Raw genomic sequence first — 71,164 nt, forward strand, 5'->3', positions numbered from 1 at the left:
CATTAATCTCGTAAAACCCAAGCAGTGCAGGAGACTTAGACCTCATCTTCCCGACGCGATGCTTCTTCATCTCTTTGCTTCTTCTATATTCCCATCGTCTCCCTAAGCCTAACATTATTCTCGTGCTGTTGTAATATATGGATAAGTTACCTGCTTTACGCCCAGCCCATACTGCATGTCTATTTTTGTGTGTGGTGGTTTTCAAATAATTTATAAACAAATAATACGTAAAGCCGGAGGTCCCGTGTTGTGAAATGCACGTTAAATAACCTAGTGCACCTATAAAGAGAAGGGGTTCGCCGTTTCTGGTTTGATCGGCGGCACATTGTGCCACAGCAGCACCTTGTAAACCTTAACATAGTGTTTTGGAACAAGGAACTTGTCTCATACTTTATAAATGTGGCTCAACAATCTTGAGGACAACACTGGATATTGAAGCGCATTGGGAATCACTAAGTGACGGTCTTGATGTGTCCTTAAGCAAAGCACTTTGCCATTATTGCTTCGTTCTACGGATGGGACTTAAAACTGTAGGTCCCGTGAGTTGTGTCACTAATGCACGTATTAGAACAAAGTGCGCTTATCGCAACGTCTAATGGACAGTGTCCCTGTGTTTCATGCCGTGGCTGCTGCCGAGCTGTTCGCCGCAGGAACCTCTTGCTACATAAATGGGTCACATCATTCTGAAGTTTTTTTTTTCTTGTTCCATCGCGAATATCTTTGAACCCTCTACGCCCCTGTTTCCCACAGGTTAGAGGATTTTTTAAGCTGTTTTTTTTTTCCTCGAACGAGTGTATTATTAACATGTCCAGGCTTATTTGTTGGCTTTATATTATGTAAGTTTTATAATAAATTATTTGGTTTCATGTACATGTTTTCTTCTGCTCCATTCTAACCAAATCACTAACTCTAAGTTGATTGGCACCCCTCTAGGACTTGTGGAATAGTCTAGTTTAGGATATGATGGCATTATGAGATGACCAGTCCGCACGAGGTGGTTAAGAGAAGACAGTGGACATTTAAAAACATATCAGCATGGGCTGAGAGTGACCGTCACTGCAGGGCTTCAGTAATAACTGACTTTTTTTTTGTTTACACAAAACAGCCGTGGAGTATCTGTTTTGTTTATATATATTTTTTAAATTTAATTTTTTTTTTTTTTTAATATTATTATTATTATTATTATTTTTTTTTTTTTTACGAAACAGTCGTGGGGTATCTTGCTCGAAACAGATGGAAGCGCACTGCATTAGGCCGTCCCATCAATCACGTGCAAGGGCAGGCACCTCGGAATAAATATCTCACACCTCAGTCAATCAAATATACATGGACTTGACAGGATGCTCCCCAACATCTACATTAATGATACTGCTGAAATAATTGGCCTGGATTCCATAGGCTAAGTCTTTTGGGACTCCTTGTAAATCATCACAGACGGCTGTTCTCTAAATTAAAATAAAAACCTGTATTCCTTCAAAAAAGGGCCGCGACAAACTGAACAGCAGTTGAGTAATATTTGTGACGTAGAAAAAAAAAGAGAAGGACTATATGTTCTGATTCTAAAATTTGAGGGTACAACTTTTCCGAAGTCTACAAGCACAATACATGCACTGTTGGGTCAGTTGTTATGATGATGTATCTTTGGGAATTTTATTAAGGGAATAAAAGAGTAGCGACGTGGTTTCAAACAGTCGTTGCATTTCAGTGTCAATAGTTTCCTCTCTGCCTGATTTATCCTAAAACAATAACGTAGATTGTTATCAGTTTGCAGAGAAGATTAAGTTTTAGTCCTCTCGCATTTTTAATTACATTTCAGTCACAGATGAGCTGTTAAATACATTCGAAAGAGTCATGTTAAACGAGGGAAATGTCATCCTAACGCACACAATCAGGGTTTACTGTTGAAAACTTCGGTAGAGGTTTTTGATATAATAACCAAAAAAACATTTATGATTGTTATCTTCCGATAAGTAACGAAAACAAAAACGGTGGTTACTTCGACAAAGAAGCATAATGCATGGCTTTTAATCAAATCATAATTTCAATTTTCCAAATTCGTTGAAATCTCAGCCTCTGAAACTTCGAGTACCGTAGTTCCGCAAAGATCAAGGATGGTTTGAAACATAATTATGTAAGCTTTTCCGAAATCCGTTTTAGCCCATCCCTTTAAAAACAAATCTAGTGGATAACGTATCTCATCTGTCATCAGTTCATGCTATGAACCGTCAATAGGAGATGAAACACACGGGTCAACCCGAGTCCATTGACACGTGGATATGGGCCGAAATTCCCATTTACACATTTAATCAAGCACCCCCCCCCCAAAAAAAAAGGTTCAATTTTTGTTTAAAACATGGGTGAATTTGCGAGCATTTACCACAAACTAGCTGAGAAAAAGAAGACAAAAGATGTGCGTTGAGCAATACTATTAAATGTTATTAATAATTCTCAACCCTATCATAAGATAAACAAACTGCTATTTCGTGTTTCAGATTGTTATTTTTTAATCCACAAATTACAGGGATTATGAAGACAACAAAAATCATAAAAGCTTCAATCATAATGTAGCGTAAAGAAAACAGCCGTAGAATGCCGGACCTCCACGACGGCTCTTTAATGAATTAGAATGGCCACGTAGAAAGCGCGCCAAAGACACCGAAGAATCGTCACAAATCCCAACAAAATACGCGATGGCTGTGTCAGAAACAGCGACTTTGGCTATAGCTAGCTGTGGCTAGATCAGCGCGTCTGTAAGTGTTGAAGAATAAGCAGACGTGCGCGATCAAGCCGTAGCCTGTAACCAATTAATTGCTCACTATAAAACCATTATACACTTTCGGAACAGAAAAAAAAATAATAATAATTCACAGTCTTACAAATAATTTACAGGGTTTACAGAACGTAATGGTAAAAGACTTCGCTTGAAATATTATTCCATTAAATGCTTTACTTTTTGAGAAAACGTTAAAACGTCTCGACATAAAGAATTACGGATTTATAGTAAACACAAGTCATGACATGGCAAAACGTGCGGAAACAAAGGTGGGTTTTCCCGTTATTTTCTCCCGACTCCGATGACCGATTGAGCCTAAATTTTCACAGGATTGTTATTTTTTATATAAGTTGTGATACACGAAGTGTGGGCCTTTGGACAATACTGTTTACCGAAAGTGTCCGATGGCTTTAAAACACACTAAGTTCAGAGGAAATGCAGCGTTCAAAAATACGTTCTAAATAAACCTTTATCCAATTAGGCCTATAGCTAATTTAATATTGTAACTATTTTCGAAGTCATCAAAGCTATAACAGAAGGATACATTGATATACATTTTAATAAGTCTTGGGGAGACTGACTGGAATAGCGACTGTGATGTAACGAGAAGTGACATTGGCTACACACGAAACTAATAATAAATCACAATATTTCAGCTGAGTGTCACACGCGATTTCTTTTTTGACGAGACCAAACGGAACTTATTAGACCAATCCCCACAAAAAAATGTGTTTTCTGTAAAACCAGAAATTGATTCGGCATTGGAGAAAAGCGGTTGAGCAATATCAGTGTTTTTTTTGCCCCCCACTAAAGATTGGAGAACCTGCGTTTGAAAGGGAGATGCCAATGGCTTACCAAGAAAACAAAACTGAACATAACTCCAAATCATACCAATTGGCGTGCAACATCACACAGTAATCGACGAAACACAAGGTTTAAAATCACGATGTTTGCCAATGCCGCTGGAAAACATTCCAAGGTTTTAATATTTGAGTGAGAAATAACCTCTTCCTCAAAAACTACGTACGTTATTTCAAATCAGAGGGAGCCTGCCACCAGATCTCCATACTGCTCGTTACTTAGTAAGTTTTTATGCTAACAATTATGTCGAGTAATTACCAATAGTGTTTGCCTTTAATGCTGTTATCGGTTGATAAAATGTTCCCGCTATCTTGATAGATTTCAGTTTATTAATTTCACCCACTGGTATTTCAACAGCTTAGACAGTCTGTTATTTTGGGCGCATATACTGCAAGCCCACTTAATTTTGCTCTCAATGAAACAGTGCAATGCGGTACTCTGAAGATTGCCAAGCAGCATGCGGCCCAGGTAAATTAAGTTGCCCCTGAATATGCAATCTGTAAAATTGCGCTCGAGAGTTAATGACATTCGGTAATTACATTCATTTTTTCGCTCCAATCTTCTTTGCTTGCTTTGGTTGTTCTTAAGACCACTAGAGAGGAGCCTGTCGGAAGGCTGATAATTTGGAGACGGTGGGAAAGAAGGAGAAGAAAAAAAATCACAATAATAATCATAATGGAGGGAAATAATGACGTCATGGCATGAGTGCCAGCTACGGAAGAGGGGCTGCCAACATATAAGTAAAGTAACGTATAGTTTTCGAGAAAGAAGTAATTTTCCACTAAAATAATATTTGAATTTAATTTCGAGACCTCCCAGAATTTGATTTTGAGGTCCCGAAATCAAGCATCTGAAAGCACACTCTTCATATGACAAGGGTGTTTTTTTTCTTCCATTATTATCTCGCAACTTCAACGATCAATAATTAAGTTCAAATAGCCCCAATAAATGGTATATCAAATTGCCCCAATGTGAGGCCGTACCCGAAAAGGCATCTACGTCAACGGCTGTGTGCTAAGTGTGTTGGTAAGGACTCCATGTACCTCTAACAGCCGTAGCCCTAGCTGATAGCTGCCATTTCGGACAAGTTTTGGAAATGAATTGAACCGTAAGCAAGAGGGCGCTATAACATTATGATGACGTCAACAGGCTTATTCCCCCAAAAAGCTTATATTATTTTTTTACATTGCCAGTTTCGTACAAAAAAATCACAAAAAATTCGTGGTATTTTTTTATTATTATTATTATTATTTTTTTTTGGGGGGGACACTTAAATACATTTACACACTCGTTTTTTTTCATTTGATTATCCGGTTTGGACAGGACTGAAGTCACGATGTTACATTGCCATGATATAACTTGCGCGACTTATTAATTTCGTCGGGGATTATTTAAACCGAGTATTTTATTCTGCCTAAAGCAGCTATTTGAATTTGGTCCATGAAGACCCTTTAAAGCCATTGGACACTTTCAGAACAGACTTTTTAAAATAAAGTTCACCGATTTACAAATAACTTACATGGTTTACAGAAGGTAATGGTGAACAAACTTTTCTTGAAATATTATTCCATGAAATGCTTTTTTGAGAAAACATTAAAACAACTAGCGATTCTCGACGATATCGAGAATTACGGATTTATTTTAAACACATGTCATGACACGGCGAAACAAGGGCGGGTTTTCCCGATATTTTCTCCGGACTCCGATGACCGATTGAGCTTAAATTTTCACAGGTTTGTTATTTTATATATATAAGTTGTGATACACGAAGTGTGGGCCTTTGGACAACACTGTTTACCGAAAGTGTCCAATGGCTCTAATAGAATAGCAGCAAAATGTTCTTTACAAAAATACGTTGACTGATTGAAGACGCTCATTTTATTATGTAACATAATTTAGGTATATTGTAGTTAAATGGCAAAACAATATCTAGCTCTTTGCAATATTGCTCAGTTGACCCAAGCTTATTCCAATACCCAGTCTCATTTGATATCCACGCCATCCGAGGCCTATTATGCGGGTTTAATTAGGGGAACGAGTCATGCACGTTTTAATGGGCAATACCTTTTGTCTCCCGCTTTGTTTATTTAAGTTGTCCCGTTACGTTGCAATAATCTCTTTCCACGATCAAACAAATAACACACCCCATCAGTTGATGAGGCTCGCTCTCTTTTCATTAGCACCATGTTGAAAACTCAAGTATTCCGTTACAGTGATTTTGTTGTTGGTTTATAATCGTTTCTTCTGTTGTAAATATTGGCTCAGTGTGGTATCTGCAATGGCTTAGTAAGGCCTATTTTTTAAGGGGGGGGGGGGCACTACCAAATGATAAATTTACCACAAAATTATCCTAAACATGCCATGGAATTAATATAAACATTGGCAAATTAGCATATATGTTGATGATCAACAAGAACAAAAGAAAAATGGGCTGTGAAAGATTACAGCGTGTTTAATTTTAATATGAACTAAAGAGAGTTTGTAAAATTAGCAGCAAACATTTTCCTTGCTTTTTTTTCTTTCTTTTTCAAACAATTGAAACTGAGTTTAGGAACTGTGGAACGGGGACGAATTGGATTCGGAATTATGAAGGTACGACCTGGGCCCAGGCCTAGCTAAGCACAACACAATATGGTTACCAGCCAAACTACCATGTCACATGTAACATTTGCGACTGGTATCCTGCTCATTTCTGCTTAGTAGACAATTTGTTAAGAAATATTTTCTGCTTAAGCAGCTCTGTAAATTGGGCCCTGTCTGAATGAATCTGGATGGCATTAACAATCAATTGAGAGCTATGGCAGACCAATAATGCCGGTCATGTCATCGCATCGAGACGCCCGGCTTGTATGGATGTCCGTTTATAAAGATATTGCTTTCTAAATTAGTATGACACATCTCTCATACAAACGAACAATATTAGAGTGTGCTGTTTTGTTCTGCCGGCCGGCATTGTGCTCATTTCAGCGGACGAGAAAGCATTGTGCTTTGTCATCCAATGAAGTTGTGACTTAATGAAAAACTCATCGTCGAATAGCTTTGCATTGTGAGTCTTTTCGTTGGCAGGAAATTTGATATGTGCCTGAAAGTAAAGGAAAACGGGGGAAGGGCGGGAGTGAGGTATTATGAAGAGGAAAATATAGGTTGCTGGGTTGAGATGAAAAGAAGATGGGACGAGAACTCTGAAAAGAAGAGGATGGACGTCTCAACAAAGAAACTGCTGCGTTAGCTGGTAAGCAAGAGAACTGAAGCACGAGTAAAAAGAAACAAGAGATGTGAACAAGAATTGTGAAAGGGGCACGATGCTTATGAACCCTGGAAGAGGGGGGATGGTAACGCCAATTAAAAACAAACATGTTCAGCGGCCCCCCCCCCCGCGTCCTCTTTTAGAGGCCGCTTCCTTTTACTTTCTTACTTTTTTCGGTTCGCCATTTGTACAGTTAAAAATGCTTCCACAAAATAGCAGACCGTTTTCTGTCATGAATTATTACACAAACCCAAAATAATTTCGCGGTATATTTCTGTGAATAGTTACAATCTACTTAGGCCTACATAGTATCTTTCCAATCCTATTCATTTCAAACCATGCGCTTGTTGTAGCCCAAAGCGCCCAACCCGAAGAAAGCAATATGCTCCCAAAACTGTTTACATACCCTCGTGTTCAATGCTGAGATTATGAATAATTCTCCCACATACCCTTTCACGTTGTACATATATAGCATCGATACGAACAGTGATTGATACACCACTAGACTTCTCTCCATCACCGCTCTCTGTGTTTACACTCAGCGATCGATGTCGCATCTCTCATTAAATTTTACTGCAAAATTAATGGAATGCTTGGTTTGGATAGAACAAATATTGACGCGCCAAGATTTATCTTTTGACGGTTGATAAAGTAGTGCTAGTTGAGAACGTGGTTCCGGTTAATCAAGCCAAAATGGCAGCAGACCAACAGCATTTTGCTCTCGGCTAATGCCTGTAGTGTTAGAGCGGTATTAAAAGCAAAGTATACCTTTGGTTTTTGGAACAGTTCGATTGTTTTAATCATATATAAATGTAGCTGTATATACAGTAAAATTAACCCGAGAAAATTTCATTTCAAAATGTGATCGCGTGTTTGAGATATCAGCGAAACTCCAGCGCGAATAAGTGTCAACGCAGGAAGAATAATTATTATGCACAAATTGTTATGCGCAAAATGTGCGTGTGTGGCATATACTATTTTCTTCTTATTTAAGTCCCGCAGTTTGCATAATACTGTACTTAAAGCAGTACACCTGCGTTTATCATTCTAAAATTTTTATTTTTATTTTACCAATGAACCCTTTGATCTCTTTTAAAATAAAATATGAAAAACTTTGGATACGCTGTCGATAAGAAACCATTTCTTGTATAACTTTACATAAAAACAAATTACCGAACAAATAAAAAGATGAACAAAAGAGCAAATGGAAACATCATTAAAGCTGCACTTCCCATTGGTAACCACGCAAAACATAAAACATGAAAGTAAAGCATTAATGTTATAAATAAATGCAATCACAAAAAAGAAAGAAAAAAGACTCCGTTTGGGGAAATGGCAAAGCAAAAAAAAAAAAAATTCATCACCATAGGGATAAATAGGAGGCCAACGAGCCGCATAATACCATCGATCCATCTAGCCAGCAATTACTTCAACCGTCCCCAGGCTTGGTGACTTCCCCTCCTCAGATCGATCAAGCAACCGACCGAGAAAGAGAGGGGAAAGAGGGGAGAGAGAAGAGGATAGAAAATAAAAACCAAGTTGATTCTAGTGACTCACGCGATGCACTCACAGTCCCGCGGAGTCAGCTCTCAATTTTGTTTATTAGCGTGAACATTATTACCGCACGACGACGACTGTTTACCAATCAAATTGCTTGAAAACGCTGATATTTGTTACGCACTCCCGGCGATGGAAGCCGGGGAGGGATGCATTTGACGCTGTGTATGGTAGCTTATGGAATCTATAACGGCTAAATTATAGAACAGTAAATTGTTTGAGCTCACTTTAAAAAGGTTACCATTTTCTTGCTAATGAACAAAAGTGGGGAAATCACGTCGAACGCTTCACATTGAGTTACGTTACAAAACGTGGATGAATCAGAATTAGCTTCGAATTTCAATTCAATTTTTACTTTTAAAAACCCATTAAAATTGCCTTCCAGTGTGCATCAACGATATAAATCACAAAATTATTAAAGTATATATATATATATATTTTATTTTTTTTTAAATAGAAACTACCATTTTCTAAGACAATTTTCTAACAAAATCTAAGAATGTGGGGAAAAAAGCAATCCCCAAACGGCTGTTTACTGCCAGCACTAAAGGAAAGACATTTCGAAAATCGGAGTACCGTGAAATAACGCGTGCGGTTTGTCAGGACGGGGTATTTGCGCCGACATGCCTGGTGTACAACCGCAGCCGGTCCCTCCGATTCTTGAGTGCCAATTTAAAATAAGGGACAGCAACTCCGGGCTAAGATCAGCTTTAAGACTTCAATCGGGGACTTGTTTGTATAAGATGACAATGAATCTTGTCTCTCCTCTACTTTCTTCAGTCTGCGCACTGAAGTGTTGCTATGCCAACAGAAACCTTACCGACGATGAAGGGTGTTCAGGAGATGTTTTTTTTGTACGGCCATGGGTTAGCTTATCAGAGCTGAATGGGTGTCAGCATGGAGGAAGAAATGGTGTTTTTATGCTTTGGATCATGTACATTTACATGGCACTACACTTGTGTTTCACTGTGAATAATACTGACTTGTATATTTTATAATGTTTTATTTCGTTGCTGTATGAGTTTGCTATTTCAGTTTTACCAATCCCCGAAGCGGTTCAAGACTGTGAAATTTAAAGATGTGTATTTTAGACGTTTTTAAAAGTAAAAAACAACCCTTGGTTTGAACCTGATTTTTTATTTTTTTTTACATTTTACCCCGAATGGTTCAACCCATTACGTCTTAGTGACGACAGAGTCCAAGAAAAGACTATTACACTACACACTTCTTCAAATCACCCCCTTTACTGCCCTAGAAAGGCAAATACATCAAGACACAATAATATTTAAGTGCAGTGCAGATTCACACACATAACATTACCGTAATAAAAAGTAAAATATGTTTAGAGTCCCCCCGCCCGCTTCCTTTTTTTTAGAGGCCACTCCTTTAAATAAAACAACCATTTAAACGAAAAGAAAAATGATTTTGAACGATCTCAGCAAAACATTTTTATTTTTTGAAAAGAAGAAAAGAACCCATCCGCCCCCCCCCCCAAAAAAAAAAACAGCCCGTGTAATGCCACCATTTTTTGAACCCCCCCCCCCAATAAAACAAAATAAAAAAACAAAAACAAAACCCTCCCTGTTCTTCCTTTTTTCAATAAGGGAGGACGCTAAACATGTATTCATTTTCTTTGGCCTATCCTACAAGGGAGGACGCTAAACATGTATTCATTTTCTTTGGCCTATCCTACAAGGGAGGACGCTAAACATGTATTCATTTTCTTTGGCCTATCCTACAAGGGAGGACGCTAAACATGTATTCATTTTCTTTGGCCTATCCTACAAGGGAGGACGCTAAACATGTATTCATTTTCTTTGGCCTATCCTACAAGGGAGGACGCTAAACATGTATTCATTTTCTTTGGCCTATCCTAATGCTTCAGAGAGACCTAGCGTATTATTGCCATGGGGTCGACCATACTGCGCAACGTCATTCAGAAGATCTGCACGTGTTTTGCCTGCAGCGTCAAGCGCGTAGTTATCTCGTTGGTGAATCTTACAGATTTCCGGTAGTTATTCTCTACCATGGTTGGATGTTAAATCGATACGAGACGACACAAATTTGAAGGGGGAAAAAAATCACACTCGATGTGGACGCAATGATATTTTCGAAAAATTCTTGCGGTCACTGTTTTTTTTTGTCCATACCCAGAATTAGTGTGTGATTGCACCAAGTCTAAGTTACAGTGAAGGTTTAAATTACATGTAGCTAGGCCAACCCATCAGTTCAACTTCAATTGAAAAAAGCGGTTCGGTTGCACCTTTAATTCAAATAAGGGGGAGGGGGAATTTCTTTTGAAAATGCACCCATTGTGAAAAAAGAAATGGTTTGGTAGGAGAGTTTTTTCTCTACGCGCCAGAGTGCCTTTCTGACAGACAAAATATACACTATTATTATTATTTAAGTATAACTTTGGGGGGGGGGTGCACTTATACACCCCCAAAACTTTACTCTGACCTATTCCTACCGCCATGCACTGACAGTGCTGACTGACTGCGTTGAAATGGGTGTGAAAATTCCATCGCTTTGACACCGGTTGTTCGCACACGCGTCGTAACCCCGTGTCTATTGTGACTTTGCTGAATTGACCAAAGTCTACATCAATATCAGCTGTCTCTATACACAGTAACCCTTTGAGCTGTAATTCCGTTCCACCAATTCACTATCGGTTAGTACTCTTTTGTTTAAAGAGCTGGGGACCCCGTTTGGGAAATGATCGGATATGTGGACCTTAATAATCGAGAGACCTTCAGATGCGTTTGGTCACGACGGTGGTCTCACTATCTTGAAGGTCTTCATTTTGTCGGGGAATCTTTTGAGAGGTAAAGGGCGCATTGAGATCCACGCCACGCTCTTTCTAACCGATCGCAGCAGCCCTTTACTCAGGGGCGCTGGGAACAATACAAGCAGGAACAACAATTTATGATGGAAGCGCCGAGGATGGCCCGGGTAAACTAAGGACTTCTCCACTCATCTAAATCATTCGACCCCGTTCGATAACACAGTCAATTTGCAACAAACAATAGTAATACCTTATTAACCATGACCAATTATGTGATTTTGATACAATGCAGCCGCTTTTTTGTTCATCACGTGCTCTTCTCGCGGAATTATTATTGTTGAGTAACCTTGACAGCCCCTGTCCAACTTATATTCACGTTTTATATTGTCTAAAGATGAAAAAAAAATGGGGAAAAAACAGCAAGCGAAGAATCAACTTTAGTCAAACCGACACAAAGAATGTATTCCAACCGAATTGAAACAACACAGAGCTTGTCTTCTACAATGAAAAAGTCAAGTGAGCGAACTAACGAAAACAATGTATTGTCTGCATTTTAGACCAAATGGACACAGGGAGAATTCGAAAACCATACTACTTCAGACACGCACCCTCACAGGTGCAAAGGAAGAAACATTGTGCGCCTGTGGTGCATTTCCGATTTTATAACCGAACCCCCCCTTTTCGGTATTGCTTTAGGAAGCCACGAAACGCACATCCGTCCACGTTTCTCAGAGTATTATTGAAAAATGTATTTCATTTAAAGACACTGGACATCTTTGGTAATTGTGAAAGACCAGTCTTCTCTCTTGGTGCATCTCAACATAATACGCTTAAAATACCAAACCTGTGAAAATTTGAGTTGAATTGGTCAGCGGAGTTGCGAGGAAAAAATGGAAGAAAAAACACACTCGCACAAGTTGTGTCCTTTCAGATGCTTGATTTCGAGACCTCAACTTCTAATTCTGATGTCACGAAATCATATTAAAATATTTAAGTGAGAAATTACTTCTTTCTCAAAAAAACTACGTTAATTCAGAGGGAGCCGTTTCTCACAATGTGTTATACTATCAACAACCCTCCGTTGATCTTTAACAAGTCAATTGTTATGCTAACAAATATTTTGCGCTTAGCGATATTGCTCACTTCTTTCTCAAAAACTATGTTACTTAAGAGGGAGCCGTTTCTCATAATGTATTATACTATCGACAGCTCTCCATTGCTCGTTCCAAGTAAGTTTTAATTATGGTAACAATTATTTTGTGATTACCGATATTGCTCACTTCTTTCTCAAAAACTACGTTAATTCAGAGGGAGCCGTTTCTCACAATGTCTTATACTATCAACAGCTCTCAATTGCTCGTTAACAAGTAAGTTTTAATGGTAACCAACAGTGTCCAGTACCTTTAAGCAGTGCGTTGGAATTGTGCCCGATGAAATTTAGCCTCTACGTATTAAAGGCAGTGGACACTATTGGTAATTGTCAAAGACTAGCCTTCACAGTTGGTGTATCTCAACATATGCATAAAATAACAAACCTGTGCAAATTTGAGCTCAATCGGTCATCGAAGTTGCGAGATAATAATAAAAAAGAAAAATAACCCTTCTCACACGAAGTTGTGTGCGTTTAGATGGTTGATTTCGAGACCTCAAGTTCTAAACTTGAGGGTCTCGAAATCAAATTCGTGGAAAATTACTTCTTTCTCGAAAACTATGGCACTTCAGAGGGAGCCGTTTCTCACAATGTTTTATACTATCAACCTCTCCCCATTACTTGTAATCAAGAAAGGTTTTATGCTAATAATTATTTTCAGAAATTACCAATAGTGTCCACTGCCTTTAAGTAGGCGGTTTCAGAGGCCCACGTGCATCCCGGGCCGGAACCGGCCTAATGCAGTCAGCATCCCCCCTCTTAATATTCCCAATCTCATTTCTCTCCGCATTGCACCGAAGAAAACAAAATCTTTCAGAGACTAATTACCGTAACTGGCTCTGCGCATATACGACCCTGTTTACCCCGCTGGCCTCATCATCTATACCGTGGTCAGCTCCGTGAGACGGTCACAAAACCAGAGACTATGTAGGTTGCAATAGGAAGGACAATTTAAAGGCAGTGGACACTATTGGTAATTGTCAAAGACCATCCTTCACAGTTGGTGTTTCTCAACATATGCATAAAATAACAAACCCGTGGAAATTTGAGCTCAATCGGTCATCAAAGTTGCGAGATAAGAATGAAAGAAAAAACACCCTTGTCACACGCAGTTATGTGCGTTTAGATGGTTGGTTTCGAGACCTCAAGCTCTAAACATGAGGTCTTGAAATCAAATTCGTGGAAAATTACTTCTTTCTCGAAAACTATGGCACTTCAGAGGGAGCCGTTTCTCACAATGTGTTATACTATCAACCTCTCCACATTACTCATTACCCAGTAAGGTTTTATGCTAATAATTATTTTGAGTAATTACCAATGGTGTCCACTGCCTTTAATATTTCTCAACGGCATGAAATGCAATTACGAGCCTCATCTCATATTGCGAACAGTTTCCCGTTTTTGATCAACGCCCGGCGATTTTTCTTCTCTCTCCCTTCTATTATTGAGCGGTTGATCCCACAAAAAAAAATCCCATGAAGATTCTACGAGTCCTTTATGCTAGCTGAATTTTCTGGAGAATGCAGGTGTGCTGTGCCTCGGGGCAAATATGACAAGATAATGAATAGAAGTCATCAGTCCATCTATCTAAGCACTATGCAGCGCAGGTCGGCACTTCCTGAGCTGGGAGGCAGCGTAATGCACGGCCGCGGCACTGCTTTTATTAGCTTTTCTTAATGGAACAATCTCGACGAGGAAGAAGCTTAAATCTAGTCAACGCTCCGGCAGGCGATTCGTTTGAATCTAAGTAATGCGCGAGTTCTTAACTCGAGGAAAGGTTGAGTTTGGTTTAATGTTATTAAGTTTAACCCTGACACCGAATGTGTGTAAGCACTTTACACTCGGTACTTTCTGAGTCTTGTGGGTGTGTGGGGGGGGGGGGGGGGTCACAGGCATACTATTACTCGGTTAAGTCAAATCTATTTCGAACAATGCAAAATAGTTTTTTAATTTCTTTTTAATTGTATTTTTTTTTATGAACATAACATTATGTAAAAAGCACTGCAGCGGTCGATACAGTTAAATATTTATTAAAAACACTTCCCTTCACAGAAATGTGGTTTCAGAAAGAGTGATCCAACTACATTTCTATCTGAGAAATGTTTCACGCATGAAGCGTTTTCTAATTTGAGTGTATTCCATATAGATTATTCTTCCCGCTTGGAGATAACATCACCAGATTTTCGGCATATCTAAAAAACGCCACCACCTTTTGAAAAAAATGTTCAAGGTTTAGTTCATAAATAATCTACATTAAGGTTTAAAACAATCGAACGGCCCAAAAAGTAAATGTGTATTTTGCCTTTAACCTACCCACTCAGCAGTACGATTAATTTAAGGAGCGATCCCTTTTGTTGGCCTATCTCGTCGCGGGATGAAATCATTCAGTTGCTAGGCACCCCAGGATCCGATTTCTGCTTCGGCCCCTATGATAACATCAACCATGAAAATAAAATCTCGCGTTCGTTTTCATTAGTTGCTTGGCAGTTTGTGGGGAAAATGAATTACATTGACAGTTTAGTCTGAGGCGAGGTTTATTAGTAGAATGCAAACTTTTACTAGAGACAAGATGGAAACACTTTCGTTTTGCTGCTAATGCCGTGAAACACTATCTTACACAACATGCGTTCAATGTGATGTTTAGTTTGTTTGGATCCAATATAACTTTATTGAATTCAAAGCAGTGGACACTATTGGTAATTACGCAAAATAATTATTCTCATAAAACCTTTCTTGGTTACGAATAATGGGGGAGAGGTTGATAGTATAAAACATAGTGAGAAACGGCTCCCTCTGAAGTGGCGTAGTTTTCGAGAAAGAAGTAATGTTCCGCGAATTTGATTTCGAGACCTCAAGTTTAGAATTTGAGGTATCGAAATCAAGCATCTGAAGGCACACAACTTCGTGTGACAAAGGTGTTTTTTCTTTCATTATTATCTCGCAACTTCGACGACCGATTGAGCTCAAAATTTGGACGAAATAATAGTCTGGTGCCATGTTTGCGCAATTAATGTTAGCATCCATTACCGTTATGGAAACAGGGAACATGGGCAAGATGGTGACAGTGTGATAAATGTCTATACACGGGACCTACGGCTTAATGACCCATCTGAATGACAAAGCAATTATGATAAAGCATCTTTCTCAAGGACAAAGGTGCAACAATCGGGACTCTAACCTATACACTCTGCAGATCAGAATTACAACACCGGGACCTGGGGTCGATTTCACAAAGAGTTAGGACTAGTCCTAACTTAGGACTAGTCCTAGGAGATAAACAAATTGCATGGCTAGTCCTAAGTTAGGACGAATAACTGGTCCTAACTCGAGATAAGACTAGTCCTAACTCTTTGTGAAATCCACCCCCTGACCCCACACTCTGCTGATCAGAATCCACTGTCTTTATGTCAACGCATTTCCATAGTTGTACATGATCTGTCTTATGCCTTGTTTACTGTTGTAGGTGTAGCCTTGTGTCGAGGCCTGCTTGGCTCGGACAGCTTCTTCGTAGCTGCGACTTTAATCGGATCTAGGCTTTTCTTGAGAAGTCGCTTGCACAGGGCTCTGGGATTAACTCCTTTAAATTGAGTGTAGATAATAAAGTGGGTCCCCGCACACATTTTCTTTCTTCATAATAGTGAGGGATGGTTACGTAGCCACATGTTCATGTTTCATACCTTCGTTTTAAATTCCCGCTACTGCGTTTTAAGAATGAGAACGTTCCCACGGCCGAGCCACCTGGATAGGTTCACCGAGAAAATGTGTACGTACTATTCTCGCGAAGAAACAAATTGAGCAATTAGCGAAGATTAGTGCGGGCACACGCAGATCACTACACACACAGCTGTGCATGCGGAGAGCGCACCGCGCGGTGAATATTTATATGACGTCTCACAATTCAACCGGTGACTATTTCATGAAGCGCGTTTTAAAATAACAAGTTTAGTTTGTTTTTGTACGATTTAAGGAGAAACTTATTTTAAGTATTCAAAATAATTATTTGGATAGCGCCCTCAAATTATTTCGAGTTGACTTTTTTTGTATCCAATTTGCCTGTTTATAAATTTGTTTTTGACTAAAACAATATTGATGTAAAGAAATAACATTGGGCCCATTTTTTGTGAGTCAAATTATTCGTGTGATGTTTTCCCCGCATACAACATTTTCATTGAATAGTTCTCCTCTGGAAACGCTCATCCAGTAGAGGGCACTATGATCTTTTATCAGTCACAATGATAGGGAAACGGCTCTCTTGCAACTCTCGCGAGAGGGCTTCTCCGTGCACGAAACTAAAGACGGACATAATTTTTGCTCCAAGCTATTATCCTATTTTTGTAAACCCGTAGTTAGGTTTGAACAATAAGGTCTTGAGATCATACAACTTGCATTTATTTGATTGTCTAAATGTTACAACAAATTATCCGAAAATGAGGGTTCTGTGCTTCGACCACACAACCGAGGCTTGCGCTAAATAATACGGTACACGATTTTGTTTCAACACGGTGAGAAGTGTTCAGTTTGTGGTAACCACCTTGTTGACTTTATGATCAAGTAAAATGATTTTTTGTTTGTCAAGATTATCATAGATTTCAATGTTGTAATTTTATGTGCTATAAAAGGATCACAAAACATGCAACCCAATGCAGTTATCTCAGGACGTGAGCACATTTAATGTAACTTCCAAAGACTGGTTCTTGAAAGCATGAAGATCATTAACATCAGTCCAAAAACCGATAACCGCTCTCGTGTAGTTCATTGTGCAGTCATGATGAAATTAGTTTTGTTGCTGGCTGTTTTTTGTTTTAATTAGATGAACAAAGTCTCGTGCAGGTTACTGATGTTTTCATAGTCAACAGGTATGTATTATGCTTGACCACGCAACACAGGAAGCTTATCGTGCCTTAGGCAACTGTTGTTGTGTGTCTGTTTGTTTTGGGGGACTCGGTGGAACTGTGTGATGGGTGGCATTGTAATTCTTCTAAATAATAGTTTTTTTGACAAATTTGTTGACAAACCACAACTTTGTTGACAGAATCTTCTATATCTATGGAAAGTAAAGACTTTATCACAAATACTTGATACGCGCACGTTGGGCGTGGCATGAGGTTCATGCTGGTGGTCTAGATTGATACCTGACCACCATTCTGTCAACGGGAGACAGTTATCGCTTGCGCAATGGGTGTTTGCGAAAAGGTATACGGGTCCTTGATGCGACCAAAGAAGACCAGAGAGAGAGGGTCCATCGATACCAATTATGACGTGGTTGAGACGATCCTATAGACCCAAAGAGACCCGGCCGTTTCGTCAGATGAAAAAAAAAAGTCACACGGGAAAATAAAGGAGAAACCTTGTACAATGTCATGTGAACTAAACAAAAAGGAAAAGATGTTTCCTGTCGTGTCAATGAAACCGAAAGTGAGATTGGCGGGACCTTGGTGATTAGATTGACCAATCAACGCGAAATACATGGCTTTTTGATACAATAATATAAGTTAGGTGATTTCATTGTTCCCTCGCCATTCAAGCAGAAGTACAGCCTGCTAAACACTATATATTGCTGACAAGAAATAGTTTATACACTAGTGTAGTAAGAGCATTTATAAGCGAGAGTAGTTGTTAAAATGGGTGTGACACGTTTCTCCATCATGTTGTGCGTTATTCTGTGTGTCTTTGTACTGACTGTGAGTTCTCACCAGTCTAGCGCAAGCCGGAGAGCGAACAGGCCCCGTAGGGACAACGGGCCTGGACCGTGTTCCTGCCCGGTTCAAGTCACCGGCTGCAATGCCACGATTTACCGCCAACTCTCCTCCGAGCTCGAAGAGACGAGACGACAACTGCAAGCAGCGACTGATAAGACATCGATTTCAACTGAGCTAGAAGAAACAAGACTTCAAGTTGAACAACTTGAGGTGTCGGTAGCGAGTTCTCGAGACTTGGTTTCCGCCGAGTTTCTGGACATTCGGCAACAGTTGGGTGAGCTGAAAACATCCGTGTCTGCTGTGCTGGATGCTCTGAAAGGTAAACAATAAAGTTGCTCATTATATTTTATAATTTATAATAATATGAACAAAAATTGAGCTCAATTGGTCGTCGAAGTTGCGAGAGAATTATGAAAGAAAAAAGACCATTGTCGCACGAGTTGTGTGCTTTCAGATGCTTGAATTCGAGCCCTCAGCTGAGGTTTCGTATTCAATTCAAATATTTTAGTGAAAAATTACTTCTTTCTCGAAAACTACGTTACTTCAGAGGGAGCCGTTTTTCACAATGTGTTTTACTATCAACAGCTCTCCATTGCTCACTACAAGTAAGTTTTTATGTTAACAATTATAAGTAATTACCAATAGTGTCCAGTGCCTTTAACTTCTGACGGGCACCACCTGTAAAAAGGATAGTAATAGTGAGGGAGACATATGCCTAGCTATTTGCTCAGTCGGAACTTCAACTATATAGGAGTCCAAAGGAACAAATCCCGTTCTTTGGTCATTTTTTTCTATTCTATTTTTTTTCCAACTTTCTTTTCTTTTCAATGGCTATTAGAAGTATGTTAATTTTACCAGGAATATTAAACGAGGTTGTTAAGATTGACCGCATAGGCCTATAGATTTTCTGATATTCAAATAAAAATATGACACGATTGCTAGTATAGATACATGGACCACTTCAAAGGAACTGGACACTATCGGTAATGACTTAAAATAATTGTTAGCATAAAACCTTGTTGGTAACGAGCAATGAAGAGCTGTTGATAGTATAAAACATCGTGAGAGAAACGGCTCCCAAAAGTAACGCAGTTTTTGAGAAAGAAGTAATTTCTCACCCAATGACTAAAAGACTTCAGGCCTGAAGCCTTTTTTAGGCATCTGAAAGCATACAAAATGTGCACAAATGATTTTTTTATTCTTTCATTATTCTCTTGCAACTACGATGACCAATTGAGTCAAATTTTTCACAGATTTGTTAGGTTTGGATATATCAAATGAGAATAATTGTCTTAAAAATACCAAAGGTGCCTTTAAGAATAGTACAAATTTACCTGTACATACAGGTATACGTACTTTCAACAACCACGACTCCGGAAGTGCAAGTATTTTCCAATGCCAGGATGATCCTTGAGGTCCATCCGGTATTTGTTGTAATTACGAAACACGCCCAACAATGCCCGGAACTCGAATCAAATCGTTTTAAGACAGAAGGGACGAGGGTTAGTCAAGGGCCCAAACAATTCATAGAGCTGATTAAGTACAAAAAGCACAACAAAAGTTAAGCCTATCAGAACAAGGTTACCCACCAAAATACCATGTCAAATGTACAACTTGTGACATATACAACTTGATTCATGTTCGAGGCAGCCTTTTTCGTACAACGAAGGGTGCATTTTAACAATCTTAGACAATTTTGAAAAAATACTCTTCTCCCCTTTTTCAAAAAAGCAGGACGCTATTGTCTTACACACCTTTTGATTTAAGAGTTATAATTCCATTTTTCGTGTTCTACTTTGACAGATATCCCGCCCGTCGAAGAGTTTTTCCCAAGTAATGCAACTGGGAGAACTGAAAAAGCATCAGCTTTAAATAACAGTAAGTGAAATGCTTGTTGTTTTATCTTTATCTTAATAGGTCATTAGATTAGTAGCGTTTTTGTACATTTTGAATTTATCATGTTAAATGAATGCTTGACTTTTTGGACGCTAGCCGGCGCCAGACTTGCCGAAACAGCCATTGTTCTCGGTAAATGTGCGCATGCTCAAAACTACGTCACTGGAAGTTTACCTGGTGAGTATGCTGCCACCTAGCGTTCCAAAATCTCCATTAGGTATGCTTATCTTTGGTCGAGGAGGTATGCCCTTCCCGAACAATTTAACTATACATTTTATCCGATAAGATCAGCAATTTGTTTTGTTTTCAAACAAGCAATATGAGACTTTTGGGACGCTTGGTGGCAGCAGACTTACCAGGTAAAATCCATTGTTCTTGGTAATGTGCGCGTGCTCAGAACAACGTAAACAATGCTACCACCTAGCGTTCCGAAGTCTCCCATTCTTTTCTTTCGAATTTAATTTGCAGAAATCTTTCCCATGGACATCTCTAGTATAAGTGATGCGACTGAGAGAAGTGAATTAGTCACAACGCCACGAACCGGTAAGATAACGTTTTCTATCTGTAACATTCCCTCCTCAATTTGGTTTCTCATGAAAATGTGTGAAACGGATGAAAATCTCCTTCATCTTTACCATGCTTGAGCTTTGAGCAAAACATAGTTTACATGTCATTTATTACGTAATAATCCAAATAGTATTGGGTGCGTTCGTTTAGCTTCCCTGGGTCGACCCCGCATTGCTCACTCGGGTGAGCCCCTGACAAGAGCTATTCGAACGATCACACCCGCCCTCTCGTGGTGACAGCATGCACCTCAGGTCACCCCCAAGTGACCCACTCCACAAGCAGGGCACTGGGGGCTGACCCGGGTGAGCCCCGTCAAAGCTATTCGAACGTACCGGGGCAGACCGGGGTCGACCCAGGGAATCTAAACGAACGCACCCTGTATTGTTTTTATTAACAGAAAAACTGTTCCACGGTCAAAGCAAGTTTATGCGAATCACAGAAGGCGGTTGGGACATAATTTCAACACTTCTAATTCTTTTTGCACCCTTTTCCCTCTCAATAGACACCCGAGATAAGGATTGCTCGGAAGTTCTTGCGAGTGGTGTATCTACCAGTGGTGTGTACACGGTTCAACCTCTAGACTCCGGTGAGGCTTTCCAGATATACTGTGATATGGAAACAGACGGTGGTGGATGGACGGTAAGATAACACGCTAGTAAATGAATAAGAGTACTCATCACTAAGAATCATGTGAGAATAAAGTAAGAATTTGGTCAAAACGAAGACCAGGGTATTAACCTCCACACGTTTCTTTGATAGGTTTTCCAGCGGCGCCAGGACGGCAGTGTAGATTTCTATTTGGACTTTGCTAACTACAGCCGGGGCTTTGGAAATCTAGAGGGAGAGTTTTGGCTCGGTAATGACAACTTACACCGTCTGACTGCTCAGGGCGAGTACGAACTCCGCGTAGATCTCACGGACTTCGTGGGCAGCAGAAAGTACGCCCTCTACGACTCGTTTAGTATCGCTGGAGTTGAAAACAACTACACGTTGAAAGTTCGGGGTTATTCTGGAACTGCTGGTAAGTAGCAAGGGTTAAGCATGATTAAGGGAAAACAAATTCCCGTAATGAATTAAATCTGGTAAATATTCCGACAAATATTGTTCAGAGAAACAAAATACAAACCTAAGTGCAGAAGAGTATTTACTTTTGTTAAATTTCACTTAGCAGAAAAATTGCTAGAACAAATTGTAAATTTCGGTTCCTTATTCACACGGTATTACCGCAAACCTCTCTGAGTTATACTTCCACCATGCAAAGTCTCGAACCCAACTCCCTTTTTTTACCAGTACATGTACACCGATGTGTGTTGAGCACTTTTTCTGTAGTTTCCTGAGTCGTGGAAATAATCCTCAGGGATATCACTCGGTTTGGATTCGAACCCACAATCTTTTCCGTCGGAATCTAATTACGAATACTTGTTTGTTGACAATGCATCATGCTACTAGGGCCCAATTTCACAGAGCTGCTAAGCACAAAAACGTGCTTAGCATGAAATTTCTTCCGTGATAACAACAGGATTACCAACCAAACTTCCGTATGTTGCATATTGCTTGTTATACTGGTATTCAGATGTTGTTTGCTTATCCTGAAAATCACGTTTAAATTTGGTTGGTAAATCCTGATTTTGTCAAGAAAGAAAGGTCATGCTAAGCAATTTGTTGTGCTTAGCAGCTCTATGAAATTGGGCCCTGCTCCGGCTTGTTCAGAACTTCCGAGATAATTGTTCTCTCTCTCTCTCTCGCTTTCGATCCTTAAGGTGACTCGATGAGACTTCACAATAACCGTCCTTTCTCGACCAAAGACAGAGACCTTGACGGATATTCCGGTAACTGTGCCAAGATATTCCACGGTGCCTGGTGGTACAACGCCTGCCACTCGTCCAACCTCAACGGGGAGTACCTCGGCGGTCTTACGGCTGAGTTTTCACGGGGCGTCAACTGGAAGAGCTGGAAAGGTTTTCTATACTCGCTCAAAACAGCCGAGATGAAAATCAGAATGAAACAGTAATCACGATCATCAGAGGATGGATCAACAAGTCATAGATCCCGTGTACGAAAAAACAAAAATATATATATATATATAATATTTTTAATATTGCTCGTAATCAATATGTTTTTATAAATATATTTTTTGTAATGAACACAATTTTTAAATTTTGTTGTGTTTGTAGGTTTCCCCAGGGTAAATAAGAAATAAATAAACATCAGTGTTCAAACAAGTTTCTTCAGGCTCCTTTGTTTTTGATACCAGAAATGCATAATAACAACAATTATAAGAAGTAATAATAAAGACAAGAATATTCTGAGATTTGTGATGCTAATGTACAATTTTAATTTAAAAAAAAATAAAAAAAATATAGGCCTACATGTATGCATTCGCTACAAATTATTGGTTATACAAATATTTGTACACAAACGAGTCAACGTTTCAATAAACACCTTACAAACTGTCCGTATTATTACCGAACTAGTGTGAGAAGGATCGGGTACCCCATGAGTGTCGTGTACGTGGAATTTGAAGAAGTTTGGTACCAGATCTGAGATGGAAGTTGTTTGTCTACTAATAACAATAGTCTCAAACCGAACCTTGGCATTTCGATCAATGTTTTCTCTTTTGTCAATGGTATAATGTGTCGATAGCCTATAATTTCCTTTCAGTATATTCTACCCACACTGGGAGACCAATAATGTTTATTGATCCGTATTTTTGTGTTGAGGTGCATCTTCGCAGATGGCCCACAACCTGTTCAATGAGGTGGGGGTTTGTGTTCGCTCCACGGTTCGCAAAGCGCTTCGGCTTTAGTGGAGCTGGCTCCCCTCTGGGATACCCACAGGTCTTTCGCATAACACATAACTGTTAATTCCTTTGATTTGAGAGCAACATTAGTAGCATACGAATCGTATTATATTTTGTGAATTCCTACGGGCTGGTGTTGAAACGAAGATGTGTGGGGACAGCACCTTCTCGTCAAGATGAGTCCCATGATTCGAACTTAATGATCGGTAAGTGCTGCTTAAAGACACTGGACGCTATTAGTAACTGTCAAAGACCAGTCTTTTTACTTATGCATAAAATAACAAACCTGTGGAAATTTGAGCTCAATTGGTCGTCGAAGTTGCGAGATAATTATGAAAGAAAAAAACACCCCTGTCACACGAAATTGTGTGCTTTCAGATGATTGATTTCGAGACCTCAAATTCTAATTCTGAGGTCGTGAAATCAAAATCGTGGAAAATACTTCTTTTTCGAAAACTACGTCACTTCAGAGGGAGCCGTTTCTCACAATGTTTTATACTACCAACCTCTCCCCATTACTGGTTACCAAATAAGGTTTTATGCTAATAATTATTTTGAGTAGTTACATATAGTTACATATAGTTACATATTTGTGGTGGAATGCCCTCCCCAGCCAGATCCTCGAGCTCCCATCCATCGGGGTCTTTAAGGGGGCGGTTGGAGCAATCATTTAGCTACCTCCCAACTTTTTACTCGCACCTTGTACAATAAAATGCACCTGCAACACTTGGCACCGCACATAAGCAGCTATCCTTGGCGTTTATATCCTGACTGAAGGACTATGCCAAGTATCGAAGTAGAAGTAGAAGTAGAAGTAGTGTGGAAGCGGAACAAATATTTATTGCAAACTTTCATTTTGTGAAAACTATGGTTTCATTTGCTTTGTTTACAGCTGATCACGAGCCAAGAGTAGAAGAGAACTACGTACAATATTCAGTACTCATGAATATTCAAATTCTTGAGGCTGATGTCAGATCACCTTCCTTATAACCCTAGCGGGGTTAGAGTAACAAACCCAACTTTGGAGAAAACACGACTTGAAATATTCCTTCCTTCCTTAGACTCCACACCAGACGGAGGTGACAAGTTAGTGAATGAGACCGAGGAGACACGAGAGGGCGTTCGGTCATGCCCCTTGGAGGAGGTTTGGAGTTCCATGAGTAAATCTTCACCTCTTGAGGGCGTATCCAACATGGCGCATCCGCTGTACAAATCCTCCAGGGATTCAGGTAGCAACGTCCCACCTAAATTGAAAACTCGATTCACTACTACCACACCTGTAGGGAACGAAACCAGCTCGCTGTCCGCAGCGGCTTCACAGACAAACTCAGCGGGGATACTGGGGGATTTAAACGGCCTTCCATCCAGGCCTGGATTCAGTAAGGATGCCAAGTTCCTGTCAAGTTATTCTCACAATTATGGACATAGCGAAGGAGGTAAAACATGGTGGTCATCCAAGTGAACATTACAAGAAGAATTCTAGGTAAACTTTCATTGAACACAAGTTTATTTCTTTAGACGAATACACAACTTTACAAAGCTAATGTATATAGTGCAAATGGTGTGACCTATAACCATACAACCATTAAACGGTTATTTTTTTTTAAAAATAATTATATAATCATGTAGTTCTTAAACTAGTCTATTAGAGCATTAAGCTGGTAAACGACCTCGCACTGCCCACTCAAACTTAAAGTTATGTTTGCCAAGCTCAATTAGCTCATTCACTTAGAAGTAAGGGATTTTAACTAAGTTCATACGAAGATAGACAAATTAGCTGGATTATTATTTAGTCGATTGACGATAGAACGGCGGTAAATAAACAACTTTCTAGTATCAAACTTGTTTCGCTGAAACAATCAATAATATTGGTTCTACACAATACTTTTCATCAAACAGACATCTTTCTGGGCTCTCACATTTCAGCAGAGTCCGAACTAATACTAGTACACAACTGATGTATAAACCGTCACATCATCTTGAGACGTCATCCCAAGATCGAAAACCAAACCGTGATCCTTGGAGGTCATTAGTTCACCTCTTTGCCGCATGTCTCCAGAGTTTTTCTGGGTAGGTTGGGTGGCCCGGTACATTGACTCGTAAATCATAGCTCGGTGGTCGGTCCGGTGGCAGAGCAAGAGTCTGGTACAGGCCGTTATCGGTTTGATCCGGTTGGATCGGGTATGAACCGGTTTTAGGGTCAGCTATGGGTTCGTAGTCTAGCACCAAATCTTGATAGCTTGGCGGGGGGTCGCTCCTGATAGATGTTATCCTGCAATGACAAAAAGCAAAATCAAGTTTTATCATCCTGCTCCGGAAACCAGATCAACTTGATCCTGATTCTAATAATTTTACTGGGCCAACTAGATCCTGACTCTGAGTCAACCTGCTCTTACTGGGTCAACACAAGTCAACCTGCTCCTAATACTGGGTCAACAAGAGTCAACCTGCTCCTATTACTGGGTCAACATGAGTCAACCTGCTCCCGAAACCAGGTCAACTTGATCCCGATGTTGTGTCTATCTGTTCCTATTACTTGAACGACTTGATCCTTATTTTGTCTCAACATAACCCTGAACCTGACCCAGAAAGCGGGTCATGCTCACCCTGGATTGTATTATGACCCCTATACAGTCCGAACCAATTTCTGACCTGCGAATTTTTACAGTGGTGGATTTTAAATACATTAGGCAAAATAATATCTTACAAATCTAAGTTCAACATAACTTAATTGAAGGTGCAACTTTCCTTAGCTTGGAACTGAAGTTATATGTAAAGCCTTGCCGACATAGAGAAGCGGTTAGGTTATTTCCACTTATGAGTTCTGAACTCATTAGATGATGTCACATGCATCACATGCAATGGGAAGATCCGGTGTGACTGAATTAAAAACTAACCACATAACCACCTGACCCCTGACCCCTGACCCCTGTACATTGTACTTCCAAATACAAATTTTAAGAACCAATCCTAGACTTTACATACATAGATTATTCTAATGAAATTAATGTTGGAAATGTGGATGTAGTCCAAAGAGTTAGTTTTTTGTTGTTAGAATAAAAGTAACACATTTAGGGTTTGGAGTACTGGTTGTTTACTCCACAAATTAAGGGTAACATTTCGTTGCTCCAACTGATAAAAGCCCTTTTGTATTGTAGGTTGAGTTTGTTGATGTTGTTGTTTACTGTTTTGTATTTACCTTCGACGTTCATCTTTTCTTGCTGACATCTTCTTTCTAGCGAAAAGAAAGATGATGGCTGAAAACAACAAAACTAGTACTCCAAACATGACTGCTACTACTGTGATGTACTGATGATCTTTAGAATCTGTAAAAAAATAAAAGAGGAATAAAATTGAAAGTCGATTCTGGAAACCCATTAAGGGCCTATAGAGCTGCACTGGACACTATTGGTAATTACTCAAAATAATTAAGAGATTAATAAGATTTTGTTGTATGCATGTTCGCCCCAAACAAGGCTAAAGGCAATGTGCATGAACTGAAAAGAACCCAAAACAAGTCCAGGTCAATTGATCCGCATTCAGGTTTGGGCCTCACCAATTTCTGGCTCAGAATGACCAAGAGATGGGTCCAAATGAAAAGAAGAAAACAAATTAAACAAAATATACACAGAAATGGATCAAAATGACACAGAGATTGACCAAAATGACACAGAAATGGGTCAAAATTACACAAAAATTTGTCAAAACTACACAGATCGGAGTAAAGATGCATCTGTTCACCACTTTCCGGGTTAGCCTGACCCCCGTGCTCTACAGAGATACAACAAGATGAAGAGACAAACAAACGGACTTGACATGAACCAAAATGTTACACAAAATACCATCACATACACACAAGACGGATCCCAACATGACAAACCAAAACTTGACACCCCCAAATCCCCGTGCTTATGTTGGAGGTATCTGAAGTGAAGACCCATTTATTTCCCCCCTCTTTGCATGTCATGGCGTGTCATGACCTAGCTATTAAGAGGACCGGATTCAAGCTCTGGTGTTTGATCAGCAGAGTGTTGGTTTTAGTCATTTTGCTTATAGTAAAAGTTGGGGAGGTACAGTGCTTTCTACCCCTGTTTCAGCCTCAGGAGTAGGTGGTAACGGCCCCTAAAAACAATGGATTGTAGCCCACACCTTAATGCGACTTGCATAAATAATATATATATAAAATAAAAGGGAAAAAAAGAAAAGAAAAAAAGGAAGGAGTTATTTCGAAGGGCACTTAGAATGGCACAGAGTATAAGATAAACACCGTGAAACAAGAATGCTTCATTGTTTCCGATAATAACTTATTACTGTTTTGTGTACCGTATCCAGCAATCGATTCCCCCTGCGCCATCCTGGGTTGGGTGTCTATTATTTCTGTTGATAAAATATGAGACATGAAACAGTGGTTAAAAAATCATTTTAAAAACTTTGCTATTCAGTGTTTTGGCTTTCATTATATTATTATTCTCTTGCAATTGTTCACATTATTATTATTCGTTATTCTATGCATATGTTGGTAGGAAACTCCAAGGGTGTCTTTGACAATTACCAACTGGTGTCCAGTGCCATTAAGCAATGGATTGATATAGTGTTGGAAACACATTTCACCGTTCCCTTATAGAATGCCATGAATGTATATCCCTTTAAATTGGCGGGAAATGATAAACCCCAGATTTGTTTGCAGACACTTAGTTACTCACCTTGGCAACTTGGGAACGAGGCGTTCCAGGTCACGTGGCTTCCGGTCCCGTCTGGGAGCATGACGCATCGGAGAGCGGATGCGTTCGTCATACGGTAGCCTGCATTACACTCAAAGCGCATGACGTCATTGAATGAATATTCATAATCCAGGGCACGCCCATTTTTTAGTTCACCCGGCTGACATTTACCGAGAGTCACTACGAACATAAAATATATCACAACAAACTTAATGTTATTAAAGCTTTCGTTGTCGAACAGTGCGCACAACAACCAAACATGAGTCTCCTGAATTCCGAAAATCGACTCCGCGGTAGTAGAATAAAAGCGAGACAAGTTCTCAAAACAACATACCCAGAAAGTAGATACACAAATGGTGTTACCGCAAACCAAATAAAATATAATGATACCTCCCCACGCAATGCCTCAAATCCCAAACAGTTGTAGAAGAAAAAGTTGAAATTGTACATTGAGGGGAGGAGCCTTGCATCAAAGCAATATTCCTGTACCAATCAAAACCGGGTACAATGAAGGGTAGAGGGGTTAACTTAAGATAAAGGTATTACAAAATAATGAATTTAGCTCCTCTCAAGCTCTCCTTCTCCACCGGCCCCGCCCTAGTTGCTCACCGTCACTCACCGTCAAACACCGTTAATCTATCGGGACCAGACGATCGGACCATTGACGCCCCACCACCGCACACCTCATCGATGTTACCGGCGCAAGGCATCTGGCACTGCCCGTCTGACTTCTTGGTCCTCGGCGCGAGGACTCCGCTCTCCTTGCTACAGTAGCACTCTTGACCGTTCTTCAAGCCGGCCAGGAGGGAATCGATGCCCTCGCAATGGCTCCTGCAAGACGATACAGTCATGATGTCCGTGGCTACGTAGCTATCCCGAAGGACGGAGTTGAAATTCCCAGAGAAGTCGGCGTAGCATCCCACGTAGCCTGGTCCTGTATATTAAGGGTATGAAATTGGCGCCAAAAACACTACACTAGCATAGATCCATCAACTAAAAAACCATTACAAATATCGCGACAAAAAGGAGTACAATAAATTGATTGGGGCTACCCAGTTACAAGTAAGTCTAGACATAGAGCAAGGGTCTAGATAACCCCAAAAGTATACGTATTATTATGTTATGTTAAAAGGTCAAAACTTCCTCCACATTTGCTTGCATAGATTGTCTTCCTTGTCTATTATCCGGCAGCTATGACTGTGTAAACTGAAGACAACAATGATATAATTACAAAAAAGGGCCCCTTGACCTTTTAGCCGCCATTCAGATTATGTCACAACAACATATTTATGCACAATGACAACGACAACGACAACAACAACCATGACAAGGACTACGACAACACTGACAGCAGAAACAGACAAACGTTTCTCGAGAATGAGAGCACCCTAAAGACGGAATGATTTCTCAAAATGAAGAGTAGTTGATGCTAATTTGCATCTCATCGTGAATATGCATGAGGTAAACTGACCTTGACAGATGACCCCTACTGCATCAGTGCACCTTGGTTTCCCCGTGTAACTGCAGTCATCCAAGCGCTTTTCATCTGCAACATGAATAATGCAAATGTATTCATTAATTTAGAATGGGAAACTTCAAATGAGTCGAAATTGTAGGATTATGGTTGGAAGTTTTGGTTTCCTTCTTGGGTGAAATCTCCAACAAGTAAGATTTTTGTAAACATTGTTAAATTATAAACTAAAACAAAGGTAAACTACAAATAATATGTAATAATAATACACAAATCTTGTTAGAAGGATACACCACTAACTGTTTGTTTGTGTTGTTGCTGCTGACACCGCCACTGTTGTTGTTGTTGTTTTTTATTGCTGCTGGTGCTGCTGTTGTTGATGTTGTTGTTGTTGTTGCTGTTGTTGTTGTTGTTGTTGTTGTTGTTGTTGTTGTTGTTGATGTTGTTGTTGTTGACGTGTTGTTTGTGGACGGTGAATTTTTTAAAGACAGTGGACATTATTGGTAATTGTCAAAGACTAGTCTTCACAGTTGGTGTATCTCAACATATGCATAAAATAACAAACCTGAAGTTGCGAGATAATAATGAAAGAAAAAACACCCTTGTCACACGGATTTGTGTGCTTTCAGATGCTTGATTTTGAGACCTCAAATTCTAAATCTGAGGTCTCGAAATCAAATTCGTGGAAAATTACTTCTTTCTCGAAAACTATGTCACTTCAGAGGGAGCCGTTTCTCACAATGTTTTATACCATCAACCTCTCCACATTACTCGTCACCAATTAAGGTTTAATTATGATAATTATTTTGAGTAATTACCAATAGTGTCCACTGCCTTTAAGGTCTGGTATCGCTTTTGAGAAAAAAGGTAGTATGAAGAGTCTGGTGTAAAGGGTAGCGCACAATCTTCAAATCTCCAGCCCAGATCTCAACAGGGACTTCAACTTACCCAGGGTGTCATAGTCACAAGTATTGGACTGAGCACAGGGGTGAAGAACAAGGCTTTAACCGAATATCTATCAGACATTAGTGCCTTGCTTATATAGGAAGTGAGTAAGAAATGGCCTTGTTTGAGAGTTATGTATCTACACTGTTTCCTGTTGCGCACTCTCTATGGGGAAACAATGCATCTGGGTATCATAGTAAAAACAGGTCGTGTCAAAGACTCGCTGTTATGATAATGTTGTTTCGAGTCTCGCGCGAATTTGAATCAAGGCGCCCGTTAAAGTGTGTGATTTTTTCACCTTCAAAATGTCAAATCGATGTACGAACTATACGCACTACACTTACACCGCTGTTCCATGTTTGCTAACACATTTTGGTGTGGGGGAAAATAAGCCTGATGCATCACAATCATGAATTGTTGTTTAAAATTAAAATTATTTCATTGCGAAACAGCCGTTGTATTCTGTTCATCAAGATCATCCAACAATTCGACGCAACAAAAAAATGACGGCGAAATAAAATAGACAATAATCATCAGCACGGTACCTAGAAGTCTCACACTTGTTTGTACAGTAGAAGATACATTATGTATTGACTCTTGAACTTCTAATCCTCTACTCAATTTGTTATGGGGAGTCCCTGGGCCCATATTTTCAATCCAAACAAAAACTTTCCTCCACCGGTGGAATTTTCAAAACGTCCGAGCATCAATCTTTAACAAAATGTCCCTACACCTCTCGGCAACCTATAATGACCATTTATTTCACGGCCTATTTTCACCCTAGTTTAAAGTCGACAACCCCCCATGTCACAATTGGGCAAATTTTGTGTACTTTTGTACTTCTTGTCTTGCTCTCTCAAATCTGTCTAGCATAGAATATTTTGAGGGCCTACTAAATAGTTATTAATTAATGAGTCCGATTCTCAGTATTCTTCTCTTTAGTGGGCTGCACCCCATGGTCCACCTGACTTCAAAATGGCCACTCCCTCTGACGTGTTACGTAATCGAGGGACAGTCATCGTGTGATGAGCAAACTAACACTATCCACAGATTTCCTTCATTTACTCACACTCGAAACATGAACACCCTACATGAACTCTAATCTGTCAGTGGAAATTAAATGTAATTTCTCCTCCCTTTTTTACTTGAACCTTTAAAAAAAAACACCTACTCACCACCTCTGCACTTCCAATCTCTAGCCAGGGGCATTCCGACTACTCCCCCGTATGGGGACCGGGCTCTCGCTAGCGCAGCCCCCGGGAATCCCAGCTGCCGGCACACCACGATGGCATCGTCGATGCTCCAGCTGCCGTCACAAGTCGTGAACCAGCCCCGGAAACCGAGGTACATCTCTACCCGGCCAGCATTGGGGAACGGTCCATTGACTAGACGGAGATCTGTGGGAGGGTGGAAGGATGTCTTCATGTCAAACTGAGATTGTCATCATTATTGTGAAAAGTTGTGTTTCTTGACATTTTAAAATATATTGGGTAACATTCTTACCCTTTTTAGGGTAATTTAACAACCATGTTCATTGAACAGCTAGTTGGGTGAACCTTACCCGACCCAGGGTTTACCCGGGGTGTGTAAAATTCATACCCAGATTGGGTATATTTGTCTTACCCAACACAATATTGTGTAATTCTTTTAACCTGTGTCATGTATAGTTACGTTGTCTCTTGAAATAAGCTTGATGGCTCGCCATTTGTTATGGACTCTTGAAGTATTTGACAGGAGACAGGCCTACTTAAAGTTTTGAAAACGTAAAATATAGCCTCCACGTCTCAAGCCATCCTTTCAAATAAAGTTGTCAAAATGATTTTAATTAACCTTTTCTTTAGAAAGACGGTTAAATGACTAAGTCTCAAACCAATATTTTGATATTTCCAGACCTATCTATTTTAGAGGATATTCAGTATCTGCTCGGCGGTAGTCACAAATATGAAGCAATACAACTCTCTGAATAACAAAATCTCATGGCAAGTCGACACACACATGGTGTTACCTCAAACCAATTATCCCTCTCACCATACAACGCCTCAAATCTCAGATACCACTTTGACAATCAGTGTGGAAATTGTGTATTCTATAAGCGAATACCAAAGAACGAATAATAATATTGGTCTCTGTCTTGATAGTTGTGGTTTTCATCGACAACTCTTTGGTCCAAAAGGGAAGATGTGTCACTGCCATATATTAAGTCTAAGGCAACGAGCCAAGAATGCTACGAGCCTTATCTGTCAAAACGCTATTAGGCAATAACCGCCCACATTTAATACTATAGGCTGTCTCTGCAGCAGTCTCCAAAAACGTGTTGCGAAAGAGAGGGTCTGAAAAAATATCCTCGCGGTCTCTCCTAAAAATATATTTGTTGACACAATAATAGCAAATAATAATATTCTTTGTACAATAGAATAATTATAACAAGCAGAGGCCGTCCAGAGAAAGGTAAAAGTAAAGAAAAAGAAAAAATATCAATAAAGATGTGCCCTCCCAGACATGGCTCAATTAAAAGGGTATAATATTCATACTATACATAACACAAACAATTAAAATTGCAGTGAAAATAATTAAAACAAAAGATTGCAATTAAAAGCAATACATAAACAACATATACAACAACCACCTTATTAAAACTATGTGTCCCAATCGCAAAAAGGTAAGCAGAAACACTAACTAGTGCGATGAATTGGGAAAGACTGTTCCACTTTTTATCATTCTGATTTATGAATAAAGAAACTATTCTTACATAATACATACCTCCTATTTGTTGCGTCCTCCCAGTTCCGAAAAGACCGAGTATTACCAGTAAAGTTAGCCGCAGACATGCCAGCCACAATCCGTCCATCTTGCGGCGACTTGGAACCGCTCGACGAAACCAATCTCAAACCGCTGCGATTAGTGTATAAGCCTCAGCTCTGACAGTGTTTTTTTTTTAACTTCGCAATTTTAATGAAAGTTCCAGTGTGGGTGAAGAATTTTCTTCGTTGAAAGGTCGATTTCATGGCGTCGGCTTACATCATTGGTTGGGTTATGAGTGAGGCAGACACTGCTATAAATATAGACTATGTGCGTTGGGTGCTTCACTAACAAGTTACGGTTCCACAACAGTCAATAAATTCACACTCCCGAGTTGAAATTCTAAACGTCAAAGTGTTTGAGATTAATTGCGAGAGCTTTATAGACTTGAGATCGAGACGTTGTGACGCAATGTTCTTGCTCAGTGTTCCCTGTAGTGTAGTGTACTGTCTTGTCTGAGTGTTAGCTGCTAGTGCGGTCTTTTTGAACACGTCAGAGACTACATAATATGCAAAGGAAACCACTCATAACGGACCCTATAGCCTTGAGATGACGACTACTATACCGCGTGGGTTTCAACAGCTTAACCATTGATTTGTTATAATTTCAACATCAACACGAGAGGGCGTGATTTAAAACGTCAACTTGTGATTGCATAAAAAAATTACGATAAGTGATGACATGTTCCAGGTTGTGCTACCATACAATGCAATACTTTAGAAATGATTATAAAATAAGAAAGTGGATGAAAATAAAGTACACAAGTGAAAAAATCAAATACATGCTTTAATTGTTATCAATGATTTACTATTTTGTAATCGAATAATTACAGAGTGAATCCGAGTGGCATATTAATATTATACAGAAAACAAAAAATAAAACTTAACTTTGTGACAAAGGTGCATGACATGACGATGACAATAATCAATCGCATTTGATGATAATGACTAACACACATTCATGATGATGAAAATTCCAATAATGTATGTGATGACGACTACACAAATATTTACATTTTTTTAATGGATGAGAATCGGTGACATTGATGACAACGACAGTGGCTAATTTGACATTAATGACGATGACAATTGTGACACGGTATGACACTCCTTAGGTGATGATAATGTTGCATTCAAAATGCCGATAATCGGCGACATTGATGACGATTATATTGCAACTTTGACTTTGACGACACATTGGTGACATTGATGACAGTGACAGTGGCTAATTTGACAATGACGACGGCAATGGTTAATTTGACACTCATATCGATAACAATGGTGACGTTGATGAAAATGACAATGGCCTATCTGACATTGGATGGCGATGACAATGGTCACCATGACCACGGTGAGAAATATCGTATTTCTAGAAAAACTACGTTCGTCAGAGGGAGTCGTTTCTCAGCAGCTCCCCGTTGCCCGTTAATAATAAGAAAGTGTTTATGCTCATAAAAAATTATTTGGAATAATTACTTTGGATAAAAAAGGAGGCTGCATCTTAATTACAATGTGTAGATAGAATAATATCAAGTTTGGTATGAGGAAGTGCTCATAACGCTTACACCTCGGTTTAACTCCACCCGGGCGTAACTGAACTGATCGGACTCTGTGACCCTGGGCACCACAAAGAGCTCCCCCTGTCCAGGCAAATGACCCCTATCTAAAACGTCATAGCTATTATCGAGCGCAATCTCATCCACGAGAGGGCGTTCTTGTGACGTCATGCGACCAAACGCCAGTCTGTTGTACGGGGATATTGTCTGGTACGACGGGCTTCCCATATCCATAGGGTCATTATAACCGTTGTCTTGGTAGTCGTTACTGACTGCAGAGGGTTCAAATGCTTGATTAAGGACTTCACCTTGGACCATTGGTAATGGTTTGTTTCCGGTAGAATGGACACGTTCGAAGTGTCTAAAAAAAAAGGATAGATTAAAGAAGAGGTTTTAAGTCTTCATTACTATTATTAGTATAGGGACTTTAACTCCACAAATCATCTTCTATGAATCTGCATCTATTTTTTGTTTAACCATTCTACTTTTGAAACAGAAATGTCATTATAATCCAATCTCTCGTATCGAAGACAAGTTTTGTAATTAAGGAAAGAGGGGAGAGGGGGTGTGGCTGGGGTTGGGCTTGGGTTGGGTTGTGGTGGGGCTTGGGTGGGGCTGGGGCGTACCTTTCGTTGTGTCTGCAGGATCGACACCAGCAGCAGATGACGACGAGAAGAACTAGCAGAATCAAAAAACCCACGCAACTAATCGCTTTAAACAAAACACACAGAACACGATGTTATTTAGTCACAATTAACAATAGTAATGACTATCATTATCAGATACTGATGCAAGGCTGTAAACAATAATGATTGCTTCGTAAAAATTTGGGAAGATGGGGGGGGGGGGGGGTAACCTGCTTTCATCCCTTGGAGTGTCAATGGTGGCAGGTTAAGGAATACACGAGTTTGAAACACCTACCAATGATTGTTCCATTTAATCCACTTTCCGATACAGACCCGTCATCCTTGTTTTCATCTGAAAGGAAAAATAACTCACGGTATAAAATAAAAAACTGTTTGTTTTAAAGTAGGACACAATATAATACAATCTTTAATTTCAAAATGTTTTTTTTGTGAAGCATCCTTTATAAACTAGAAACCGACATACATCCAATTCAAAAGTCCACAACTCAAAAACAAACCAATGTTTTTGTTTCTTATCCAATTTGGTTGATGTCAACATGACTACCACAAATTGAGCTATAGTTTTCACCTGGTGTAGTTAGGGTGCCTGTTGTTCTTCTCTCGTCACGTGGTGTTGTTTTACTCGGAACCGCGCTCTTAACCGTTGTTGTTTGTGTAAACAAGTTCGTTGCGCCGGACTTGGCCGTGTTCGTTGGTTTCGTTGTTACGTGGTTAACCGTAGTCTTTAGTTTCGCCGTTGAAGATGTTACCGTCGTAATCGGTTGGGTTGTTGCGGACGCAGCCGTGCTCGCCGGTCTCGTCGTTAACTGGTTAACCGTACTCGCTGCCGTTGAAGATGTTACCGTTACTTGAGTTTTTGCGGACGTTGTTTCCCTCATAACAGTCGTTGACCCGGTTGCTTCCATCGTCTGTGTTGTTGACCCCGCCTGTGCGTCAGCTGTGGCAAAAATTGAGAATACAGTAATTTCCTCAAGGTTTTATTAGATAAAAACTTGAATTACTGGGATTAAGTTGATAATAAAAATATCTGCTTCTCATTAAACGGTGCACATCTTGAAGATGCTTTGTGATTATTTTCGTTTATTGTTGTTGTTGTTTTTTGTTTCTATATTAGAGAAAATAACATTAAACATGTGTTTGAGATACTTTTAAGGAGCTACATGAACATATTTCAAATGCTGTGACCAACTTGACTATAAGCTGCCGCATTTGTACAATTATTTTAGTTTCCAGATTACACTTCTATAAATTTGGCAACATTATTTCTATTTTCAGCAAGTAAACATTAAAAGTGAACTCACACAAACAAGAAGAATTCAATGCACTCCACGTGGAGTTACTGTAACACACCGTGACCGCTTCACCTTGCAGTAAATATCCATCCGCGCAGGACAAGATAGCCACGCCCCTGTACTCATTGGACAATACCGTGACGTTACCATTTTCAGGTGATTTAGGAAGCTCGTCACAGGTAACAACTGTAACAAACCCAAACAAGACATGGAAAAAAATACTGCGTTATTTAACTGAGTTTATTGAGAATAACTTATTGAGAATAACTTGCTACCTTAGAATTGCGGTAGTCATTAATATGAACCACTGCTCAAGAAAATAAATGTTGCGTTAATAACTGAGCTTCTTGGAAGATACCTTCAGATTGCGTGTGTGTTTGGCTAGTGTCGACACTGATAGGTAGATAGATAGATAGATAGATAGATAGATAAAACGGTCAATTAAAAAACTTTCCCCGTAGCACAAAGGCTGATTTACAACAATTTTACATAAATTTAAATAGGAGGCAAATTGGCATTAAACAAAGTGGAATAGTAGTTAAGCCACTCCCCTAAAATTTACACATTGATAATTGCACATTGAAAATTGAATTAATTTTACTCAAATATGGTGTTACGATAAAATGCTATTAAAATTTCGGTATTTTTTAGAATCATGTTTAATTGTCTTACTTTTGCAGATGGTTTCTTTCCCGCTCCATTGTCCACTCAATAGACACGTCCTATTAGAAGATCCTTCAAGTTCATACCCTTCGTCACACCCGAACTCAACTACGCCCTCTATGTTGACATCAACATCTTCAGTTTCCAATAGCTGGCCATGCAAAGGAGTTCCCGGGTAACCACACGAGCTGAAGTATAAATCTAGGTTTTTTGGGGGGTAAGACACGGTGTGTTTTAATGTTTTCTCAAAAAGAGCAATGGTTACTTTTATTTGCAATAGAGTGATGGGTACTTTGGTTTTGAAACAAAGTGATAGTTATTTAGGTACGCATTAGAGTGATTGTTACTTTGATTACTTGTAATCGCAATCAAATGATAGTTTCTTTGAATTGCCATACAGCAATGGTTACTTTAATTTTGCTATAGAGCAGTGCTTACTTTGACATTGTATCTATAAGACATACCTGTTTGACAGATATACTTGCGCCATTCAGAGCAAAATTGATCGTTCCACAAGTAGTTTGGACTCAACATCTCGATACACTTCTCATCTGCATTGTTTGGCTCATCAGACGTCCAGCTTTGTGTAGTTATCAACTCATCTAGTCACAGAACAAAATTCACAAAATTATGTACACAACAACAAAATACATACAGTTACAAATCTGTGGGCATTTAGAATCGTTGGGTCAGCGAAGTTGTAAGAGAATAACGAAAGAAGAACACCAGTGTTGCACAAAGGTGGTTGCTTTGAAAATGCCTAATAAAAGGCTTCAGGCGTGAAATCTTTTAACATTGAGTGAGAAATGTTCAGAGGGAGCCGTTTCTCAGAATGTTTTATACTATCAACAGCTCTCCATTGCTCGTTACTAAGCAATTTTTTTTTGTTTAGCAATTATTTTTTAGTAATTACCAATAGTTTTCAGTGCCTGTCTCTCAAAACCCACTTGTTCAACTGATTTGTTTGCTTATTTTGTTTATTCTATGTTTTTAGTTAACTGTGTGTACAGCGCTGTGGTACTTTCCCCTGTTAGTTAGAGCGCTTTATAAATACTTTGTATTATTATCAAATTGTTGTAACCGCAAGGTCTACTTACAGTCAGTCCATCGCCAAACTCGTCCGAAATCGGAAGAAACTTTTGCTCCTATCCACCAGTTTTCTTGATCGTTTTGGAAATGTTCCGAGTCTGAAAGATAACTCACTAAAAAGTCTTGCATCTCTTGGTCTGTTACTTCCACCAGCCAACCTCCACTGTCGTTGCAATAGGTATTGGCATCAGACCAGGTATAGTTTCCACTTGTGAAGGCAAGACAGTGACTCGTGTAGTTAACTTGTTGGTCAGCATCTAAGTTGTTTATCGGACATGGCATGTCTTTAAAACAAAAACAAGTATTTAATAAGTTAAATGATCAAAAACATAACAATATCCAAATCATTTATAGTTATTTTAGTGTTAATAATATAATTTTTTTTTTAAGGATTTGTGCGCATATTTCTCGACACAAGCATTTTCATTCATTAGACAATTAATAATTTGTTTTGCGGTAACACCATGTTTGCATCTACTTGCAGGGTAGATTATGTTCTTTTGAGAACTTGTCTTGCTTTATTTAGAGTTCGTAAGACTTCTTAGTTCTGAAAGAGCTGTTTCAAAAAATCTACTCCGCAGTATAAAAACAAAAAGCAAGACACGTTTTCATAAAAAAACATAAACTACCCGGAAAGTAGATACACACCGCAAACAAATATTGATACCTCATCATGCAGTGTCCCAAGTGGAAAAAAAACACATTCCCCAAAAATATATAAGGACATTAATTGTTAGTACTTGTTTGTGTCTCTGCAGAAGGTTGGATCGAAAGCCAAGGCCATCTATCCTACTTATTATATTATAATATATACAGCCCTTAAGCTGGATTAATCCTATCTCGAGTTAGGACTATTGATGACCCATTTCACCTGACGTCATCAGCAGAAAAATCTTGAATGCGCCATACTGGTGGGCAATTTCACTGTGCGTTTTTATATACAACTCTATATGCTGCGCGTTATGCAGTGAAAGTGCATTTTAGCCTAACTGCCCACAACATGGTGAGCGTAGCATTGGTCACCGCGTGTGATACGCGTGCAAGGGGTCAATAGTAACTCGTCCTAACTTAAAAAGGAAGGGTTCAATGCATCCTAATGTCTATGGATACGGAACTTTTAACTCGTCCTAAGTCATAAGAATAATCGTACAAAAGAAGAGTTTGGTGAAATCGATGGCTGGGATCGTATAATCTTTTTAAAATCATGAGAACTAATTTATCACCATTAAGGTTTGCGGTAACACCGTGTAATGATAATCTCTAAATGAGTTGAGGTGGTTCTGAAAAGAACCGTTGGTTTCAACTCGACGTTTCGATCAGTATGATCAGGGCCCAATTTCATAGAGCTGCTAAGCACACAAATTTGCTAAGCATGAAATTGCATGTTACTTGCTTATTCAGCTGTTGTTTGCTTGTCCTGAGACATATGGAAATTTGGTTGCCATTCCTGTTTTTATCAAGGGAGAAATTTCATGCTAAGCAAATTTGTGTGCTTTTGAAATTGGCCCTGATCGTCTTCTGGAGAAAAAAAATAATAAGGATTAATGACCCACCAAACTGGCAGAGAGCTGAGTGTTGGAAGTTGTCCGTTCTGTCTTTATTGCAACCATTATCATTCCATTTGTAGTTTTGTCTCTGGGAGTCATCAGGGGTTAGCAGATTGCTCAGCTGTATGCAATCCTCATTTGAAAGGTCGTCATTTGGCTCGTTAGGAGCCCATGGGAAAAATGTGATGTTATTTTTGCCTAAAAAAAAAAAAAAAAAAAGGGAATTATAATAGTAACCAAATTAAATAAATAGAATATTAGGAAAATGTTATCGAATAACATCTTTAAGTAAATGGTGATTTATGGCAATGTACAACTAAAGAAAGACTCTCAGATTCCAATATGTTTGTGAGATATTACCCCTTTCTCAAAAACTATTACTTAAAATAACAAATAGGGAGTTGTTTCTCACAATGTTTTACATTATAACACCCCATAAAATAGTCTGCCTTTTCATTGGTTTAGAGCGCATCACATGACATGTCTTAGTTTTACTAGACGGCGGCCGTGTGATAGTGCATCGTTTGCCGTGTGATAGTCCGACGTCTTTTTACTCACCTCGAACCCAATCAGTTGTGCATCCGTGTATCTGAAACCTGTGTACGAACGGTTACGTGTACGAAGATGATCAAATAGTCTGTTGGGGTGTTATAAAACAAATATTGAATGCTTTTACTCCTGCTATGGTTAAAACTCCGACTCCCTCGGTGATCCCCGGAGCGTTCCATTTTCCCTCGGCTGCGCCTCGGGAAAACAGAATGCTCCGGGGATCACCTCGGGGTCGTAGTTTTAACCATAGCACGAGTAAAATCAGTCAATATTTGTATACTATCAACAGCTCTCCATATTGATCGTTACCAAGGAGTCGTTTCTCAGAATGTTTATAGCAATTACCAAAATAATGTGACTTTAGTGCCTTTAATGATGAGTGCGGATACGGATGAGAGGGGGTGGGGTGTCCTATACTTCATTGAATTGTTATTGGTATTTTTTTTCTTCTTCAAACTTACTGTGTTCCCAAATCCATGCCTTCGACTCCTTTCCACCGATCCAGTATCCATCACCAGATGCAAGAGATTTAATTTTTGTTTGTAAAAATGACTGCTGGTCACTGCTGGTGATCTTTGCCAGTGTCGAATTTTTGACCGCACATGCTGTTTTCGCATTATCCCACGTTTTATAGTCCGTGGATAGCTTAAAACAGACGTCATTTTGGTATCGTAGATCATCACTGTTCGGGCAGCTTGCTGTTAAAGAATGAATAAAGATATAACCTCATCTAAAAAAATCATCAGACTCCAACTGAACAGATCATCAAGCCCTCTACGTTTCAGTTGAGCCGTCACCCTTTTTCTGTTTTAAAAAAGACACGCCGCTAATGCAAAAACAAATTTAACAACATAAATAACAAAACCCTTCAAAGCTTGTTGTTTAACAAAACCAACCGTTGCAATAAAAGTCCGATTCTGACCACGTCCCATTCTCCTGACACGTCCGCAAAGGTTCACCATCAGCCTCGTATCCACTCTCACAAGTGTATGAGATAACACTGCCAATATCAAACTTCGTCCCCCTGGTGGCATTCACGTTACAGCCTGCAGGAACTGGGGGCTCTGGACACTGTTTAGCTATCGGAACAAAGGTTGTGAGATAAGGTTATCACATCAGTCGAGGAAAAACATCTCCACAGAATTAAAAGCAGGGTCCAATTTCATAGAGGTGCTTAAGCACTAAAATAAGCTAAGCATAACAAGGTTATGCTAACCAGAAGTTTACCAACCAAGACACCGTGTCACTATGTATCCTATTAATTATTGCTGAGCAGAGATTTTGAAGCAGTTTTTTCTGCTCAAAGCAGCTCTCTGAAATTGGGCCAGATGGCTCACCAAGTTTTACAAACACAATTTGTCAATAGTATTGGTTGAAGGTTTTTGTTATAAATTGTTTGCTTAGCGGAATATATGGGATCTTACCAAGTAAGGTTTTATGCTAATAATTATTTTGAGTAATTACCAATAGTGTCCACTGCCTTTAAGTAGGTCTTTACCATTTACATTTATTTCACATTTATTTACCTGTGCAGTTAAGATCTCCAACCAAATCATCCTCGGACTCCAAACATACAGCCACAGAAGTAGAACCTGTGGGTTCGAATCCTGGCTGACACTTACAACTTACGTAACCCGTCGCATTAGAACAGTCTACATTATGCAAGCTGGTAGTGTCACATGGTGTAGCTGTAACCAAAAATATAATTCTGACATTAGCTGATACTCGTTAAAAGTAGCATACATAATGCGGATAAACAAAACTTAAGTGTTTAACATTTTAGTCTGAAAGTTTACAGATTGGGATTTTTGCCACACTTATTACTGACGTTTGTCATCTTCTGGGGGCCTTCTTACTTTTTTTATTGTTACTTTTTTTGGTCTTTGTCTGCTGGTTTACTTCTATATTCATCCCTTTGTATTTGCTCCCCTGTAATTGTGTTTGGTTTGTTGTGGTCAAATAAATAATAACAATACTAATATTATGAAGTTCCGAGTCTGAAACAATTTTTGTGGTAATGGTTCTCTTTGAAATATTTGGTCGTGTTAGGGAAAATGTATCTGAAAATATTTCCAAAAATACCCCCAGAATATTAACAACAAAAACATAACACAGCGGATTTGAGTTGTACCAACCAAAATGAAGAACAAAGTGTTTTCATCCTGTACATAATGTTCACTATCTGCTTGTTTAGCACACGTTTTCCACGTTTGTTAGTTCAAACAACACTGTCTGCGACTATTTTGCCAGCTTTACTTTTATCGAACTTACTGGCTGAACGTCAAACAAAAGAAATACCGATGAGTATACAGTAGAAACAGGTTATAAGCCAAGTTAATAAACATGCTTAAAAAAAAGAACAACAAACAAAAAACTAAATAATCAACTAAATATGATTTTCGAAGAAATACTAAATAAATAAATAAATAAACAAACAAACAAACAAACAAACAAACAAACAAACAAACAAACAAACAAACAAACAAACAAACAAACAAACAAACAAACAAACAAACAAACAAACAAACAAACAAACAAACAAACAAACAAACAAACAAACAAACAAACAAACAAACAAACAAACAAACAAACAAACAAACAAACAAACAAACAAACAAACAAACAAACAAACAAACAAACAAACAAACAAACAAACAAACAAACAAACAAACAAACAAACAAACAAACAAACAAACAAACAAACAAACAAACAAATAAAATACATAGGCCTAATAAATAATTAAAGTAAAAAAGAAAGAAAAGAATACGTTGAATGCTGTTTCACAAAGTGGAAAGAATGCAAAATGAACAATATTGTTTTTAAACAATAAGACTTTCTTACCCTGGGAATATGAGGCCATAAAACACACAAACGTTGACACTCCAACAAGCACAAACGAAACGTTGAAATATATTCCCGGCATTTTAATTATCTTGTCTTTAGGTGTGAACTAACAACCAAATTCCTCATTCACTGGCGAAGACTGGACAGGCAATGAAAAGAAGTTGCTTTCTTTGTACAACCAATGTCTCTCTCACTTCCAATCGACAATCCGGGAAATTAAAATTTTTTTTCTCTACATCCAATGTTCCAACTTAACTTGCAAACTGACAAACACTGGACAAGCAAAGAAGTGGCTTTCTTTTTACAACCAACGTCCGCACTCACTTCCGACCAACAATCCAGGCAAGTTAGTGGCTATTTTGACTTCCTCACTTTACTCGCAAGCAAGCAGCCAATTTCTTGAGTTACTATAATGCCAGGTGCTGAAACCAAAGCACAAGAGTTTTCCCTATGACAAAAAAGCGATCACAGCGACAAAATGTCCATGCCAACCAAAGTGAGATTTTGTTTTTATGACACCACTTCGATGGGCGTGTTCACTCGACGCAGAGCTTTCTTATCAGGGTCCAATTTCAATAAGCTGTTTACCGGTAAGCATATTTTTTGTGCTTACTGTAGCACAACAAGTGCGTAAGCATAAACCATGATTTCTCAACTTAGCAGAAAATTTCTTGGCGCGCATGCACGTTCAATGGATTTGCATAGTTTATTTCACTCGTGTGCTTACCGCGGGTTAGCCAGCATTTATCCTTGCTTCGACGGTAAACAGCTTTATGAAATTCTGCCAAGGGACGCTCGCGCTCCGTAAGCACAACACGGCTGCTTACATGTTTTATCAAATTGGGCTCAGGTCTTATGTGGATAGTTTACTAAGTCAAGAGTTATCTTTATTTGTGAGCTGTTCCAAGGCTGACATGCAAACAGCTTGATCTCTCTATTGTAATCAGTGATAGCATTCCCTTGTCTCTATAGATACGTTATGGGTTTATCGGATTTAATATTCACGCTTATTTATAAACTATTATCGGTGTCACGTGAGATTCGGTAACATCACACCTTATTCGCTGCGTCCCGTGTTTCATTAGCCCTCCATCTTGATTTTACTACATAAACCAAACTGAGGCTGGACGAAATAATAGTCTGGTGCCATGTTAGCATTCATTACTGTTATTGAAAACAAGGAACATGACCAAGATGGTGACAGCGTGATAACGGGGTGTCCATCTTGATTTTACTACATTTAACACAACTGAGGCTGGATGAAATAATAGGCTGGTGTCATGTTTGCGCAATGAATAATAGCATTCATTACTGTTATTGGAAACAGGGAACATGACCAAGATGGTGACAGTGTGATAATGGTCTTTAGACTGGTCCCAGATACCGGTGTACAGACCTAATGATTTCTTTTGATACAATTATTTTATTGGATAAACGTGCAGTGGCGTAAGCTTTCCCGTGTTTTGATTGGTCCGAGGCGATGTTTGTCAGCTGCATTTGTTTAGCATAATTCTGGTATAGACGATGTGACCTGTGACATCACATGTTTTCAAAAGATCCACAGAGCATAGACTACCTGCAGGCACGATTTGTACACAGCATAATGGAAGAAAACATAAAATCTTATATTTTATGGAGATTGCACTGTATAATTCTTCTGTTGATATGATGAATTGAGGCACATCTCAAAACTTGTCCAGTTTGTACTTTCATAACTCTTGGATTTATAGGAAAATTATGACAAAAATGTCAACTTTCCCATAATGACCCATCTTGCCTGTCAGAATACTCAAATAATGCACAAGGTCACACTTATTATTAACAAAGTTCACATGGCCTATAGAAAAGGAAGCCAGACTAAAGACGATTATTTTGCGGATAAAGACAGGGGAACAGTCTATGGCAACACTGGTTTGCCTATTATGAAAATCGCAAGAGCGCGAGAGGGCGTTGTTCATGTAAGTTTACACCATTAGTCAATGTCAAAACCCGGCCATCCCTTTCGCATGACTACGCGTCCTTGGCTGAGCTATGACGCGTCGTGACGACTTGAAACCTTTCCTTACAAGGCCATGTATAAATGTCTTGCAAATCGGTATTTGATAGATATATCGATTATCGGTGTTAAATGTCAAGGTCTTCATCAGAGGTCAGTGCCGAGGAAGAGAACTATCATTACTCCTCAAAAACCTTTTGAAGACAATGTCAAGTATAAACCTTGGTAGAATCATTTTATTGGACAGTTTCCAAGAATATATAAACCAGATCGATTCAGAGTGACATTGACTTCAATAATCGATTCATCGGTGACGTCACACAATCAACAGTAACAACTAAATATGAAACTATGTGTCTTTGTCATTTGCTTATTTTATTTATTTGTCTTTTGGTTTTATTTTTGGCTCTCTTCCAAGTCTAACTACCGTTTTTCTTTGTTCGTACAATGTTTTCCACAAAGACCTATGCTGTGATGAAAGTGTTTTCTTGATACTTGAGTTGAGAAGATTTATTTATTGTTATATGAAGTTTAAAAAAGATATCAAACAAATAAATAAATTAATTAATAAATAAATCTAAATTTAAATTATATGATACTTCAATAAACGGAGTTAGATGTCTGAGAAAACAAAATTAAACATTTCACAAATATTGGGCTATAAGAGAAATTATACGAGTCTTTCAAAATTAACTATTTTTGATATTTAACACACTACCTTTAATTTTATACACATAATTCGGTGTTTAGAATAATATATTCCTAAAGGGTACAACTGTTGCAAGTTGAAGTGCCGTTGTTGACAAAAAATGTCAAACCGATGACAGAGGGGACACATGATTTTGACTGAATTGGTCGTCGAATTTGCAAGAGAGTAAGTGAAAGAATACAAACCCTTATTGCACAAATCTGTGAGCTTTCAGGGGCCCAATATACGGCTTCAGGCCTGCGTCTTTCATTATTATTTGAGTGAGAAATAACCTCTTTCTCAAAAACTATGTTACTTCAGAGGGAACCGTTCCTCAAAATGTTTAGTAATATTATCAACAGGTCTCCATTGCTCGTTACCAAGTAAGGTTTTATGCTAACAACTATTTTGAGTAATTACTAATAGTGTCCATGCCTTTGAGATCGACATTAAAATCCCGTATGCTTATTTTTACGAGCTGACCACACCCCATTGACGGCTATGGTATAAAACAAAATTCCCCTAAATCCAATATCGTCAAAACCAGATGTGTTGGTCAAATTAAGTGTTCAAAATAAGTTTCAGGAATTTTAAATGGTTATAAGAAAAAAAACAAAAGAAAAAATATCATTATAAGTAAATGCCAGTCACCAATACGTATGTACAATTGTCTTCACAAAACGCATTGTGCAAGGCCTTCAAGAGCGCGCACAATGAACGGCTTTGTTCTGTTACGATCGATATTGGATGATGAATCTGCCCTTCACCGCTTGCTCAGCGGCCTCACGGTGAACTCATGCAAATTGTCCTCTCGTCTTACAAAACTACTAATAGTATAACTTTTCAGTAAAATATTTGTTTTTATATGTTTTCAACAAATATTTTCGTGGAATGATATCTCGTATAGTTTTGTTTTTTTGTATAGAGAAATCCCTCTTTATTGATAAACTAAAACAATAATGTTATGCACTCTCTATTTTGTATAATAATTTGTCCTATAATTTGTTCTTAAGACTTAATGTGGGAGCACATGGTTTTAAACACTTGTTCTCTATAAAATCTCAAAAAAATGCAAGAAGTAGTTTCGTACATTTTATTTTACATATTAAGATTATTATAATCATTTCTTGCGGTTTAAATGATCACAATGTTTCATACTATCTTGTTATCAAGTAAGGTTGCATGCTAACAATTATTTTGAATAATTACCAAAGTGTCCAGTGCCTTTAAGATCAACATTAAAATAAAATAGCAACGTGAACAACGTTGACTGAATAATTAATTTTAAATAAAGGGGACATTCAACATGCTACGTAAGTACGAAGGATCCCTTGAAATCGCAAATAATATTTACGTACTATTGCAGAACATGGCCGAAACGAGAATATTTACGTGCATATTTACGTAAATATTATGTCCGATGTATCTTTAAAGTTACTGTACCAATTCTTCGATGTATCAATCAGTCTAGATTTTATAATACACACCTGTATGACATGTACATGCATATTGTACATGTATGTTCTTGTATGTGTACGAACACCAATTCCATGTTATCGAGCCTATGGCAAAGGTGCACTTTACTAACGTTGATGGCGCATCAAGTATTGGCAACGTGCCATGACGACGGTCACAACCCGGCGTAATTATTGACCTAGCAACAGTGTAAATGGAGTACCTGTTCATAAAACTACACGTTCACCTGCCGTACGTGCACACAGTCAATTATAATTGAGATAGAAATACAGTGCAAGGTTGTTCGATTCACGGCTGCCTTGTTCTAGCGTATTTATAAGGCGTATTTTCTTATAATTTTCATCAGTTTGCGACTTTGAAACGATTCAACTTGTTATGATTATTAGTTGTGTCTTATAAGATTCGTTCCACTGGTATTATTCTCAAACGGTTCGACTCTTTTCGCAGAGTTTTCTGGACGCATAGAATATTTATTTTATGCTTGCACTCCTCTTGAACTGTGTACAATCTTGCGATACCATCTACTACAGTGATATTTAACACGACAACCGGAATTTATTCCACCAGCGACCAGATTCAACAGTTCGACCATGGGTTGTAGTAGCTCTAAGAACGCCGTGGTTCCATCAGTAGGACAAGCCTGGACTGCCGGGAATAAACCGACGTCTGCCGGCTCCACCAAGAGCAAATCAAGCTCCAAATTAATCCGTGTGAAATCGGGGACTACTGAAGTCAAGGAACTGAAGCCGGAAAGGTCCCTTTCGAGAGACTCCCTGCAAAATGGAGTTATCCCACGAGGGGTGTCTTCTGCGACCAGCAAGGCATCGGCACACACTTGTGACAGCGGGCTTGAGGAGGACTACGGTCACATCATCTCGGAAGAGTCAAACCCAACGGAACAAGAAGGGGTTCTTACAGGGCAAAGACCACGAACACCAGGTAAGAAATATGTTTATGAAAAAAGAGATCACTTGATAAACCAACAAATAGCTCCCAAACTGCATCTTAAAGATTCGGCAGTTTGATTAAGAACAAGTTATGACATTATTCATGTAAGTAAAGTTTAAATTCTGCGAGTGATATGTAGAAAGTATTAAAAAAAAACAGTCAATAATTCAATACATACTTTATGATACATGTCAATAAATTGACAAACTTTAATAGACTTTTTTATCAGAGTATGATCAACAAAATCTTCCTTCATAACATGTTTTAAAACTACAAGATTTTAAGTATCATTAATATTTTTATTTTAAAGTAGACGCCAAAGGTTTAACCCGACCACCTGACAATACACAGTTGACTACGATGTAGATAGCGTCTGTAGTGCAGAGAGCACCATAAAAACACCATGTGGATCAGATACAAAAGGCTTGCTTTGACAACAAGCATTCTATTCTGCTCGCTACGGTCGGGTGAATTTGTCCTGGTAGGGGGTGGAGAAAACATAAATATTCATGAAGCTCCCAAACTGTTTTGCTATTAGCCACTTTTTGTGCCATCATGGTGTTACCGTAAATCTTAATGAAAACATTCCTAATCATATTTGTTTTCCCTTCTGCAGATTTGTCAATAAGTGGAACCCAGATATCATCCCGGAGGAGGAGTGGAAAAGACCGGGAAAACCGCACAGGAAAGGACATCATAGGAGAGCTGAAGAGTCAGGGTTTACTGTCCAGGCCGGTAGCTGCTCAGAGCGGTATGGCGTTCGATGTCATGATCGCTCCCGAGTTCGGTATACTTCAGAAGCCACCACCTCGCCTGGCGAAACTCAAGAAGAGAAAGTCAAAGAAAAGGACTCTTACTAGAGAGGAACTAGAGGCGAAGTTGAAATCAGCTGAGGAGAGGAGAAAAGTAAGGAACAATTTCTGTTTTTTTTTTCTGATTGCAAAAACGATGTTATTAGTAATTCTTTCTTTAAGTATTTAGCCCCTTCAGAATTTGGCTCTCTCTGTTACTTTTCGTTTATCCCCTTCACAATTGTTGTTTCTGATTGCAAAATCGATATCATGTTTAAATTGTTCCCTTCATTCTTCATCCCCTTCATAATTTTAATTTGGCAACAAATCTTGGAGATCTTGAATCCTCTTCACATTGATGGCAAACTTAAGCTAGATGTATTCAAAAAACCTTATTGTGTATTCTTTGATTTCATTATTCAACAGCGCAAAGAGGCCGAAAAGATTGAGAAACTCAACACAGCCGCTAAAGAGAAACAAGTTCAAGAATCTTTAGACGCATCCGAGGCAGCTCAGAAAAAAGAAGTGTCCGTCAAGAGCGCCAGCGACATGGACCGGGTAGCCGAGAACAAGGAGGCACGTCTCAATGCCTTGAAGGAGAAATTAGAGAAGAAGAAACAACACGCCGAGAGAGTTCGTCTTGCAAGACTTGCGAGACAAGCCGAAGGAGGTCCTTCGCAGGAAACAGACATGCAACAGTCGAAGGATGATATCACTGGTAACGGAACGCCGGCTGTTTGATGAACAAAAGCAACTCTCTCGCATTGAGAAGCAAAGTTATTTCCTTTTTGACTCTCTAAGAAGAGAAATATCCTTGGATGCAACGTGACGTAGTCGAGATGATGTTCTCAGGCTTTATACATACTGAAATAAGATGTGGACAAAACAACCGTGGACAAAACATCCAAGGATGGGTTGATACATAGTTTGCAGCTAACGTGTGCCAAACAAAAATTCAAAACGCGATTTATGGTCAGTCTTAAAAAAGTATTTTCGTATGAACTATTGTGTGCTGAAAGAAAAAAAAAGTCTTGTGTAAGGTAAAAGTTAAGTGAACAATCTAAAAATTATAGTAGAATGAAACATTCTCCCAAATATTTTGACCTTTTGTACAAAGGGCCTCACAAAACTTGAAGCGAATCATGACACAGTAATTTTAATTTTTATTGTATACACGCAAAGTTCATGAACTAGGTTGGCTTTTATGATTGCTGGTTTTAAACCATTAATGTATTGGCAGAGACAGATCAAAATTTCCGTTATCAAGGGTATGAGCCCCCAAATTCTGTCTCCCATGTTGAAATTAACATGGGCTGAAAAAGATGAACCAAAAGAGGGCTCTATAAGAAGTAGAATATACATGTACATTGTACAATGACTGTACTACAGTTTGCCATTGGGGGGGGGGGGAGGCAGACTCTTTGGGGTCAGAAATTGCACGAAGATTGAAGGGCATTGGATGTGCCTTAAACTACTCCGTCCATGTTTATAAAGTTTGTTTTTAAAAGTGAAAAGAGTTGATCTCTATAAAAAGTTATTTTTGGTACTGGTGACCATGTTCTACGGAGCCAGGGAAATGACATGCCTAAAATAATTCTATTGGTTTGTTGGTATGTGAAAGTGAATAATTTTTGAAATAATATTGAAAAAAAAAAATGTAAAAAAATTAAGAGAATAATTTTAAAAGAAAATGAAAATTGGGAAAGTCGTTTAGATAAGAAAACACTTGTGAACACTATTTCGCCAAGAAAACGAAGACAACATAATTAAGGCATGTCACTTCCAGGGTTCTGTAGCGTACAAACAGATACGTTTTTGTATCTGTCTATAATATAAAAAACTCGTTTTGTAAACGACGCAAAAAATATTTTTATAAAACTGTTGAGGCTTTCTTGTGCTATTTCAATGATGTACAAAGTGAATGTCAATGAGAAGTCATACAGCGGAATAGACCAACATTATTGCCGCAGCATTATTTACATAAGGGTTTTACCACACTAGGCAACTTGAAGGCAATCAACTACAACACTTGCCACAGGACCACCTTGGTAGCACATGAGTCATTCTTCAATTAATGCCTTAGACTCCCCGATAAAAACAGTGAAATGTAAAAATGTTTTTCTTCGGGGAGATTGCCTGGAACTGGTTGCCAGCCAGCCTTCTGTGACATGACCCTTATATTGCATTACATGGAGGCCCTACATGTACGTGGCACATGCTCGATTTTTCACTTGCTCTAAAAAACAAATAATTTCACAATTTCTTTTGTAAGTGCTTTTTTTTTGTGTTAAATTAAAACTTTGACATATGTCAAACCAAAGGAAAACCCACACTAGGCCAGTATTTCCGGTTAACTATTTAAATTGTTTAATTAATTATGTTTATGGTATCGCCGCTGCAATGTTACTTCTCGTTTGATTTTATGACATAACTCATTGACAATGCGTGGAACGTTTAATTTTTAAAGTTAACATGATTGCATACTTTTATTTATTTACACGTTTGTTGTGAATTTTAAATAATAAAAAAAACCATAATGAAAACTTAAGCTATCGTTGACCATTTCTTCCAGGTGCACTTGTACAGTTTTGGGGGCTTGGATTAGGGTCGGGTCCTAGTCTCATTACATGTACCGGGCACTGGCACAGCCGCTGACACAAACAGCGAGATTCTGATGAGACCGGTGTCGCATGCAAGTATGTCCTCTATGCAATACTATCCGGAGGACATTATTGCATATGCAATAATGTCCGCTGGCTGGTTTTGTGCATGTATATGCAATCGTGCCCGCCCGGACGCTGCGGCATAATGCAATTGTGTCCGCCCGGACACATTTGCATATGCAGTTGTGTCAGCCCCGTGCAAAACCGTCCTTGCGGTAAATTAAACGCCCTTGGTCGACGGAACACGTTCGCCATTTTTTTACAAGCGAAGTGCATGTCATGTATGACATGGAAAATGTTCAGCCGCTGTATATTCGCTGCAATCATAAAATACGTGAATATTCATGCTGCATATACGTAGGTTCAGTGCATGCACGCTTGCTTACGCGCGCATATACATGTACAGTCATGTACATTTTCGCCCGACGGTTTTTGCATAGCCCCGGACACGATTGCATATGCAAAAGTGTCCGGAGCGAACAGTATTGCATGGCGGACACGATTGCCTCTGACACCTGCAATGTTATCGATTAAAGATCATGAGTGGGTAATTGGGAGGGGGGTGGAGATCAGTAAACACAAGACTCGCCCATGTACAATTTAATTATGTGGCAGGTTTCCTCCTTTAACTACACGTAATTCTTGTTGTTGATCGAGCGCCCTCACCGTCAGGTTTTCGGGTGCTCCCATAATTCCTATGAAGACAGACAACCGTCTTACCGCTCTTTGATTGTCTTCATTCTTTCAGGTAAATTTTCCCTTTTTGTATTATATATTTCTATTTCTAAGTTGTTTAAGTTTACTATCTAAGCTTGTGGTTCATATAGACATGAGTTTGAGAAATGAATGTCTTTAGAATCTGCCATTTATGCTCTAGTTTGGTTTTCGTTTTGTAAATATTATTGCCAATGTAAATAGAATTTCAAGATGGCGCGGCCCAGAAAGCCGTGGCGGGAACTGCTAACGTATTTAAGTTGTTTTCTCTTAGGAAGTGTTTTTACTATTCATTTGCTCTCGTCCAGCCATTTATTTTAGTTAGGTAACTTTGATATGATTTGTTGTTAAAGGCAGTGGAAACTATACTCAAAATAATTATTGGCATAAAACCTTACTTGGTAACGAGTAATGGCTAAATTTTTATAATGGAAGGATAAACAGGTAGACCTATGGTGTCTCATCCCCTTGCGCGTTCAAACCAAATAACCAAACCGAGGTTGTGAGACGCGTTTAAACGGCGTGTTTACTTGTTGAAATTTTTTTTCCAAAGGTACATTTTTAATTAAAGTTTTTTTTTCTAAAAAGGTAACCGGAATAAAATAACGTGGGGAAAACTTAACTGTGTTTGTCCTTTGTCTTTTCAATGTTTCCTCAGCAAAGGCGCACTACTTTCACCGGTGCGCGGAAGGAGTTTAGTGTTCTACGGTCGCTGAAATGCCGTCCGTGAAATTTTGAGCATGAGAAGCATAGCTCAAAATAGGTGTGGATGGTGGGGGTGGGGGGGGGGTCTTGGCATCGGGGATGCACGGGACCACTGTCGTAAACAATTGTTTGATTTGGTTGGGGGGGAGGGGCAAGCAGGGGCAAAGACACATAGGGTGACAAAGGCAGCGGGGGCAGCAACATTGCATTGGCACTGATCCAGATCTACTGGTACCCGTCATTCATATCCCTCTTGACGTGTACTAAAAAAGAACAAGGGAACCAGTTAGGCTGATTCTAGTTGAACACCATCTCTGGGCTCTTTTCATTCACACTTTTTTTGCCTCCAAGACAGCAATACTTTGGTGCTGGTCTCCATTCCAGTCGTTCTTCTCTACATCACGTATACATCACAATTAGTATTCTAAAATACTGGGCCCAATTTCATGGCTCTGCTTACCGTAAGCACAGAATCGGCGCTTACGGAAGCAGGGAATTCTGTGCTCACGGCAAGCGTATTTCACGGGTTAGCGGCGAATTTTGGCTTCTGCGCGTGCGTACTTCACATTACTAGGCATTCTACGCTTACAAGGCTAGCACAGAAATTCGGCGCTTGCACGTAAGCGGGGAATCGTGACCGTAAGCGCAGAATTCGGCGGTAAGCAGAGCCATGAAATTGGGCTTTGGTTGTTGCTATTTTTTTCACACTCACTATTTTGTATTCTGGAAAAGTGAAGATCAGTTTAAAAATCCCTGTTGGAAACTCATTTTGTTCAAGTATTTTGTTTCTGCAGTATTTTGTGATCATACTTTATTAATAACTCTTATTTTGTAGTTTGTTTTATTTTATTTAGACTTAGCCAGTGTACGCACATTCACTCAACAATCACACGTCACGACTATTCCACTGATAGAGGGCGTTTCTGGAAACCGCGAACCCGTCGTCAGGTTGCACCATTCATGTGACAAACTTATCATAATTTTTGTTTGTGTATGCACCCTAAATCTTTTGAAGAATAACGTTTTAGGGTCACGCAAATCTTTACTGTGTACATGCTATGATATTTTTGTTTCCTTCTGAACCTGAGAGTTCTGTGCTTCAAACTTTTCGTTTGGAAACGGGAGGTGTTCGTGAGTTTATTGCACAAACACCAAACAGATGGAAAGTTGATAGCTGTACCCAAAGCATTAAGCATAATAAATGTCAACATCGATTCCTTGCTCTTTGATCGAACGTTAGTGATGCCCGTGTTCCTTTCTAGCAACTGACAGTGATAACATCTTCAATCAAACAGCGTTACGCAATGTCTTATCTTTACTCCCTGTACCCTTTATTTACCTTGTAAATTATGCCTAAAATATACCGGTACCATAGGTCATGTTTTATTATAAGCGTTGATAGAGGTCACATTAAAACAAACTCACTACAGTCATGTTTATAGGCGAGATATTGACTGTTCGAGAAATTTAAAGTTTCCATCTAGAGGTGCCCTTCATGCATGCATGAGACTAGGAGAAACAGCCTTGGTGCCCATGCCCTTTAAAGAATGGAGCATCAAGAAAACACACTTTGAGAAAAGTTTCTGACAGTAACGCTTCTCAGATTCAACTTTTGGGTCATAAAAACTTGTATATTTTTATGTTTTCATACTAACCAAAGTGAATTTGTTTCTCAAAATGCGTTATACCATCGAAAGCTTATGTAAATGTAGGCTTCAAGGCCGTGGACACTATTGGTAATTGTCAAAGACTAGCCTCCACAGTTGGTGTATCTCAACATATGCATAAAATAACAAACCTGTGAAAATTTGAGCTCAATCGGTCATCAAAGTTGTGAGATAATAATGAAAGAAGAAAATATCATTGTCACACGAAGTTGTGTGCATTTAGATGGTTGATTTCGAGACCTCAAGTTCTAAATCTGAGGTCTCGAAATCAAATTCGTGGAAAATTACTTCTTTCTCAAAAACTATGGCACTTCAGAAGGAGCCGTATAATGTTTTATACCATCAACCTCTCCCCATTACTTGTCACCAAGAAAGGTTTTATGCCAATAATTATTTTGAGTAATTATACATGTATAAACCTCATCTTTAATGCCATTTTTGAGACAAAAGTAACAACACTAGTTTGAATCATCCAAAAGCTTAAATTAAAAACAGGGCAAGGGATCTCCTTAACTTAATCAAATTATTGTAATCAGCCTACAGTATCCTGTTGATAAAAACTAAAAGAAATACAGTTTTTTTTTCTGAGTGACAATAACTGTGGGCCCATTTATTAATGAAAACCTGTTTTACCCCTTAATATCTAAGTAACATATGATTGTACATCATCATCTAAGTATTAAGAAAAAGAATGCACATGTTCAAGGTCACAAACCAGTTACAGAAACTAACTGTTGCAAAAAAAAAAAAAAAATCCTTTTAAAACTAACTATAACAACTGTGTATGATTATTGCATATATTTTGCTTGATGAGTACGAGCAACGGAAACAAGCGACAACACCCGTCAACTAGTTACAAAAATACCACTCCTTAAAGGCAGTGGACACTATTGGTAATTGTCAAAGACTAGTAAGTCTTCACAGTTGGTGTATCTCAACATATGCATAAAATAACAAACCTGTGAAAATTTGAGCTCAATTGGTCGTCGAAGTTGCGAGATAATAATGAAAGAAAAAACACTCTTGTCATACGAAGTTGTGTGTTTTCTGATGCTTGATTTCGAGGTCTCAAAATCAAATTCGTGGAATTTTACTTCTTTCTCGAAAACTACATTACTTCAGAGGGAGCTGTTTCTCACAATGTTTTATACCATCAACCTCTCCCCAACACTCTTTACCAAGTAAGGTTTTATGCTAATAATTATTTTGAGTTATTACCAATAGTGTCAACTGCCTTTAAAGTGCCATTCAGAAAAGCCAATGTTAAAAAATACGATACTAAATAACTCCATAAAACCATCCATACGCTGAAGAACAAAGTAATGCCTCAAATGAACAGATATTGAGATCAAAGGACTCCAGAAATCAGTAATTTTTAATGACTTTTCCTGGCTTATATACAAAAAAACATTGAAGCTTAACCAGGAATGACATTAATGATCCTGGCCGGCTTAGTATTTATTTTCTTTCTTTTGTGTTTGTTAAAACATTGTATTTATATTTGTTTTTAATAAAAACTGAATTTCAGTTTTCAGTTATTTTCTTTTGAACAACCCACCCGCCCTAATTTCGTTTTTGTTTATTTTCATTTTGAAAATGTTTATATTTACTTTTCTGAACGGACCCTACGCACCTATTAATGAGTTAACACTTATAGCAATTTTTGTTTAATTGTACGTTTCCATCAAGTGTGTAAACTTATTTTACGCTATCATATGATGGAAGAAATGTATGTACAGACCCACAACAGCTATTTTAGTTATCCAGCCATATTTATCTTTATGACAGATGAAACATACTCAAATACCAGTGGATTAGATTGAATTATGCTACCCAATAGTAATAATAATAGTGATAATAATTCATATTTACAAGCCTGCAACACTGTCAAAATTTACAATTCGTTTTTTAGTTTGTGTGTGTGTTACAGGTAGAGCATTATATGCCCATACAGCCGGACATTTAATAGACTGATCCATTAAGCTCCGCCCCATTGTGTATTGACCAATCACAACCCATTGCACAACCAAAAGTCTGACATGCGTGCGCGTATGCGTGCGCGTATGCTTAGCGCGCGCAGCAGAGTCGTGCAGAATGACATTGGAGGGGAGCGTGTGTTCTTGCTCACACACACGCTGTGGGCGGAGCCTAATGGATCGGTGTACTACCACAGTGGTACACATTATAAAATATTATTATCATACCATCTTATTTATGTAATTATTTACTTCTCTAAACTTTTACAACTAATTTCTCTAGAGAGGAAAGTTACAAGGGAAGGGGGTGGGTTGATAACATCATGAAACACAATTCATCGGGGCTGAAGATGCTTTTAAAATTAATCAATCCTATTTGTACAATACTAATAATAATAACAATAATTGACCATTTGTATGTAGCGCATCACACATAGTGATTAAACATGTCCCTATGCGCTGTAGAGCGAACAGACAACAAAATACAAATACAAATATAAAATGTAAAAGAGGTTTTTTTAGGGGGGGGGGCAGTTGCTGTAGATGACAACTGATATATTTATATATGTGTGTTTTTGTGTGTTTTTGCTGGTGTTTTTTATTTTTTTATTAGAGGGGTGAGGGAGTGGTTGAAGGAAAATCTGTAACATATATACACATTTCGCGCTTGTGTGTTCTTTTGTTTATGAGAAGGGGTGAGGGGATGAGGGGGTGGGGATGCTGATAACACCTGTAACATTTACCCATCTTTCTATCTTGTGTGTTCCTTTCGTTGGGGTTGTTCATGTATTGATAAGCCAGAGGTGATTTTCAGAACCTACCCCCGAGTCCTATGTAAACTACCCCAAGAGCGAAATGAACTTGACCCAAATCTTACCGATACGATTAGTTTTTTGGAATAGCGAAGTAGATGATCACCGCTAGTATGACTAGGAGAATGATGATACAGATAACAAGCATAATCTTCTTCCGACGGGCTTTACTCTGCCAAAAAAACAAAAACAAAAAACAATCAGGATAAGAAATTAGATCAGCAGGGTGTGGGTTAAAGTCCCAGTCATGACAAGTTTGTCCTTAACACCACTGGGGTGGATTTCACAAAGAGTTAGGACCAGTCTTATCTCGAGTTAGGACCAGTTACTCGTCCTAACTTAGGACTATCCATGCAATTTGTATATCTCCTAGGACTAGTCTTAAGTTAGGACTAGTCCTAACTCTTTGTGAAATCGACCCCAGGACACCTATGGTAACAGTCAAAGACCAAGTGAGAGGACTAGTCTTTGAAAATTACCAAATGTTTGGCGTCTTTAAAGACTAATTAATTACATAAATAGCTGCATAAGCTTTCGTACAAGTAGCAACAATTACTTCATCAGATGCTACAGAAGCTTATGCAGTTTTTAAAACAATTTAAGTAGCAAAACACAACAACGACATGCCTACCAGAACCAGCAAAAAATAACTTTCTGACCTCAATTTCACAGAAATTTAAAGCATACAAAATCTAGCTAAGCACCACCAGGTTTGTTATTGTAATTATTGTTTTTGCTTAAAGGGTTTGTGTACTTTTTGCAACACATAACACAATGTACACATTATTTACACTAAACTTACACAGTTTGAAGATAATGATAGTAGAAAGCTTCCCTTAAAATATTACTACAAACAATGACACAAAAATAGTTTTTGTCAAAATTTTAGCGTGTACACCGTATTTGCCAGTTTTGATATTAACTCCCAAAATTTGTAAAAATGTTTAAGATGCTAAAATATTTGTTGTCTTACCGAGACGAAAATTATTTTTGTGTCATTGTTTTACTCATTCCTAAAAAAGTACAGCACCTCGGCACGTAACATTTTAAGAGACGCTTAATACCATCACTTTCTTCAAATACCATCACTTTCTTCAAACCGTGAACAAGTTTAATGTAAATCTGTGTCTGTTTGTGTTCAACAAAAAGTATCCATACCTTTTAACAAAGCAATTGGTTTTGGAATATTTTCTACTTTCTGAAATTGGGTCGTTGCTTGAAAAGTTTTCACGTACCATTTGAATGAATAAAGCAGGTTGGAGAAAGGGGATGGTCTAATTCTTGGGGATCGCAAAGTAGATGATGATACCAATGATGGCTAGAAGTACGACACAGCATATTACAATCATTATTTTTTTCCTTCGTGCCTTGGACTATCAACAAAACACATACCAAAAGGAAAGAAAATAAATAACAAACGAAAAAGGTACAGGTACGTGTGGACTTACTTAATGTTACTTTTTAATGTTTTCATTATTGACGAAGTTTAGGTCATGTTTCTGTTATCTTCAATGAGAAGTGATTTCTGAAAACAACTTAAGACTTTCAAAACATTTACCACGCTTCACCCTTAGATCCTTCTTAGATGGCATCTTAGCTCTTCATGAAAACTCAAAATGCAATTTTTTGTTGCTGAAGGACACAAGTGCCAAGGCTTGGGGGTTGAAATCACACTCTGCTGATCAGAAACACCAGAGTTTGAATTCGGTGATCTTAACCGCTCGGTCACGACACTGCCACATAATGCAACGCACTGGAGTTCTCTTTCATGCACATTCATTCAACCATGATAATGGATAGAGCAATCGGGCACAGAACTTAAACAAGGATAAGGAATCACCCACAAAATCAAAGGAAAATTCATGCGGGAAGAACTATAGAGGAATACATACCTGGTAGGTACTAGCTTTAACAAGCTGAGTATTGGCTTGGTCTACATGGACCTCTGCTGATTCCACATTGGCCTCTATGCTGTCTGTTAAAGTCAAGGTTGAAAAAGATTTCTGTTAATACAAGTCTTTGATTGGTTAAAGCCATTGGACACTTTCGGTAAACAGTAATGTCCAAGGCCCACACAACTTCTATATAAAATAACAAACCTGTGAAAATTTAGGCTCAATCAGTCATCGGAGTTGGGAAAAAATAACGGGAAAACTAACCCTTGTTTCTGCACGTTTCGCCGTGTCATGACATGTGTTTAAAATAAACACCTCCTGTAAACCCTGTAATTTATTTGTAAAGCTGTGAACTTTTTTTGTCTGTACCAAATACCAAAAGTGTCCAATGGCTTTAAGCCCATTATGTTCAGACACTCCTAGTGTAAACTTTAACCCTAACCTTAACCCTAATCCCAATCCTTACCCTTACCCTTACCCTAACCTTAACGCCAACCCTAAACCTAACCTGACAACCCAAACCCCCAACCCTAGCCATGTGCTGTACCCTATAGCATTCATGTAGTATTTCATAGTGTAATTCCATCGCAGGTTTAAGACAATCTAAAACTTACCAATCATATCTCCTTGCTCATGGACCATGGTGGCAAGATCCTTAAAGATGGTGTTCACATCTACGATATCAGACTGAAAAAAAAAGAAACAACGGGTTTTTAAAATGTGAATCCACACGGTGAAAGTATCTACACAGTACACATTCAACCCTCCTACTATTTGACCATAAAATATGCACTTGACAGGTTTGAAAGGGTTTGTCAACTCTCTAAAAAATGGTACCGAGAGTAGGAGGGTTAGGTAAAGAGTTTTTTGTATGGTAAGCAAACCTCAAGTTTCTTGAGCTGAGATTAACTATACAAACTGCAAACACGTGCACTTGACAGGTTTCAAAAGGTTTGTCAACTCTCTAAAAAATGGTACCAAGAGTAGGATGGTTAGGTAAAGAGTGTTTGGTATGGTGCGCAAACCTCAAGTTCCGGAGCTGAGATTAACTATACAAACTGCAAACACGTGCACTTGACAGGTTTCAAAGGGTTTGTCAACTCTCTAAAAAATTGTACCAAGAGTTGGATGGTTAGGTAAAGAGTGTTTAGTATGGTAAGCAAACCTCAAGTTTCTTGAGCTGAGATTAACTATACAAACTGCAAACACGTGCACTTGACAGGTTTTAAAGGGTTTGTCAACTCTCTAAAAAATGGTACCAAGAGTAGGATGGTTAGGTAAAGAGTGTTTTGTATGGTGCGCAAACCTCAAGTTCCGGAGCTGAGATTCACTATACAAACTGCAAACACGTGCACTTGACAGGTTTTAAAGGGTTTGTCAACTCTCTAAAAAATGATACCAAGAGTTGGATGGTGAGGTAAAGAGTGTTTTGTATGGTAAGCAAACCTCAAGTTTCTTGAGCTGAGATTAACTATACAAACTGCAGACACGTGCACTTGACAGGTTTTAAAGGGTTTGTCAACTCTCTAAAAAATGATACCAAGAGTAGGAGGGTTAGGTAAACAGTGTATAGTATGGTAAGCAAACCTCAAGTTCCGGAGCTGAGATTCACTATACAAACTGCAGACACGTGCACTTGACAGGTTTTAAAGGGTTTGTCAACTCTCTAAAAAATGATACCAAGAGTAGGAGGGTTAGGTAAAGAGTGTTTAGTATGGTAAGCAAACCTCAAGTTTCTTGAGCTGAGATTAACTATACAAACTGCAGACACGTGCACTTGACAGGTTTTAAAGGGTTTGTCAACTCTCTAAAAAATTGTACCAAGAGTAGGATGGTTAGGTAAAGAGTGTTTTGTATGGTGCGCAAACCTCAAGTTCCAGAGCTGAGATTCACTATACAAACTGCAAACACGTGCACTTGACAGGTTTCAAAGGGTTTGTCAACTCTCTAAAAAATGATACCAAGAGTAGGAGGGTTAGGTAAAGAGTGTTTTGTTTGGTAAGCAAACCTCAAGTTTCTTGAGCTGAGATTCTCTCTCCTTCAAGGCTTCAAAGTCTTCTTGTTGGAATTGACTTTGCTGCATTGCTTGGGGCTGGTTGGAGCTGTGAAATACAAGGAAAAGAAATTAATGAATTTCTTGACTGGATCAAAAACAGAAATTTGACCCGGGATATTTTTTGTTGCGTTCAGGTACTGTTTGTGCTTAACGCAGCTCTACTAAATTAAACTCTTGTTGCAATTGTACAGTAATGTCTAAGAAGAAAATCTCTGCTAGGGTCGAAACGTCAGGCCATTATCTATTTTTTGCATTTATACCATCGGTCCATTTGGTTGGTAAGTTGTTTGCAACAGCTAATTCTATTTTCTCTTATACTTTCAGAAAATAAATCAGCAAAAAGAAAGAAAAAAAACTTACCTTTCCCAGTTGATCAGAGCATTGGGACCCTCATCATAATCCTCCTAAAATATAAAATAATGGACACAGAAACAATTGATAAAAGCCCATAAGTTTAATGACATGCAGCAAAATTGAAGAAAAAAAAACATGGTTTATTATTTCCCATATGAAACAGAATTAATTTGACTGATATCGACTGATTGGACATGAAAAATTTACAAACATTATTGAAAACAAACAATGTAATGAACTTTAAAAAGACGGCCAATCCTGAACAAGACTCGGTCACTTTTGACCCTCTCTAGATCGTTCTTGGCTGCCTCTTGTTCTATTTTTTAGGAAAAACGCAGAAGCCACTCATCATGGAAAAACTAGAAAAGGAAAACTTACAGCCAATCCTGAATGAGCTCGGACACGCTTGACCCCTTCTCGTTCTTTCTGGGCTGCTTCTCGTTGGACCCTTTGAAACTGATTAAGAGCCGCTGTGAAGTCGCTGGTGAATCTTTCTTTCTGCATTCTCTGCTGTCTCTGTGAGCGATAAATGATAATAAATAATTATAAGTTCTTCAGCCCCACCAACCAGGTTCTTATAGTAGATGATACACAAATGCCTTCATCCTTGCGGACAGTGAAGGGGGTTACCCTGTTTCAGCCCCAGAAGATGATGTAGTAATGTGCCCCTGATGGCAGTTGATTCAGGTTGATAGCCCAAATCAGTAAAGTATTGCCTTGGCGATATCTCATAAAAAAACAAAAATAATAATAACAAATAATAATATTGTTACGTCATCGGTAACTTACCTGATCAGATGGAGAAATTGGAGGAGGGGCGGAGCTTAAATCCTTCAACATTCTATTGGTGTCCTTTGCCAACTGGTTGGTGTAATGCTGTACCTCATCACTGAAAATCAAATTTAAACAAAATAAAAAATAAAAAGTTTGCTTAAACAAATGCCTTTCCCGATCTTTCTCACATGCTGCCCGGCGCCTATGAAACAAATTGCCAGCGCTAATAAAATCATCTGGTGTCGATTTCACAAAGAGTTAGGACTAGTCCTAGGAGATATACACATTGCATGGATAGTCCTAAGTTAGGACGAGTAACTCGTCCTAACTCGAGATAAGACTAGTCCTAACTCTTGGTGAAATCCACCCCAGTTTCTTTAACCAAATCAAGTATTTGAGTAAATAGTTTTTGTTTTACTTTTTTTTTTTTTTTTTTAGAAATTGTATTTTGTATTTCTCTACCATATGTACCACATGTTCTGTGTTCTGGATTTCATCTTAGCTCAGAGTTTTTAGTTATTGTCCACGAACACTTACGGATTTATATGCGCTTTATAAGTTTTCATTATTAATGTTATATTCTTTAATATTAAGAGTGAGTACTGATCATCTACTCAAAGATATTTTTAAGCAAAAATGTTAAAACTTACAGCTTTGCTCGAAGGCTTTTATTATCGTCAGATGTGCCAAGTCTGGTTATTATTCTTTCAATTTCCCTCACTGGAAAAAAAGAGGAAAAACAGAAGAAAAAAATAACTACCAAAATAATAAATTTACAAAAACACAAATCGCAACAATAACAAATCAAGTTTGCTGGTGCACTAGTAAAAGTTAAAGGAATACATCCTCCAGAGCCGAAGTCATATTCAGGCTTGTGTATGAAAATAAAACAAAACAAAAACTGAATCAGTTGACTGCGGTTTTTACAACCAAAATTAAAGACAACGTATTTTGAACTTCCCTCTTGAAGGAGCACAGCAATTTTGCTCCGGTTAAAGGGGTACTTCCTTGAGGGAAATGTATGTCTTGGAACTTTGCAAAGGGCACCACAGTAAAAGCACAGGGCACCATGGCAAATGCTGAGAGTGCTGTGAATTATTTTGCGACCTGCATACTTTTTTTGATCATCATTGGTAGATCAGATATTTGCAAAACTCTATATCTATTGTACAATTTGAGCAAATACTATCTATTTTGAACTCACCATTTTGAGATATTTTTTGTATGTTAGAACCTATACTCTGTGTCAACCTGTTGTAGTCTGCGGTGGAGCTGTTTCTGCCTGTTCAACAAACCAAAAAATACAAAATAATAATAAAGAGGCTTCGTATATAAAGCGCTCATATCCATCACTCAGTGACGCTCAAGGCACTTTAACATTCAGTATTTTCCTGCAAGGTATGTAGGACTACGTTTGAATTATGAGACCTACTCCTTTCACACAGCACGATGGAATGGTTACAAGTTGCAGTGGCGTAATATGCAGCCATTCAAACCAGGAACACTGGGGCGAACCCCATTAAGTGCACTGTGCATTACACAACACACACGATCAATGGCTTCACGTCTCATCCGAAGGACAAAGCATAATGGTTTTGAAAGTGTTTTGCTTATTGACACAGGTGTCACGACTGGGACTCGAACCCACACTCTGCTGATCACAAACACTAGATCTTGAGTTCGATACCCTAAACTAAGCTTGGGCGATATCACAACATTATCGAATATCGCGATATTAATTTGGAAACGATTTTGATATCGGATGGATTTGGTTTTAATCGAAATATCGCGATATATCGCGATATATCGCAGTAATCGCGATAATCGCGATATATCGCAATATCGATTAAATATCGCGATGTATTTGCTAGCTGAGACATCTTGCACCCCATAGGTTTGGAGTAAAAGCAGAAGAATAGGTCATTAGAACACCTCTCTTAAGCTATGACTGTCTCTTCTACAACTTTCACTTGGAGTTTGAAGACTGATGATGTCAAATTTCATTAATCGCGATTATATCGAATATCGCGATATATTGTCGGCGATATATCGTGAATAAAATAAATCGATATCGCCCAAGCTTACTCTAAACCACTAGGCCATGACACACCACACGTGAACCACAATTGGACTGATGATTGGTATAGAGCTACAAGGAGTTATACAAAGGGAAAGATAAGCTGTAATTCAACAAAGTGTCATGCAGGGGTCCGTACAAAAATTAATGACAATTGAACATGAAAATAACAAACATTTAGTAGATGTAGATCATGCAGAGATGCAGAAAAAGACTAAAATACATTTGACAGTTAGCCAAAGATGAAAGAAAACAAGAACGTCAGCTGCTCAACTGACAAGGTGCATGTCTGAAATTGCAAACTGAGTTTCCTAAGATTCTTCATTTTAGTTTTTCAACTAATTGTATTAGCTAACAACAATTAGTATAATGTTTGACATCACAAAACTTCTAAAGACAGTTAGCCCAAGGATTGTCTACCTGCTGATCCAGATGAGTACGTGGAATAACCTCCATCATTGTACCCACCTCCACCTACTCCTCCTCCTCCAGTTCCTCCGAAGTCCCCCTTACCAAACGACATCTTCTCTCTCTCTCTCTCTCGCTGCCTTCTTCAAGAAAGATTCCTTCGACGCTGATTGGGGTTAATAACTTGCGATGGTCCAACTTCAGGATTGGTCCAATGTATCTTTTTCTCTTTGCCGCTTGACTAAAAGGTCATCCTAGGTCGTCATGATTTGAATCGAGATTTGAAAACTGCAAACTGAAAGAAACGAAACAAATTTTGTCAATTATCAGGGCACGATTTTGCGGGGAACACCAACAAGAAATGTTGACAATCACTGGCCTCGGACCCTGACCACGGATCACATTACATGTAAATCAAAGCGTATGACACTGATGAGAAGAAGTTTTAATTTTGGTTGATTTTTTTAACATGGATGGAGGAAGAAATAGAAATGTGAACATGATCATGATCAAGTGTACTCACTGTTACATGTTTAGTGTATGCATGGAGGTAGGGGTGTATGTAAGATTTGTTTTACTTGTGACAAGGCCAGGTATGGTATTAATTAGTTCTTGAAGTTAACAGTGCACACACCCGACCCCAGGTGAGAGGAAGTACGTGAGGGATCGATGACGTCATGTCACAAAAATCCGCATTGTTGTTTTGTGGCCACAGTCACACTGTTCTCTGACTCAGTCACTTGATGATGATCGTGACTTGTCGAAATAATATGTCAAATTCAACACCCAGAATTTCGGCGACCCAGTCAATACAATATTCTCATTTTATTTCACTGGAAAACTTGCCCAGTGGTTCAGACGATGACACAATAGTTTACCAAATAAAAATCCGATCTTTGAAGATCACCTTAGAAAGGTAATTATAACGACCAGATAGAAAACAACTTACCGTACACGCAGGAGTGGGAGTGTTTGCACAATAAAATCTGTACAGATCTCTGACGAAAGAGGGCGCCCTAAAGATCATTTAATTCATAACTCTTGAGGGCCCCTTGGAGAGTTCGAGATGTTCCTGTTTACTTCTTCTGCAAGTTCTCATGGTTTTGCCGTTCTCTGGAGTACCATGGTCTCTGGAGTCTGGTTCGTTTCAATTTCTACATTCAATGGATTGAGTATGTCAAATACCATTTTCTACCAAAAGAATATTGTCATTATTTGTAACTTAAATTAAATCGGTTCATTCATCATAAAACTGCTATTAATTATCAACACGGACCAGATCAACTCGAGTCAAACCGTAGGGAAACCAAACTCTCAGTCTCACTAGAAAATCTTCAACAATTTCGTTCACCCACCCTTCAACCAATAAGGACTGTTACAAATTGTCCTTTGTTCCAAGATCACTTGTTGAATGGAAAAGAGAAACTCCTTCAATAGACTCATTCAAGACGAGGCTAGATAAAATCCAAAAAACCACTTTCATAAGCCAAGGGGAGCTCACCACGTTTTGTAGAGATACGTATATCTATATTATAGATAAATCATGACATATTTTTCCTAAAAAGTTAATAAAAAGTGTAGGCCTATTACTATACCAATTAATTATTAATTAAAAAAAAGGAAAAGTTTCCGTATGGCGCCACCACTTTTTCATTCGATATGAAATAATATAGTATCTAATTTACCTCAATGAGATATCCCTTTTTGTAAAAAGGTGGTGGCGCCATACGGAAAGTTATCCCCCCAAAAAAATAATAGTTTCAGCGTGTCTTTATGAATGAGTTGATTGTGCTTACACTTGTATTGTAACTTGTTCCAACGAACTTGGAGAAAAAATCGGTCGTCCATAACTACACAAGTAGCCAGTACTACTACCAGTACTTGTCTGTTGTCAATTGTAATTGTATCACTTCTTTATAAATTTATTGATCATTCATTAACTTTTGATTGACAAATAATTTGATACTAATTTAGTAACTGCTAATCATTGAACTGCCGTTTAGGTTGGACTGGACGTCAATGTGTCAACTTGGAATCATCGCTGTGGCAGAGGTACGTCCATCTTGTCATCTGTCGCCCTCGTGAGATTATGATTAGAACTGAAGATTAAACCCATCAGTGCAATGTCGGAACAGCGACTTGGGCATCAGATGCCGGATGGGACCATGAGGTTTGTCAGCGCTTCACGTCGGCGTTGCTGCTCATGGGTCTTGGTCGGCTGTGGTAGTGTGCTGTTGCTGATAGGTGTTACTCTCTTTGTGTTTGGTTTGGCACCGAGTGGTCGTGCCTTGTGGAGTCAAATAAAATGGCTCGGTGTTGCATGCGGAGGTGAGTTGAAACTTCAGAACTTTATCATCAAAATCTTGGCTCTTTATAGTCGTTTGTGAACGCTCCTAACGCTTTCATTTCTTTACCCCTTTCTGAATTTGTTCTTGTATAAAAAAGAGCTAAGACTGAATGACAATTGAACTGTTGTTAAAATTGCATCTCTGTAGTGAAGAGCATTTTGGTTTCATAGACAGTGGCAAATACAAAGTCAGAGGGTGGGAAGGTGAGGGGCTTAAGCTGAGAGCTCTTGCCCCTCTCACCCAATCCCCCTCCCCCCTAAAAAAAACCTCCAAACCACCCCCAAACTAAAACATGAGATTGAAAAAATGACCAATTGATGACTTCAAGTTCATCAAATAGCCCCATGTCTTTTCCCCCACTTCCCCCCCCCCCTCAAAAAAAAAAAAAAAAAAAAAAAAAAAACATGTGTGGTCACATTCTTCCTTTAGAGTAATGATACTTTTTCTGTCAACAGGGACTTTTCTGTATGGTTCAAAAACTAAAATAAAAAACTAAAATATGATGTGTAAATTTATGTTGCAATACACTTTGTTGTTTTGACCCTCAGTTATTGGACTGGTTCTGCTGGTTGGATCTGTAGTGTTATACTTCAAAGCTACTGGAACCAAGGATGCCAGACAGTATCCAGTGGAAAGGGTTCATTCAAAAAGAATAGGCAAGTCAAATAATGTTACTCTGCTTGCTTGCTTGCTTAAAAGGCACTGGACACTACTGGTAATTACTCAAAATAATTGTTCGCATAAAAAGCTACTTTAGACGAGCAAGGGAGAGCTATTGATAGTTGTGTATAATACATCAATTGAGAAAACTGGTCTTTGACAATTGCCTTTAGAGGCACAGTATAGATTGATAACTATTCAAAAATTGTTGACAACAAAAACTTACCATTAGGGAAGCACTGCTGCTGTTGACAGGGAAACAAATGAACTTTATCTGCTTTTGTCCTCCAATAGGTGAGCACAGAAAGTCCACTTCAAGCAACAAACATAAAGAGAGTGTCAACAGACGTCAGGAGACGGTCAACAGCTGTAATTAGAGTGTCAACGCCGTCAATAGACTGTCAAGGGTCGTCCAGAGAGTGTCAACGGCCGTCAAGAGATTGTCAACAGCCGTCAAGAGAGTTTAAACAGACATCAAGAGACTGTCAAAGGGTCATTCTTTCTGGTAATTTTCAGACCATCTTCAGGGGATTCCGATATCTTTTTCTACAGTCCTACCCATAAAGGAGACGATTAAGAGCTGTAATGCATTGATTGAGATGTGTGCCTTTTTAACTGTTTATTTGCAGAAATGTTTGATTACAAGACGTTTTAAAAAGAAACTATTTATGACCTTCCTTAAGGCCTTGTACTCAACAGTACCTATCCTACATCTTACAAGAGTCCAGTACCTATCCTACATCTTACAAGGGTCCAAATGTTATGCCTCAAAGGCACTGGACACTATTGGTAATTATTCAAAATGGTTGTTAGCATAAAATATTACGTGGTAACGAGCAATGGAGAGCTGTTGATAGTATAAAACACTGTGAGAAATGGCTTCCTCTGAAATGTAGTCTTTTAGAGAGAGGTAATTTCAGCTGAAAACCTTCTTTCATTAATCTCTTGCAGATTCGATTTTATTTTATGCATACGCTGGGATACACCAAATGAGAGTACATGTACTGGTCTTGACAATTACGAAAGGTGTCCCGACCAGTGCCTTTAAGTAAAATCAAAGGTTCCTTATTGATATTGTTATCTTATAATTGCCTTCGTTCATTAATGAAATAATATATTTTTTCATCGGGTGATGTATTTTTGTAAAAGATATTTATATTTGTATACACATTAATATTTATGTTATACTACAGATCGCCAAGAGTAACAATACATTATTCTGTATTCTTGTAAGATTCGATGCTGTTTTGTTGTACCCCATTTTAATAAAAGATCACTGAAGTCTTTCCAAATTTTGTTTGGTTTCCAACTTTTTGTCTGCAGTTTTGTTTGTAAAAGCTGGAGTTAGAACATAAGTTCATGGTGCACCATCAAAACTGTAGTCGAATAAATTGCTCTATTCTTGCCTGGTCAGTCGCGAAAACTGTGTCCTCGAGCAAGACACTTTATCCCTTTATCATAAATGCTTCTCTCCACACAGGAGTACAATAGGGTACTAGCAAGGCACTTTATTGGGTTTCAGCTAGGCATTGGAGCTATGCGCTTTTTCATAAATGGTTCTCTCCACACAGGAGTACAATCGGGTACTAGCAAGGCACTTTATTGGGTTTCAGCAAGGCATTGGAGCAAGTCACTTTATCATTAATGCTTCTCTCCACACAGGATTACAATAGGGTACTAGCAAGGCACTTTTTGGTTACCAGCAAGGCACTCGAGCAAGACACTTTATCATAAATGCTTCTCTCCACACAGGAGTACAATAGGATACTAGCAAGGCACTTTTTGGTTACCAGCAAGGCATTCGAGCAAGTCACTTTATCATAAATGCTTCTCTCCGCACAAGAGTACAATAGGGTACTAGCAAGGCACTTTTTGGTTACCAACAAGGCACTCGAGCAAGACACTTTATCATAAATGCTTCTCTCCACACAGGAGTACAATTGGGTACTAGCAAGGCACTTTATTGGGTTTCAGCAAGGCATTGGAGCTATGCGCTTTTCATAAATGCTTCTCTCCACACAGGAGTACAATAGGGTATTAGCAAGGCACTTTATTGGGTTTCAGCAAGGCATTGGAGCTATGCGCTTTTTCATAAATGCTTCTCTCCACACAGGAGTACAATAGGGTACCAGCAAGGCACTTTATTGGGTTTCAGCAAGGCATTGGAGCTATGCGCTTTTTCATAATGCTTCTCTCCGCACAGGAGTACAATTGGGTACTAGCAAGGCACTTTATTGGTTTCAGCAAGGCATTCGGAGCTATGCTTTTCATAAATGCTTCTCTCCACACAGGAGTACAATAGGGTACTAGCAAGGCACTTTATTGGGTTTCAGCAAGGCATTGGAGCTATGCGCTTTATCATAAATGCTTCTCTCCGCACAAGAGTACAATAGGGTACTAGCAAGGCACTTTTTGGTTACCAACAAGGCACTCGAGCAAGACACTTTATCATAAATGCTTCTCTCCACACAGGAGTACAATTGGGTACTAGCAAGGCACTTTATTGGGTTTCAGCAAGGCATTGGAGCTATGCGCTTTTCATAAATGCTTCTCTCCACACAGGAGTACAATAGGGTATTAGCAAGGCACTTTATTGGGTTTCAGCAAGGCATTGGAGCTATGCGCTTTTTCATAAATGCTTCTCTCCACACAGGAGTACAATAGGGTACCAGCAAGGCACTTTATTGGGTTTCAGCAA

General features: G+C 38.7%; 6 protein-coding genes across 12 annotated transcripts; 4 read left to right on the plus strand and 2 right to left on the minus strand.

Annotated features, from left to right (window-relative positions):
* The first annotated feature begins 17,877 nt into the window (after positions 1-17,877).
* On the plus strand, positions 17,878-22,599 carry LOC117304555 (ficolin-1-like). Its single transcript, XM_033789079.1, has 6 exons — positions 17,878-18,391; positions 19,876-19,950; positions 20,437-20,511; positions 21,038-21,174; positions 21,295-21,556; positions 22,296-22,599. Exons 1-6 carry the CDS (start codon positions 17,995-17,997, stop codon positions 22,544-22,546), a joined length of 1,197 nt encoding a protein of 398 aa, XP_033644970.1. The 5' UTR covers positions 17,878-17,994; the 3' UTR covers positions 22,547-22,599.
* Positions 22,600-22,670: 71 nt separating this feature from the next.
* LOC117304556 lies at positions 22,671-36,783 on the plus strand. 2 transcript variants are annotated; one of them, XM_033789082.1, is made up of 2 exons: positions 22,671-23,541; positions 24,228-24,888. In XM_033789082.1, exon 2 carries the CDS (start codon positions 24,303-24,305, stop codon positions 24,795-24,797), a length of 495 nt encoding a protein of 164 aa, XP_033644973.1. In that variant the 5' UTR covers positions 22,671-23,541; positions 24,228-24,302; the 3' UTR covers positions 24,798-24,888. The 2 variants fall into 2 exon arrangements, with proteins under 2 accessions (XP_033644973.1, XP_033644971.1); XM_033789080.1 differs by lacking the exon at positions 22,671-23,541 and adding an exon at positions 36,749-36,783 and having other exon boundaries at positions 23,974-24,818.
* LOC117304554 (CUB and sushi domain-containing protein 1-like) lies at positions 24,964-33,738 on the minus strand. Its single transcript, XM_033789078.1, has 8 exons — positions 33,233-33,738; positions 31,648-31,869; positions 29,528-29,602; positions 28,676-28,990; positions 28,039-28,236; positions 27,659-27,712; positions 26,535-26,661; positions 24,964-25,607 (listed from the first exon to the last, which is right to left on the minus strand). Exons 1-8 carry the CDS (start codon positions 33,318-33,320, stop codon positions 25,370-25,372), a joined length of 1,317 nt encoding a protein of 438 aa, XP_033644969.1. The 5' UTR covers positions 33,321-33,738; the 3' UTR covers positions 24,964-25,369.
* An 11,096-nt stretch (positions 36,784-47,879) lies between the features above and the next one.
* Positions 47,880-51,829, plus strand: LOC117304291 (stathmin domain-containing protein 1-like). Its single transcript, XM_033788668.1, has 3 exons — positions 47,880-48,557; positions 49,183-49,472; positions 49,784-51,829. Exons 1-3 carry the CDS (start codon positions 48,209-48,211, stop codon positions 50,096-50,098), a joined length of 954 nt encoding a protein of 317 aa, XP_033644559.1. The 5' UTR covers positions 47,880-48,208; the 3' UTR covers positions 50,099-51,829.
* A 5,819-nt stretch (positions 51,830-57,648) lies between these two features.
* Positions 57,649-66,442, minus strand: LOC117304689 (syntaxin-7-like). 6 transcript variants are annotated; one of them, XM_033789283.1, is made up of 12 exons: positions 66,408-66,442; positions 65,519-65,753; positions 64,178-64,255; positions 63,624-63,693; positions 62,989-63,088; positions 62,578-62,715; positions 62,206-62,249; positions 61,798-61,891; positions 60,404-60,476; positions 59,787-59,869; positions 59,130-59,267; positions 57,980-58,066 (listed from the first exon to the last, which is right to left on the minus strand). In XM_033789283.1, exons 2-11 carry the CDS (start codon positions 65,571-65,573, stop codon positions 59,169-59,171), a joined length of 834 nt encoding a protein of 277 aa, XP_033645174.1. In that variant the 5' UTR covers positions 65,574-65,753; positions 66,408-66,442; the 3' UTR covers positions 57,980-58,066; positions 59,130-59,168. The 6 variants fall into 6 exon arrangements, with proteins under 6 accessions (XP_033645170.1, XP_033645174.1, XP_033645168.1 ...); XM_033789277.1 differs by having other exon boundaries at positions 65,471-65,753; XM_033789282.1 differs by lacking the exon at positions 66,408-66,442 and adding an exon at positions 66,337-66,355 and having other exon boundaries at positions 65,471-65,753.
* Positions 66,443-66,513: 71 nt separating this feature from the next.
* LOC117304637 lies at positions 66,514-69,254 on the plus strand. The gene is made up of 4 exons (XM_033789189.1): positions 66,514-66,630; positions 67,462-67,786; positions 68,355-68,462; positions 68,761-69,254. The coding sequence occupies exons 2-4, from the start codon at positions 67,582-67,584 to the stop codon at positions 68,841-68,843; spliced, it is 396 nt and encodes a 131-aa protein (XP_033645080.1). The 5' UTR covers positions 66,514-66,630; positions 67,462-67,581; the 3' UTR covers positions 68,844-69,254.
* Positions 69,255-71,164: the final 1,910 nt, after the last annotated feature.

This window comes from Asterias rubens, chromosome 21 (genome assembly GCF_902459465.1).
Source record: "Asterias rubens chromosome 21, eAstRub1.3, whole genome shotgun sequence".
Taxonomy (NCBI): domain Eukaryota; kingdom Metazoa; phylum Echinodermata; class Asteroidea; order Forcipulatida; family Asteriidae; genus Asterias; species Asterias rubens.

Excerpts from the sequence above, each read along its gene's own strand:
- LOC117304555 (XM_033789079.1), top strand. The coding sequence starts at position 17,995 with ATGGGTGTGACACGTTTCTCCATCATGTTGTGCGTTATTCTGTGTGTC. Across the intron at positions 20,512-21,037 it reads AGTCACAACGCCACGAACCG|ACACCCGAGATAAGGATTGC; the intron begins GTAAGATAACGT and ends CCCTCTCAATAG. Across the intron at positions 21,175-21,294 it reads CAGACGGTGGTGGATGGACG|GTTTTCCAGCGGCGCCAGGA; the intron begins GTAAGATAACAC and ends TTTCTTTGATAG.
- LOC117304556 (XM_033789082.1), top strand. The coding sequence starts at position 24,303 with ATGTCAGATCACCTTCCTTATAACCCTAGCGGGGTTAGAGTAACAAAC.
- LOC117304554 (XM_033789078.1), bottom strand. The coding sequence starts at position 33,320 with ATGGACGGATTGTGGCTGGCATGTCTGCGGCTAACTTTACTGGTAATA. Across the intron at positions 31,870-33,232 it reads GAGGACGCAACAAATAGGAG|ATCTCCGTCTAGTCAATGGA; the intron begins GTATGTATTATG and ends ACCCTCCCACAG. Across the intron at positions 26,662-27,658 it reads GGAATCGATTGCTGGATACG|ATTCTAAAGATCATCAGTAC; the intron begins GTACACAAAACA and ends ATTTTTTTACAG.
- LOC117304291 (XM_033788668.1), top strand. The coding sequence starts at position 48,209 with ATGGGTTGTAGTAGCTCTAAGAACGCCGTGGTTCCATCAGTAGGACAA. Across the intron at positions 48,558-49,182 it reads GCAAAGACCACGAACACCAG|ATTTGTCAATAAGTGGAACC; the intron begins GTAAGAAATATG and ends TCCCTTCTGCAG. Across the intron at positions 49,473-49,783 it reads CAGCTGAGGAGAGGAGAAAA|CGCAAAGAGGCCGAAAAGAT; the intron begins GTAAGGAACAAT and ends ATTATTCAACAG.
- LOC117304689 (XM_033789279.1), bottom strand. The coding sequence starts at position 65,573 with ATGTCGTTTGGTAAGGGGGACTTCGGAGGAACTGGAGGAGGAGGAGTA. Across the intron at positions 63,089-63,623 it reads AAAAGCCTTCGAGCAAAGCT|TGATGAGGTACAGCATTACA; the intron begins GTAAGTTTTAAC and ends TTTGATTTTCAG. Across the intron at positions 59,870-60,403 it reads TGAGCAAGGAGATATGATTG|ACAGCATAGAGGCCAATGTG; the intron begins GTAAGTTTTAGA and ends TGACTTTAACAG.
- LOC117304637 (XM_033789189.1), top strand. The coding sequence starts at position 67,582 with ATGTCGGAACAGCGACTTGGGCATCAGATGCCGGATGGGACCATGAGG. Across the intron at positions 67,787-68,354 it reads GCTCGGTGTTGCATGCGGAG|TTATTGGACTGGTTCTGCTG; the intron begins GTGAGTTGAAAC and ends TTTGACCCTCAG. Across the intron at positions 68,463-68,760 it reads GGTTCATTCAAAAAGAATAG|GTGAGCACAGAAAGTCCACT; the intron begins GCAAGTCAAATA and ends GTCCTCCAATAG.